Below are 72,089 nucleotides of genomic sequence, written 5' to 3'. Positions count from 1 at the left end.
GGTGGGGGGGGCGGGATTGTGGATGTCTAGGGTGATTAGCTTGTGGTCGGATCTGACCAATGAGGAATTGATCTCTGGTGTGGAACACTGGCCGCCCATGTTGGTAATGACCAGGTTTAGGATATTGTTGTCCCTGGTGGGGGTGTGGGTAAGTTGATCCAAGTTGTTGGAATTTATGAATTCGAGAAAACGTTGATCAAAAGAGTTGGTACATGAGTAGTTTTCCCAGTTAATGGTGGGGTAGTTGAAATTGCCCATTATTAGAGTGTTGGGTTTTACCATAATACTTTCCAGTGTATCGAGAAATGAGGAGTGGGAATCCTGGTGCATGGTGGGGGATCTGTAGTAAGTTACAATTTGGATTGCGGTCTTGCCCATAGTTAGTTGCACTTGGATAATCTCGGATGCATTATGCTGAGCAACTAGCCTGAAGGTGTGGATATTCTTAATGAATATAGAAACGCCTCCACCTTTAGTGTTTTGGCCCAGGTTAGGTGGCCAAAAGGTGTGGTATGAATTATAGCCTGGTAATGCAGGGGTGATGTCTGGAGCCTTGAACCAGGTTTCTGTCACTGCACAGATGTTGATGTTCTCCATTTTAAGGAGTGCCTTGAGTGAATGCATTTTGAGGTTTAGACTTCTAACATTGAGTAGCATTACCCTCAGATTTTGCTTCCTTGTACCTGTTATGGTGGTGAATTTGTCATTTGAACCTTGCCTAAAAAATGTACTATAGAGGTGGCAGGAGCCTTAGACAGTATCTGGAATCCCAAGGGCAACTGGTGCAGGCCATCTCTGGCAAAGCATCGTGGTCTGTCGATCATGTCATCTCAGGCAGACAGATACTGGATCCCCTTAGAATGACACCAGAAGCTTAGCCAATTGTGGAAGTCAATCATTTTGTCCTTGTACTGTGGTATCATTCTGGGTGATGGCAGGATGCTACTCAGGGTTAGGGTCATACCTGCCTGGGCTACAAGATCGGAGAGCTCCTCCATGTCTCTTTTCATGTAATCCAGGGAGGTACATCTCAGTTCATTCACACCAACATGGACAATAACAGAGTCATATTTGTACTTGTTGTGGAGCGACCTGAGTGCATGCATTATATGGTGGATCCTGGCACCTGACAGGCAGCTGACAGTAACTTTCTCCTTGTTTAGCCTGGTGAGTGGAACATCAGTGTGCCTGACTGTAGAGTCACCTATGGGCTGTGGTTGAGTGGCACACTGAGTTTGTGGGCTATGTATCATTTGGGTTGTGTTGGGGGGCGTGGAGGTTGCTTGTGTTTCTGGTTTGGAGGTCTCTTTTGCTTGAGAAGATTTTTATTCAGACCGTCCGTGAATGTAGGTGTGTTTTTTGTGTTGCTATGTGTGTGTTTTGGTGGTGTAGGTTTTGAGGGACTATGTGATGAGTGTGGTGTGGTGCAAGAGTTTACCTTCTCCTCTTGACTGTCTAGTCTAGTCTTGGGTGAAGAGAGTTTTGCTTCCAGTTTGGCTATATAAGTGAATCTCTCACAGGTTGTAGTGTTGGGTGGTAGGAGGAGAGGGTTGTCTGTGTACATGAGGCAATTGCTGCATTGCCCCAAGATGCCCAGATTCATCAGGTAGACAGGAGAAAACACCGGGAGCTGACCCTTAGACATGCCTGGATAGGTACTTATTTATTAAGTACTAAAAACTGTTTTCCTCTAGACAAGTGAAGAAAGTTGAGTGCTGTAGTAATTTGTAGCTTATTTAGTGCTTATAATGAGTTCTAAACAAGTGCTGAGCTCAAAGAAACAGATTTGAGTGCTAAAACTATAAGAAACTGGCTAGTTCTAAAGGAAATTTTGAAGAGCAGACTTTATGCACTGGGAATAGTTTAACCCTAGCTAAGTGGCAATGAATAAGTATTTTTTTTTTTAATATAGCAGTAGCAAATCAGCAAACTGATTTAAACAAATTAACTGATTAACCAATAAAAAGCTAAAAACTGAGCCCCGTTCCAGCAGTCTTTGATCAGACAAGTTCTAACTGCACACTCCTGCCACTATAGTGCAGGGGAACCTTCTCCAGAAAAAAGATGGTCTGGATTAGTGCTCAAGATATACAAACAAAGCTAGATTCAGCAGGTCTGAATTTAGTCAGCAAACAAGGCGTACCAATTTCAGAAAGAAACAGTTCAAATAAGCAGGCACAATAAGGCTTTAACCAGAACCTCCCAGCTCAGAAGGGCAGAATCTACCCTCTCCTTTCACAAGAGTGCAGACCACACCTTCTTAATGTAAATAACTGGCCCGAAGCCCAAGTGCTTAAACCAGAGCTAATAGACTTTTAGAATAACAGACACTAAGTCTTCAATCAGCAATTCCCAACTTAGAAGGATGTAAGCTACCTGTCAGGCCACAACAGTGCAGAGCACAAACCTTCTTAATGTAAAAGAACTGGTCTGAAGCCCAAGTGCTTCAATCAAAGGCTTAGAATAACAGTTACAATTTAATCAGGCTACTAACAAGCAGTAATAAATGCAATAAAGTAGACAGAAACACAAATACAGTAAAAGCAGATGAATAAAGTGCAATTTTTATATAACAATAGAAAATGAGCAAACTGATTTTAACAAATTACCCAATTATCCAGTAAAAAAGCTAAAAACTGAGCCCTGTTCCAGCAGTCTTCAATCAGACAAGTTCTAACTGCACACTCCTGCCACTAGGGTGCAGGGGAAACTTCTTCAAAAAGATGACTTGGATTAGTGCTCAAATTATACAAACAAAGCTAGATTCAGCATGCCTGGATCTAGTCTATGGTACAGCAAACAACAGTTCAAATAAGCAGGCACAATAATCCTTTAACCAGAGATTCCCAGTTCAGAAGGGCAGAATCTAACCTCTCCTCCCACAAGAGTGCATACCACAAACCTTCTTAATGTAAAATAACTGGCCTGAAGCCCAAGTGCTTAAACCAGAACTAATACACCTTTAGAACAACAGACACTGAGCCTTCAATCAGCAATTCCCAACTTAGAAGGATGTAAGCTACCTGTCCTGCCACAACAGTGCAGACCACAAATCTTCTTAATGTAAAACAGCTGGTCTGAAGCCCAAGTGCTTAAACCAAAAGGCTTAGAATAACAGTTACAATATAATCAGGCTACTACCAAGCAGTAGTAAATGCAGCAGAATAAATACAATTGAGTACTTTTAAGAAGAGGCAAAAGCAAAATAAAGTGCAATTTTTTTTTGTAACATTCAAGGAGAGAGGAAGGAGGAGCAGAAGAAAAAAATCAATGTTAAGAACCTAAGTGGGTTGTCCTTCTCAAATGTTCTCTATATATTAAGTAGAGTGAACATCAGACTGAAAGGGGTGTCCCAGATCAAATTTACAGTAGGTGTGGGCAACTGCAAAGCCACCAACTATAACAACACTACAAAAATAGGGTGGTGGGAGGGGAAAAAATAGTTTCAGGACAGATGAGAAACATAAAACAATGCCAGAAAATATATAAAATAATTCAGTCAGGCAAGATTAAAACAATGCAGAACTCTGAAAGGTTAAAATGCCAATAAATATACTTATCAATCAGTGATATATTTCAAGATTGTTTGAGTTTGATTGTTAATTGGCATAGGTCTGCGGTTCAGTCCTGATTGATGGCCATTGTCTATAGAGGGTTGTTTCTTATCTAGCTACTTGAAGCATCCATCCACTTCCCAAAAATATGTTGGTTAAGTGACTACACTAAATTGTCCATGTATGTGTTGTATTTACCTTCCCCTTGTGGTCTAGTTTAAGGTTCAAATAAACAAATAAATAAAAAGTGCCAAAAGCTGCTGTTGAACAAATTCACCTGTATATCATCATATCATACTTTATCTTTTATTACACATTTAACTGCGTACATGTGACCTTAACCAATAAACCTTAGACAAGTCTAAACCTTTTTGAATTATTTTATATACCCAATGTGTTAACATTCTCTATGAATAGAAGAAACATAGCATGATTCTGAAATCATTTTTGTAAAGACTCACTTATATTAAAATCTTCCATTTAACAATTTCAGAAGCTTTGTTCCTTCTTTTTTCGTTTCTTGACACAATTTTAATATTTTTGTCATTTTTCCAGTGTTCCATCCATTTTGAATATAAATGTTGTTTTATAAAGTGTGTGCAAAAAAAAAACAGTCCCTTTGGTCATTTTTCATGTCCTGTTATGCACATATTTCAGTTATAGGAGTAAAATAATCTGAATCATATGAATACATTCTTCCAGCCTACCAATAAAAAAAAATCTTCCTTTTATGGGATTCAGTCCGTTTTATCAAAATGAAGAAAAAATGAAATAGTTGAGTTTATCACAAAGTAATGAAAAGATGTCTGCTCTGAAACAAATAATCCATTGTTCCTATGCACTCTCTTCATAATTAAATTACTCATTTTATTTCATAATTCAGCAATGTTACTTGTTATCATAGTCTGTTTCAAGTTTCAACGATTCATCTGTCCTTTGCTTAGATACCCAATATTTCTTTTATTACTAATATTCTTGACATCTTGTATAACACATATAGTACCTGAAAAAGAAACCCATTTGGTCTTAAGTGCATTAAATTTCAGTTTCAAAGCAAAAGACAAAACTATGAAATCAAATAACATTAATATGGTCCTTGTTGCTTCATGCTACACAAAAGAGAAATTAAGTGTGTAAATTATGCCTAACAGAAATGAACAAATATCTCTTAATATCAAACCTACATGGGTCTGTATTATAAACATGAAAGCTGTAAACAGTGAATACATGTACACTGACACATAAAGGTCGATGTACAAAAGAGCAAAATACGTAATCGGCGAAAATGAAAACACTGAACGTATTTCATCAACCAACAGCACCATGCAGGTAAGCTCAAACTAACTAAATAAAATTAAATTAACACACTTTTGCAGGGGGCAAGCCCCCCCGCACCTCCCCTACTTAAATATATCAACTCAGAGACTGCACTACAGTGGGGAAAAGGATATATTTCTTCATCCCCATGATTGCCCTGCTGGCCAAGCAAATACGTTCAGTTGTTTCATTTTCGTGGATTACATATTTCGCTCTTTTTGTACATCAACCTTTATGTGTTGATGTACATATATTCGCTATTTTGAGCTTTCATGTGTATAATATAGACCCACCTACATCCTTTACCTATTTTGTGTATGAAAACTAAAAATATTAGCATACAGTCTAAGCAATACTGTGCTAACTGAGCTTCATTGCCTAATATCTCTACTCATACAGACTTCCCCCACTAACCATCTATTCAAGGGAGCAACCTTGCCTTACATAGCACCTTTAAACAACTAACAAACATAAAAGGATAGCCATATCAAGTTTAAAAGCCCTACAGTAATGTGTAATCTACTGTATCAAGCACTTGTTTGAAATCCAGTAAAACAAATGCTCCAGACTTTTTAAATACTTTTAATTGGTACATGGTATACCACTGTATGAATACAATGCATACAATATCCAAAAACTAATTATATCTTTAAAGAACGTTGTATAAAAGAGCTATGCAGTGGCATTTAACAGTCTTACCAGCATCAAAATGACAATGCCGCGGTGGTATGGTGGTAGCATTCTTACCTCACAGCAAGAGGTTCTCCCGTTCGATTCTCAGCTGGGCTTGGGGGTGCCTTCTGTGTGGAGTCTGCATGTCCTCCCTGTGGTTGGGTAGCATTCGAAAGACATGCGTGCGTAAATGGGCATGCCTTCGTTGAAGGTTGGGCATCGAGCTGGCACCTCAGTGTTTCATAAAAATCTACTGCCAATCATTAGTGGACCGGAGTTCTGCTGTGGCGACCCCTTACCGGGAAAAGCTGAAAGACAAACAACAACAACAACCAGCATCAAAATGACAAACATTTTGCTACATATCTACTTTTTCTAATGATTTTCAGTTCTTCAAAATGAAAAAAAAAATACTTCATACCAAATCATCCATCCATCCATAACATCCTTTTTTTCCATATTACAAATGGGATTGGGGTGTCACATCAAGCATGACCATTATCTAGTCAGTGTTCACACTGCCAGATGGCCATACCAAACCCTACCACACAAAAGTAAGCAATATTCAAAACAGCTACTACAGCTTACAAATACCCATCAGAAATGTGTTTCTAAACACCAAATGGAATTCCATCCATCCCAGGTGTACTACATAAAGGGATAGCCTAAACAGCATAGATGAATTGAAAGACCACTACTGGTTTTAACAAAGCATAGTTGCCTTTCTCCTTTAACCTTTTTGCTTTTTCCATGCCCTCAAAAAAGTCCTTACTCTCCCCAACTCTGTGCATGATGGGAACTTAATCTCTGACTTCCTCTAAGGTTCCTTGAAATTTCTGCAACATCCCATGTTTGCTTTTCTACACTTTCATCAGTAATGCATCCCTTTTTTATTACAGAAGAGCATATCTCCTCTTCTTTCCCTTTCAAAATCTATTTCCGTTTCTGTAGCAGCTCTTAACTTTTACTGAAACTCATTTAATTCCCATTTGCATCCAGCACTGCTTTTTAATCTGCTCATTCAATTTCCCTAGCTTGCACAGATAATAGGAACCCTAATGTTTCTAGCTAATGGGGTAACAACCTCTTTTTGGGGGGAGGGTGGTTCTACAATATCCATTCACCTCACTTTACCCCCTTATTTATATATATATATATATATATATATATATATATATATATATATATATATAAAACTCTACAACTGCACAACCGTGAAGAGCTCGATAACTCCACAAATTGTGCTATTGCCTAATAGCACCATGCATTTTTGACAACACAGACATCTCCATGCTTCACTGCAGAATCATTGTATTTCATCTGTCTTTCGATCCATGTACTTCATTTCACCTAGATTCATTAAAAGTGATTTTGTCAAAATAATATGCTCCTGCATTTATGTATTAATCGATTTAGTAACTGAAACTAATTTGCTTTCCTACTCCATTGATTATCATTTTGATGTAAATTTACCTAGCACCGGGCTCTTGAAAATTTATGATTAGTGCTGTATTGCAGATTATCAAAATAAAACAGAAACAGGTTATGTACAATTATATACATTTTCAATTCTACATTCAATTTTGCAGAGATAGAGTGTTGCTTTTATTTCTTCCTTTTGTTTACAAATGCATGAAAACTGTGTGAACTCTTATAATCTGGGTGATATTCCAATGTACCCTTTTTCATTTACTTTTCCCCAATATCTCAACATAAATCCTAATTATATCAATTTTCCAAATGAATAATATCATTTTATTAAAATACCACTGATATTTTGGCTTAACTGTGGTTATTTTAAGCTTCATTTTAACCATAATGCAAATTACGGATATGTATATGTTTCATTTCATGTACACTGCATCATTCATTTTAGGCTGCTAAAAACAGCAAACCATATTTGTACTCTATAAGAAATGACATGTTCTATTACCACATAATTCCTTCAGTATCAACAGCTGCCAGAGATTGCATATGAATGAATTATTTATTCCAACTGATTAGTCAAATCATTTTGCAAAGGTCATAAAACTTGCCGAATGAGTACATGCCTTTGGATGATAATCTCAAAATTTACATGCATCATTAACTGGAACATTAATTGTTGCTGTTGTTGTTTTCTAGGTTAACAGTAAATTATGCAAAACCTGCAGTTGCCCTAACAGAAGAAAAATCTCCCAACTTCTTTTTTTAGATTTTCTTGTTTGTTTCTGAGTGTAAATAATGTCATTTAACTAAGACTTGTTCACACACAGCTGTGGCAATTAGAAAGTGTGTGTAAGGCAGTGCCATGCTAATTGTTTTCAGAGTTAGCCAATTTCTCTATTTAATTGTCAATTGATTAACCTATTGAAATGTTAAGTGAGTCAGTTTCCTTCCAGAGCAAACAGTAGCAACATACCATAGCTTCATTAGTTGAAGGGTGCACTCATTTGCTGGATTCAATGTGCTGGTATTTTCTACACCTCCCTGAGCTTTTAATTAGATGAGCCAATTTCACATGCATTTGTCTGCAAGAAAGGTTATCAGTGCTGTAGCTGACCTGCACAGGCAAGGCTGAGCCAAGCAGCTACAAAAGAAAAAGGATTTCTGCTATGACTGCTGTACTTGATTGCATTATAATGGTAATGAAGTTGAGGCTTGTCTTTACTGTTTTTGTTGCCTTAACTATCAATCAGTTGCTTCCCCTGTCATATATATGCACTTATTAAGCACTCATTGGGCTGTCTTCTGCATTCATATAGTCAAACATTTCTTTAGGCTATGACTGTGCCATGTAGATTTACACAGCCTTCCAGTAGCTACAAAAATGATAGCATCCAGCCAAATGAGGGAGCTTATGGAAAGGATATCAAACCTGCCTATAGAACTCTTCACCTTTAATTTCAGTGATATTTTTCCTGTTTTTAGATGTTTATTTGTGAACTGATGACAAGACTGCGAGTGTGAAAACTCTGAAAGAAGAAATCCCAGTGAAGCTGTTTAAAATGTGGTAGACTTTAAATTATAAACAATCATGTAATAGAAAAATAACTACTTGTTTCAGAAGCATAAATACAGACCTGCATTAATGTTAGAAGAAAACTAAGTCATTAAAATATTACATTTTTTAAGGAACATTTTGATTACTTTTCATATATCATCTCAGACTGTATCCAAAAGCCGATGGTTAGTTGTGGTGCATACCGTTTCTTCCTTTCTTTTTTTCCTGTTCTATTTATTTATTTATTTGTTCATTTAATATTTGTTTTCTGGGAAAGTCTACCTGCGACAGAGCCCATTTTCAGCGGAGGCCTGGGGAGAAATGCTCTAGACACATGTCTTTGGAATGTGAGAGGATACCGGAGCACCTGGAGAAAACCCATTTGAGTTCTAATTCCATTTTTCCCAGCTCAAGCCACAACAACAAACTCAAGTTACTAGAATAAGAATGTTTGATTCTTCAGCTTTTAATATGCCATCTGGTTTATAATACAAAAGAGTACCTTGTTTAAGCAGCAGCAGTTTTGACCGGTGAGCATTATTAGTTTACTGAACTACATTAAAACATGGGGGAAGTCAAACATTCCCCATATAAAACATGGTGTAAAAACATATTTCTGAGGGGGAGGGGGATAGCATACTCTCCAGTGGAGAAACACTGTGTGACTTCATTTCACAGGAGAGGCAAAATAAAAGAATGCTCATGATATACTGTCTTATATAACTGAGGTATATAGTACAGAGCAAAGGGCAACTTTGGGTGTGTGTGTGTGTGTGTGTGTGTGTGTGTGTGTGTGTGTGTGTGTGTGTGTGTGTGTAGGGGGTGCAAAATAAATAATCTTTTGCCACACCCTGCACTAATGTACTTATTTTACTAAGTATGTCTGCTCAGCTCCAAAGCATGTGGGTGACACAGCCTGAAATAATGCAAAGTGTAGGTGTGCAGAGTTAGACAAATTGTATGATTATGGCAGGATGCACAGCATCTAATACTCGTCAAACTCAGTACATTCCTTAGTGTTAGAAATAGATTCAATAAGCTGCACATACCATGTCATATAAAACAATACTTTTCAGAATTTATAAAGCAGTCAGAAAAGACAAGTAAAACCTGTTAATTATTCACCCTTCAAGTACTGATGCAAATACCAACATTTATACAATGGGCACCTTCAGTAAACGCGTTATTCAAATGCTTGCTCATTTTTAGCAATGGTAATAGCAGATGCTTCACACCAGTATGCCTACTCCTTTGTTTGTTAAGCAGTAGATGCATATCTTATTTATAGGGAAAATCTGTCGTTTATCTATTTTATCTGTCAATAAAATGCTATGCTGAGTCATCAACAAAACCACAATGAGCATGTGTGCAGTCATATTAACTTTTTGATTAACTGTAGCTAGACTTTAATAAAATATTTGAAACTGGGTAGCATCCCTTCTCCCATGTATTTCATTCATTCATTTCATTCATTTTCTGATGTCTGCTTTATCCCATTCAGGGTTACAGTGGAGTTACAGCCTGTCCTAGTGCTCAGTGGGCATAAGGCACAGAACCAGTTAAGGTTACGATACCAGGCCATAACAGAACATGCATGTGTTCTCTCTCTCACTGTCTTTTTCTCTCTCAGACACACACACACACACACACACACACACACACACACACACACACACACACACACACACACACACACACACACACACACACAAAACTTTTCTTTTGAATTAAATGTAGTTGGTTGCTTTTTGACTATTGATATCTATTGATATTATATAATGTGTGCTTATTTGTGCCTTTTTTCATGCTTTGCAGTGTCATGTACAAGTCTGCAGTGTGTTTTAAAACATGGTTCTGAAAAAGTCTCCTAGTTTTTTCAGAGATGAAAGCAAATAACTTTGTAAAAAAAAAAAAAACTTCTGTTATCATGAGTATGGTGTGGGTCTGAGTTTTTTTTTACTGTACTCAATAACAATTTGTCTGTTGTTTTTAGGTTTTTGGTATTTCAGAAAACAGTAAGTTAGTATTCATTAATTCATGGGAATGCTTTCTCACAAGCATTGCTCTTTGTTTCCATCAGTCATACTAACACGTAATGATGCAGACATTTCTACAAAACTTCATGCACTGGACTTGCAGTCATGATGTCAAGCTAAATGGAGGCTTCCATGAAGGCTCCAAATCATGCAGCAAACAACTGCATAAAAAAAGTAAAATAAGCTTGTGTCAGTGGCATACAGAGAGTCAACCTTAAGTTTGACCCAGCAACCTAAGTTTGATTAGGGGCTTGGATGTTTAAAATCATAGGCAAGGAAGATAGGTGTACCTATCATGGGGGGGGGGGGGGCAGTATGGCTGCTATGGCTCTCACAGAGCTCTTGTGGAGACTGGAGAGCAGCAGGAATGCTGCCAGGTTTTGGTACAAGCAGGTAAAGTCACCCTCTGGGCCTGGCCAGGGGGTCAAGCTCTGAGCTACACCCTATTGCCTGTCCAGCTTGATTATAATGTCAGAATGCAGGGGAATAAACTTGCTAGAAAAATTCCCAGAATCTTGAGACTAACGACATCATTCCCAGATGCTTGACTCTCGCTTCCAGGTAACAAGTGTATGTAAGTACCCATGAAGTTCAACCATAAATCCTGGAGTAGCAAATAGGTCTGTTGAGCAGTGGGAGGGAGGTTTGATAGTTATAAGGGCCATCAGCCCAAAAAAAAAAAAAAAAAAAAATATCAAAAACAAATTATGCAAATGTTTATAAAGTATAGCACTACATTGATGCAGAGCCGAAGCATAGTCAAATGGGGCCCTAGGCAGGTTAATGAACTGGGCTTCCCTCAACACTTCCCTCCCCCACAGCCATTCCTGTGTCCCATTAGTTGGCTATTTCTCTCCAGTTACCACAAACCACTGTTCAAACCTCTCAATATGCATACTGCTTTCAACTTTACTTCTACAATGGTTATAGATATTTGGATTTAATTTAAAACTTTAATTTCAAATCTTATAGTGCAAACACTGATAGGCATTTCATAGGTTCATAGGTGTGTACTAGGCTAATGGACCTGGAGCCTTTACAAGCCTAGCCCATAGAAGTGCCCTAGCATCGTGCTGTCCGACGTTAGTTCCCAGTGCCTCTATCAAATAGAGCCACTGCAGTGATCCCCGGGGTGAACTTATTTCTCATCCACTCATCAAGATTTCTCTTGAAGAGGGCCAATGAGGTGCTCTGCTAGACATGCATGGGAAGTCTTTTCCAGAGCATGGGGAGTCTCTGGGTTATGAACCTATCCCTCCAGCATGTTCTGTTGATTGTGGTAATGAGGTTGAGGTTTCTGGACCGTGTGGTGCGGAGGGATTTGGATTTCTTTAGATGTGACATTTCTAACAGAGCTGGGTCAGACATGGCTTTGTAAGTCAAGAAGAGATTGCCTCTTAGTAGATGATATGAGACAGAGAATAGCTGGAGTTTTTTGATTCTGTCCATGTAGGACATGTGTTTAAGGCCTAGGATCCTCTTCGTGAGGTACTTTTGTGGCCTTTCCAGCTGTTGCATGTGTCTAGTGAGGTACAAGCCAAATGGGACATTATACTCAATGATTGGCCTAATGAGGGAAGAGTAGAGAGAGATAATGACTTCTTTCTTCCTGGATGCAAAACCCTTGGTAATGAGATGTGCCACATAAAAGGATTTTCTGACCACAGTGGAAATGTGGTAGTCAAAGGAGAGATTGCTGTCAACCTGTGTCCCCAGATCTCTTATAACCCCTTCAGTGTTCAGTGGGCTCCCATCGATGTGGTAATTAGTGGGAACTGAGTTTTTCCCAAAGGGGATGATGACGCATTTTTTGGCATTAAGCTTAAGGCCTTGATTTTGACACTAGTCATTGGTCTCAGAGACGCCTTTCTGTAGGAGGTCTACATCACATGGGGAGTTAATAATGGCTCCCAGCTTGCAGTCATCTGTGAACTTGGTCAGCCAGGGTACCTCCGTTTTGGCCTAGAATTCTGAGAAGTAGATGCCAAACAGGAGAGGACCCAGGACCGATCCCTGTGAGACTCCACTTATGACTGGTCAGCAGTCTGACTTGGAGTCTGCTACTTTCATACTGTGGGTTCTATCTGTGAGCCAATTTGCAACTCACCTAGTGATACAGAGGTTGATGCCTACTTTGGTGAATTTATCAATAATTCCTGAGTGGGGAATGGTATCAAAGGCCTTGGCCAGATCGAGGTAGGCTGTATGAACTGCCTTGCCCTCATCCACAGTTCTGGTGACTGACTCAAAGAAGTCAACCAGGTTGAGCAGGGATGAGCTACCTTTCATAAAACCAAATTGTGTGGGATCTAGAGTTTGGAGGTTCCCTATATCCTTGTTAATTAGGTCCATGATGATGCACTCTATAGCCTTAAATATCAGACTCATCAGGGTAATGGGGGCATATTTCCCAGGGTCTGTGGTCACTCCCCCTTTATGAAGACGGATGACTGCAGCAGTGCGCCATTCAGTAGGGACAAAGCCTGAGGTGAGGCTGTGATTGAACAGAGCACATAGATGTTGTGCCAGTTCACTTTGTAGTTCTTGTAGAACACATCCAAGGATATTGATGGGTCCCATGGAAGCTGTATTCTTGGCCATGGACAATGCAGCTTTAACCTGTGCTGCCATAATGCTGGGTGCCTGGCATTCCTCCGGTATTGTGATTGGTCCTTTAGGGGGGTGAGAGGGGTAAAGTTGGCATTGAATCTGTAGGCCAGTATATTGCCAATATCTGTTGGCTCAGTATATGAGGAATTTAGAGCACTCCTGGATATTGCCATGGAGATTCTTGATATAACTATAGAAGGCTTTGTAGTTGATTTTAGAGTGCAAACAAAGCAATACAGTCTAACAATGAAAACAGGCTTAGCATTAAAACTTCTCTGCCCTTGAAGCTCACATTCATTGAAATGGCATTGAAACCCACACTCAAAGAAAATGCATCTGGCCAGTGGTGGATAACGTTTACCTTTGGGCTGTTTTCAAATCATAAGCCCCTTGCACACATTTACGAGTTCTTTGATTCACCATCCTAATTGTATTAAATTATATTCTTTGTATTGTACAGCACCACTTGATAGAATATGTTTTAAATTTGTAGTTTTGAACATTTTTGCCAGTAAGCAATTAAACAAAATGCATGTACCAATAATGACAAAACTGTCCCATTCAGAACATTTCAACCATAAAAGGCGACTGAAACTTCTGTCATTAGAATCCACTAATATCAGTCAATATGCACAATCTCTGCATAAGTAAAAGTTATCTGAAAAATTCCACATAAAAGATATTCTGTAACTAATGAAGAGGTTACCGCTGGCAAACAACTTTATATTTGTGTTTCATATACAAATTCTTTGCCTGCTGCCCTTGAAGAACGAATTGTCTATGTTACATTAAAAAATTGGTAAACTGGCAATAATGCAATAGGGAATGGATGGCAAACTGATGGCAGGTTCATAGTTACCATGCATTTCATCCAAGGAAAGACATACTCAGAACTGTAGCACTCCACTCCCCTTAAAGTACAACACAGAATCATCAATCCATCTACTTCCTTTGGGAGTAGAACCCATAGCCTTCTGCATCAGAAGAAAGTATGGTACCCTTTGTGCTACTGACAATAATTTTCAATTCTGTAGCACAATAATGATAGCATTTGATAAACAAAACAAGTACATATTGTAAACAGACTTAGCATGAGCAGCAGTAAACTTCTCTTCCCTTGAAGCTCCTAATTACTTGAGAAATGCACTCAAAACTCAATTCCTTGAGAAATGCACCTGAAAATCAACCTGTACCTTAGTTAGATTAAACAAGAGCCTGAATCCTCTACTCAAACCACCAAGCTGCCAAATAATTGGCTTTTAGGTGTATTTCTCAAGAAATTTACACACACACACACACACACACACACACACACACACACACACACACACACACACACACACCCACACACACAACACACCAATACCTCCTAGCACAATACATCAGGACAAAGTCTGAACAATAGGTATGTTTTAAATGTTGCTGTCATAAACTTAAAAAGTTGCTGGAATAAAAGGTATTGTGTTACCATGCATTTCCTGAAGGGTATGAAGTCTGAAACTCAGATGCCTGTCATTAGTTAGTGAATTCAGTCCTCACTGATTTGCCATAAAAATCCAGAAAGTCAAAATTTTATGAGAAACAGACCAAAAATATGAGGTGAAAATCTGGGCCAAACCTATCAACCTCTTAGCACAAACATCTGTACAAAGCCTGACATAATGGGAGGGGGGGCAAAGGGCCAAAAATAGGGACAGAGTTTAAATATTGCTCTTATAAACTTTGAAAGTTGCCAAGAAAAACAGGGTTTGTTTTAGCATGCATTTTTCTGAAGGATATGAAATCTGAAACTCAAAGTATGTCATTATTTAATGACTTCAGTCCTAAAGATCATCCCAGAGATTTGTCAGAAAATCACAAATTTTATGAGGAACAGACCAAAATTATGAAATAAAAATCTGGACATTCTGTGAAAATATGGTTGATTGAGAGATATCTCTCGCTGTCTCACACACACACACACACACACACACACACACACACACACACACACACACACACACACACACACACACACACACACACACACACACACACACACACACACACACACACACACACACACGCACACTCACATGCACTCCTTACATGTCCGTCTTTGTTGTCTTAAGCACACACCTGCAGAAGCAGCTTGAGGAACATCCCTTGTCAGTCCATGGAAGCAGCATACACATCTATGAAATTAGCTTGAGGACTTTCCCAGCTGGAGGCACTTTTTTTTTGTATTTAAATTCTGCACTCACACAACTCAGAAAGCAACAGATTTGAGTGACAATGACACATGCTGCAGCTAGACACAAAGAGCTTTCTTAAAGAACACCCTTAAAAAATATGTTTTTTTTTTAATATTAAAAGTAAATATAACAGTCCTGAGACCAGCAGGCGGGACTTCAAGCTAGCAGGGGCCCCCTCACAGTCAGTGAGCCCTAGGTGACTGAATTGGTCACCTAGTGCTGGATCCCATTCTGCATTGATGGATTAGTTGCACCTACCAAAAACAGAAAAATATCTATATATAAACCAAGTTAGACAACTTTATCAACAAGTCACTCAAGAAGACAAACACTAACCTACTTCAAGACCAACTAAAGAGAAGCTTTTAATGATAGTCACATCTTTGTAAGACCCTGAACCAAATAAATCTCAAGACTGACCTTCTGCATCACAATTTCAGGGATCAGTGGTCAATTGTATGCATGACATATATTAAAAGTGTTTTTTGCACAGAGGCAATCTCTTCCCCCTTACCTTATTACTCTTTTTCTAAGGTAACTGGATCAAAGAAGGCATGATCATTGATCAGTCATGTAATAAGTGTCTCACTCTTGCTTTAGGACACTGTGATATTGGACCACCCACAAAGAAGTACCCTGCCAGCACTACATCATATTCATATGTGAAGTGAGCAACAGCACAAAGTAACTGTCAACTCATCTTTTCTGCTTAAGCAATTGTTAATCAAAATTATTAGATATCAGCAAGGGCATTGTACTTAGAGTCACACATTTATATATGGAGTACCAAGTACCTTGTCTTTGGATCACTCTTATGAATCAGCATCACATCTGAATTGCCCTCTTATACATGGAGTTCCAAAGACCTTGTCCCTGAATCACTTTTACCTATTGCCATTTTATTTGAGTACATAACTGCTACAATGAGTACCAAACCCTTTCTAAATAACATGTTTACAGGGTGTGCCCTAAAGATATTCAATGAATGCTAGATTTCTGAACCTCTCCCTTAGCTGTCTTCATAATCTTTTTCCTAATGTTTAATTGCAGTGTTATTTTATTTGAAGATGTTTTATTTAAAGCTTTTTTTTGCATGAGTCCTAGAAGATGTCCCTTTTAAATGAGACAGGAACATAATTTAAGTTAACAAAGAAAACTGATTAAAAGTTGTCCTGAGATAGACAAGAATGGAATTTAAGTTAACATATTTTTACACTGACACCCTGCAGACTCCAATACCCATATATTTTTAGTATGGGTTTATGCTTTTCTTTTAGCACCAGTACCAAATATTGTCCTATAAAATACTTGTAAAAAATAAAAGGAGCTCATGTAGTTTGTTTAAAAAGAAAACATGCTACAAAACTTACCAACTATTAGTAGCCATTTGCCAAAAGTAAAGCTACATTTTTCTAGCGGTACATATTTCTCTGTTTTTTAATTAAGAAAGCTCTTAATTTATAAGCAGAATGAAACCACTAAACAAGCTAACTTTAAGAGACTTGCTAAATAAGAGGTGCCTTTGGCAGCATAAGAACTTCATACTTTTTTCCTGAAAACTGGCACAATATTGACAAAACCTTACATATGTATTAGACATGTAATTATATATAGAGTACCATGGCTAAACTCAAAGCAGCATCCCACCTCATATGCATGCATACAACTACCCTGGGTAAAAGAGAATACATCATCAAAAGCCTCTCCAGTAATTTAGGAAGTTGTAAGTTTAGCAACACCAGAAACACAGGTGAAAAAATGCATTACATCAGACTCTCACTTACCACATTAGATCATATATGAAACAATCACTGTAACATGATACTGTGGGGAGTCCATATTACCAGAATAAATGGTGTTCAGCTGATATAATGCAGATCTGAAGGCCCATAAAGCAGACACTGTTGTCTGATTAAAAAAATATATATTGATGACTCTGTGGGGGACAGATATACGGTTCAATGATGTTTAGAAGAAATTTCTGTCCGTATCATGCCTACCTGGAAGTCAAATTACAGGTATGTCAACTCAACAAGGTTAAAAAGATTAATGGTAATTATGGCATTGCAAGTTATCTTACTGGAGTGAACGATACTGTGAAGCCCGTGCACTGTCCCAGTAATCAAGGACCCTCAATCCTCACCACTAGCACCAGTGAGGGGCATCCACATTGGGAAGGATAACAAATTCACACAACATAATGTACAACTTCCCTTAAGAGCACACAGAGATCACAGCCAGTCTGGGGCCGTTTTCTTCCTTTCTCTCCAGATCCCAAATAAGACTCCCCACTGGCACTGCTATAGGATACAGATCTCAGCTGAGTAGTCAAGCCAAAACCTTCAGTGCCCTCTCTGTCCAACCAGTGCTTCGTGTCCTTGCCCAAGTAGCTGACACACACACACACACTTTGAGATTTGGTTTATATACAAACACGCAGACACTCCTGGGGAAGGCTGGCACAGGCTCCCCAGCTATGCCCCCTCCTGCCAGGCTATAAGGTAGTAATCACTGCCACCAACTACTCTTATCAGCTACTAAAAAGGCCCTTACCAAAGGGTGTCCAATTAATACTGTGCAATATTATTATCCAAATAGTAAGTGGATGAGCAACAAGGCTTATCGGAGTGGCTTTGTACAGTATCACCAAATACATGCAAGTACTCTAGAGCTTAAATGATCTCTCCACAAAGCAGCCACAGTTGAAAGGTTTAAAAATATTTAATAATAAATAATGAAAACACAAGACATATCTTCTCAATTCAACACAGTACTAGTCAAGAGCTCAGCGATCACAGGAAAATGCTTAAAATAATACTGTAGAATAGTCTGACATAAATATAGAAAACAGCTAGACTAAATCTGATTAAATTCTTATCTAACTCTAAGAGCAATCACAGTTCTAAATAAACTTACATATAGAGCATAAGCAGAGTGCTGGTGAGTGATGTTCTTCAGACAAAATCCAAAATGCTCTGATTCTCTCTCTCTAATAAAGTATTAAAAATAATACATCACTGCTGACTCATTTTAGATTACACCATTCTTCTGTGGTTCCCAGGCTAACAGAAACTCAGAGTTTTAACATTTCTTTGATCTTGCACCTGGCCAAGAAACTACAGCAATGAAAGACATTATATATGTAAAATCTAGCAATTAACTCTGGTCTCAAAACAATAGAAGGAATTCCTCAGTCCAGACATTATGTCTCCGAGCTTTGAGATCAGCCATACAATGCTTGTCTTATCAGCTTTCTTCCAGCAGAGTGCACTGTGGTAACATTTTTGAAGTTCAACATTTAACACAGTTTTCTTGACATTTAAGAGGACAAGCTTGTGGATTATATTCATAGGAACAAGTCAGTTTTTAACAAATCCTTAGTAATGTGAAATCAAACTCGTATAAATATAGCAAATGCCCAAATGCATAAAACAAATAAGAATAAGAAAACTTAAAAATAAATATGTACAATAAATATATCAGTGTTCTACTTTTCAACTGATATTTAAATTTTACTGAATCATTTAAATGATTTGTATGGAGTTACATGTCTTGGTAGCATATCTAAATATGACTGTAAACTCTTTCTTATGAGACCCATTGCTCCTTCTACTATTGCAACTCTCTGGGTATCCTTTTACAGTGCCCTCTTGTCTGCCTGCAAATACTGTTATTTTATGAATTTCTTTCTCTCTGTACATAAATAGGGTTGCTACCTTTCACTGGGGCCAAAGCTGGATTTAGGCTACACCCCTCACGCCTCCCATAACCTCACTCACTTTTTGTCTATTTTGTGACATCAATGTCATGTGAGACAGCAGGGAGCACCCTCTTTTTATGTTCATGATGCTTTTTCCGTGGATTTACTTTGCTTTTTGTAAAAAAAGCATAGTAAATTTGCTGATTTAGCAAACTCCAATAGTCTGTTTCTTTTTTTGAAACAGAATACCCGTGTTTGTACAGTGCTGTCCGGAGTACCTGCCAATCAGTTTGATTTCTGGATAGTCTGGAAAAAATGGATAGGTGGCAATGCTATAGATAAGACGCTGTAATCACTGGGTGTAGCAATTTAAATGATCAGTGTTACTTTTGTATTCTTTTCATGGACTACTATATCTGGTATTCTCACATATATTTTTGAACTATTGGTAATGGGTGTTCCCATGTGATATAAACTTCATCATTCTCTATAATGCTTTGTGGTTCACGTTTCCAAGGCTTCTCAGCTATGTCAATATTGTAGTGTTTGCATAATCCCTAGTGCAACAGTCTTGCCACATTATTATGCCTTTCAGTATACAAGTCATCTGCAAAGGGTGTATTACAACCAGCAACAAGATGTGTGCAAAAGTTTCCAGTTCTGTTTAACAGAACCTGCATTTGCCTGTTTCTCCAACATGCTTAATGGACTTTGTAAACCAACATGTAGTCCACAGTCCTGGGCTGACAATATTAACCTTTCTTCTTTTGGTTTAAATTCACTTCTCCTTAAGCATTCCTGCATCAGATCTTGAGCGACATGAGGCTGTTCCAGGAGTTTTCTGTACTTGCAACTATATTTATGTCTTTTCCACATTTTCTTGCCTTTTCATCTGATCCTTCTCCTTATATTCATTCTTTTGTTTTTTTTTTGTTTGTTTGTTTTGTTAAATTCAGCTGCTGTCTGATTTTTGTCTACTGCTGGTTTGGTTTCCATTGCCACTTGACAATGATATGCTTCTGCTCGACTAAGAAGAGAAGTTATCTTAGATTTGTTCTCTTCATCCTTAAAAACTTTCACTATGTTTGGATCTGATGAGGTCAACAGATATGTACCCAGTCCTATGATTGCAAATCTATACATGTAAGCAATTTTGAGGGGGCCAATACCTCCTTCAGAATAAGGGCTATATCGGCCACAGAACCAGGACTGAAACACAAAAGGCGGGGGTGTACCAATATTCATCAAGGATATCCACACCTCCAGGTTAGTGGCGCAGCACAATGCATCAGAGATCATCCAAGTGCAACTAACAATGGGCAAAACTGCAATCCAAATTGTAGCTTGCTACAGATTACCCACCATGACCCAGGAACCCCATTCCGCATTTCTGGAGACACTGGGAAATATGAAGGTCCTACCAAACACCCTAATACTGGGTGATTTCAATTACCCAAACATAAACTGGGAGAACTACTCAAGTACTAACTCCCTTGCCCAACGCTTCCTAGAATCTATAAACTCGAATGCCCTGGATCAACTGGTCAACACCCCCACCAGAGGGAACAACATATTGGACCTGGTCATCACCAACATGGGCAACCAGTGTTCCACACCGGAGGTCAATCCCTTGCTGGTTAGATCAGACCATAGTCTAATCACTCTGGATATCCACATTCTGTCCCCACCCCCAATCAAGGAAACCACCGTGAAAAACTTTTCAAAAGCAAACTTCATGTTACTTAAGACCGAGGTGGAAAAGTTCACAGCCCCCATGCTAAAGGACAATGCTGTCCAAGCTGCTGAAACCTTTACAAAGGCACTCTATGTGCATCTGCAGGAATGCATGGACCATGCTATCCCAAGTAAAACCAAGACTCACTCCTCCAAGAAAAGGAAACCAGTCTGGTGGACCCCTGCCATAAACAAGCTATACAACAGAAGGAGTAAAGTAGTACAGAAAAGAATAAAATCCCAAGAAGGAAAGACATCCCTGATCAGTATCAGCAAGAAACTACAATCCCTCATTAAATCATCCAAGGCTAGTTTCAAAAGAAAAATTGCCAATGACTCCAAAGATAACCACAAAGCGTTCTTTAGCTATGTCAAGAACCTAAGTGGAAACTCTCAGATCTGCTCTGAGTTAGTGCAAAATGGCACAAAATACACTGAACCGACTGATATTGCCAACATTCTGGCAGACAGGTTTAGTGCAAACTTCACCCCCCCAAAGGGCCCATAACCATACCAGAAGAATGTAGGGCCCTGTCAATCACTGACACACAGGCTAAAACAGCCCTATCCAAAGCCAAAAACACAGCTACAATGGGACCGGATGGTGTCCCAGGCTGTGTCTTACAAGAGCTCCAAAATAAACTAACCCCTCACCTAAACACTCTGTTCAAACTCAGCCTTTCTACAGGCTATGTACCCACAGAGTGGCGCACAGCAACAGTTATCCTGCTCCACAAAGGTGGAGCCACAATAGACCCCGGGAGCTATCACCCTATAAGCCTGACTAGCCTGGACTGCAAGGCTATGGAGCGCATCATCATGGAACTCATTAACAGAGACATTGGGAACCTCCAAACCTTGGACCCTACCCAGTTTGGGTTTGTTAAGGGCAGATCATGCCTCCTAAACTTGGTGGACTTCTTTGAGACAGTTACCAAGACATTAGACAAGGGAAAGGAGGTCCACACAGCCTACTTAGACCTCACAAAGGCTTTTGACACCATTCTCCATTCTAGTATTATAGACAAGCTCACCAGCTTGAACATAAACCCCTATGTCATGAGATGGTTTGCCAACTGACTCATGGATAGAACCCACATGGTGAGAGTTGCAGGCTCTATGTCCGACTCTAAACCGGTTACAAGTGGCATCCCCCAGGGCTCAGTCCTAGGACCCCTCCTGTTCGGTATATACTTCTCAGAGGTACAGGCAAGCATAGGAGGACTATGGCTGACCAAGCTCACAGACGACTGCAAACTAGGGGCCATAATTAATTCTCCAGCTGATACAGACACCCTACAGAAGGGTCTCACTGAGACGGAAACCTGGTGTCAAAATCATGACCTCAAGCTAAATGCCAAAAAGTGCATAGACATCCCCCTTGGAAAAAAATAAAGTACCCATAAACTACCACATAGGTGGTAGTCCCCTAAATGCAGAAAATGTAATAAGGGATCTGTGGACCCAAGTAGATAGTAATCTCTCCTTTGATAATCATATTGCCAAGGTGGTTAGAAAATCCCTCTATGTGGCCCACCTAATCACAAAAGGGTTTGCATCTAGAGCAAAAGAGGTTATTGTGCCTCTCTACTCATCACTCATTAGACCCATCATAGAATACAACGCCCCATTTGGGATGTACCTTACAAGACACCTGCAACAGCTGGAAAGACCACAAAAGTACCTCACCAAGAGGATTACTGGCCTCAAACAGATGCCCTATGCAGCCCAACTCAAGAAACTCCAGCTGTACTCGGTTGCATACCACTTACTCAGAGGTGATCTCCGCCTGATATACAAGGCCATGTCCAACCCAGAATTGATGGACATGCTCCACCTAAAAAAAAAAACAAATCCTGGAGAGCCACACGCTTTACAGATATAAACCTCACCACAATGATAAATAGGACACGCCAGAGGGTTAGATTCCTGTCCCAGAGACTCCCCATGCTTTGGAACAGGATTCCAATATACATCAGGCAGAGCCCCTCACTAACACTCTTCAAGAGAAACCTTGACGGGTGGATGGGAAACAGAAAATTTACCCTAGGGATCACTGCAGTGCCTCTGCTGGACAGTGGCGCAGGGAACTAATGGTTCTGCTGGACAGAGGCACAGGGAACTAATCTAAGGGGGTGGCAAAAGCCAACACATTCTGGCTAGGCTTATAAGTGCCCTTGGGCAGATAGCCTAGTACTTACCTATGAACCTATATAATCTTGGTATACATTGATTTTTATATATTATTTGATAACTGTGAAGCATTTTCCTTGCTTTCCTGTCCAGTCGATCCAATACCTTTTCAGGCCAGTCAGTCACCCAAAACGGTAAGTCAGAACAATAAGAGCAAATTGATTTATAGCTTGAACTTTGATCCTAGATGTCAGGGCTGTTTTCAGTATTAATTGTAGTCTTCTAACTATTTCTTACTGAGTTTTGTTTACATTTCTTCATGTTTTATTGTCAGTCCTTCATGAATTCCCAGATATTATATACGTTCTATTGCTCAAGTTCCTTTATATCACATTCCTATCCCAGACTAATATTTTCTATGTGCTGCAGCTTTCCTGCTTTAAATGTTACTTCTGCATATTTACCAAGACCAAATGACATTCTTATATTATCTGAGAAAGTTGTTGACTACTTCCATTTGTGCTTTTAGTTCCTCCTTTGATTAACTATGCAGTTATAAATCATCCACAAAAAGAAGATGAGAAGTCTTTACACTTTGTTGTTTTCTGGAAGCCAAATTGTAACCATAACCTAATATGTCAAGTAGACAGTCTAATGGGTTAAGAGCAAGACAAAAGAGCAATGGTGACAAAGAGTCACCCTGGAATATCCTCCTTTGAAATTTTAACCCTGGGATAATAATTTGGGGTCTATATTAAATCAGCGAATGCTTAAAAAAGTGAACGCTGATTCATTGACCCTAGTTAACCAGCGCTGAAAATCCCAAACACGCAGAACAATGATTTTTTTTTCCCCAGGGAAAAAAAATCGCTGTTCCACAAAAAAAAAAAAAAAAAAAAAAAAAACCTTAAAACAGGCCCCCCCCCCCCCTAGTTAAGTATACCAACTCCGAGATCGCACCACAGTGGAGGAAATGGCAAACTCCTAAAACTGGCACAGCGATTTTTTTTTTCCCTGGGAAAAAAATCACTGTTCCAGGGTTTGAGATTGTCAGCGTTCGCCTAAATAGGATCGATAAATCAGTGTTTGCTTTTTTAAGCATTCGCTGATTCAGTATAGACCCAATAATTTGCCCTTCATTATGACTTAACTACAAACTGGCTTGCCTCTGTTCTTTGGTCACCATAATGTAATTGATCAACGTAGAGTGTATTTTAAGTGTAAGCACTCATTTATCCATGAATATGGGATGCTATCAAAAAGCATTTTTGCAATCTAGCCATGCCATACTTAGATTCTTGCCCTTTTTACAATTCTCCATTATGTTTATTTAACAAGAAATAATCCTTTGTTCCATATGACTTTTATTTGTTACCCTTTTATTCAATTTCCATGACTGAGTTTTCTTTTCAATGCCTATAAATGATGTCAGCATCAATTCTAATATACAGTTTATACATCTTCGTAAGACAAGTTATTGGTCTCTAATTTTTAGGATAACTTGCAGGTTCACTGTTAAGGAGGAGTACTGTTTTTCCTGTTGTTAACCAGATTGGTGTCTGTTTGTGGTATGCGCATAATTAGTTCTTACTCAGGGCTAAATCTTTGTGTAATCGTGTTAATACTTTTAGCCAGAAGTTTGGTGCTACATCTGGGCCTGAGGTTTTCTAGTTAGGAGATTTTCCCAAATTTATTGCAACTTTTGTGGCCGTTACTTTATCCCATTTCATGTCCTGTACATTTGAACTTCTGTTTCTTTTACTTCTATCCATTCAGCATCTTTGTCATGTTCCATATGGTTTTCATAGATATTTATCCAAAATATGTCTATTTCTTCTTCTTCTTTTTTTTTTTTTTTTTTTGTGTGGTGTTTCTATTCCTTTCGCTTTTTTTCCCAGTTCTCTATAAAACATCTTTGGATCATCAAAATGAATTGTTAATTTTGTACTTTTCCTTTATATTTATCTGCATATCTTCTAAGTTTTTATGCCTGTGCTGATATCTTTAGTTTATTATTTGCAATAGTGTACAAAAGATCCTGCTCTGTTCTGATACTGTGCATTGCTTTTTTCATGTCTACTTTTCCAAGTATTTTTGTTGATCTGTTCCCTCTTATATACTCTTCTAACAGTGGCACTTCTTGTCTTAATTGCCTCATAGTTTTCACTATTCAATACTACTATGATGGTATTTGATTTCTTACCTTCCTTTCCCTTATGTCACTGTATTTATGTGGTAAGACTTTAAATGATATTAATTCAGCTGCACAGTGATATATACTATTTACTTCTGTTATACCACATTAATTTATAAAAGTCCTGATTACTATGTTAATTTGTTTTATCAGACTTTAACATTTTGGGTCTTATTGACTTTCGGTAATCTATTTCTTTCATTGATCTTAATATGACTATCTCTATTAAATCAAGCAACTATTTCCTTAGATCACTTTTTTCTAAACTGAGGGCACATTCTTTATTCACCTTTTCCTGTGGGCATTCTACAGAAAGTTCCAAAATATCTTCCTGTGGCATAGCCTCTTCAGCTGCTGTTTCCTGTTCCTTCCCTTACTGTGCAGATGCAACTGAACTTTTTTACTGGTTTCCTACTCAATGCTCCAGAGTATCTTCATGTGGTAACTGATTAGATGCTTTCTTTCCCATCTGTTTCTCCTTAATTTGGGGACTGTTCCTTCATGCAGTGACATTACCAGTGTTGGATTTTCTAAACTAAATCCTTCAATTTGCAGGTAATCCATAACTTCAGTTTCTATTTCTGTAACTTTTCCATTACTAATCCTCTTCCCTACATTACACCTTTGTTTTCTTATTTTTGTCTTGTAAAATTGTCCATATTTGTTTGCCTGTGCCTGTATTTCTCTTCAAATATCTTTAGTGATGATTTTTTGTATTAATTGGTTTGAGTTCTCCTTTCACTAATTGCACCATATTAAATCTCTTTTTTTTCCATGTCCATAATTCTTTTTTAGATGCCTCACACTCCCTTGCTTCTCCTTATTTTGGGGACTTATTGGTCCATCATGCTGTCACATAACCTGTGTTAAACTTTCTACACTAAACCCTTCACTTTGCAGGTATTCCATAACTACAGCTTCTATTTGTTCTTTGTGCAGTTATACTAACTTCACAATAAGAAAAGAGACAATTTAGACCATTATAGATAAAATAGTCAGGCATCCCTTATATAACTAGAGATATGATAATGGCTGCCCCAAAAAAAAAAAGAAAAAAAAACTCATGTTCTAGAGGATTAGAATGCATGTGGTTTCCTACAAAGGAACATGTAAAACCCAATTAAACATTTAACAATCACTTATTACAAAATGTTAGCATGTGCAACCATTCCTGACTGATCATGTTAAACAAAATATTAGCACGTGGATATATCCCTGACCTATGGCAATAGGATGCAGTGGCGTAAATTCACAAGGTGGGGAAGACCACCTCTGTTCCAAACACTTTTATACCCATAAGCACATGTAAAATCATACTGACTCTCAGAATGGAAATTATCCAAAATGACGGGTCTATGACATTTCATCAAATCACAAAGTAGAGAACACCTCTTTGGCAAACACCTATTTAGCAAAGCTACAGATTGTTGAATGGAGTTTTCAGTGAAATATTTACCAGGGCAGGGCAACGGTTGGCCACCATCTGGAATTTACCCTTTTTCCCACTGTAGCGGGATCTCAGAGTTGTTATATTTAGTTAGGGGGGTGGGGGCATAGGCCCCCACACCAGGGGGTGTGGGGTCATAGCCCCCCCACTTGAATAGGTGTTAAGTTTTATTATTTTGCTCTTGGTCGTTAGGGTGGCATACCATTGGTTTGCCCTAGGACGGTAAATGCTTTACTCCTTCTCTATCGCCAAGCTATGGAATGCACTCCCACTAGCTATTAGGAACATCTCCTCCTTCAAAACAGCACTGAAACAGCATATTTCCACCCTCTGGCACTGTAGATGCTTTAACTTAAATCTTCCTAAGACTTGACTCCTCTTCCCTACATCAAATCATCTTTTTCCTCTATTTCATTCCTCCAAAACTTGACTCCTATTACTTCTTCACACTCTTTACTCCTAGTACTAATCTCTCACTACTTCTAACACGTATACCTTTAGACAGCTATTCTAATTCTACCTATATTGAGCACTTCGACATTCACAACAGAGTCTACTCTGGAGTGTACACTAACATCAGAGTGTACTAGAATATGTTCCTTCCCTGTTTCTATGCCTTGTGTTTTTACATTATTTCTATGTACCACTTACATTTTCATATTGTACTTTATTGTATTTATAATGCCTGTTATGACTATGCTTCTAGCTAATACAAACTGTTCCAATATTATGTAATTGTTATACTAACTGCCTTTGTGGAGCTTTTCTGTCTGGGCCTCCACTGACAATGGGTTATTCTTGGCCCAGTTGACTTTCCAGGGAAACAAATACCAATAAATAATCAATAAATAAACTTTCACTGAAAAGTCTGTTTACTGATTTGCAGCTTCAATAAATAATTGTTTGATGAATAGGGGTTCAACAATAAGCAATTTGATGAACTGATATAGACCCCAAAATGACACAGGGGACCTATTTCCATTATATATGAAACAGTATTGGAACATCTTGCCTTTTGAATCTCATGATATTCTTTTAGGAGTTAAGAGAAGCACTCATTAAAGGACTAATAGAGTATGCTGCTTACCTTGAGCTTGCTAAGACATTTCACAATATTCTACATAAGGTAATAATTAACAAATTAAATAAATTAAATGTTACTCCGCACTTAGTTCATTGGGTAAATTATAGGTTAAATGAAAGTATCATGCAAATCAGGATGAAGGGGTTACCTGTCCATTCTACTGAGGCTTATCAGTGGGGTAACATTGCACTCTGTATTAAGGCCAGTCTTTTGGGTTATTCTTCTCAGATATAAAATAGGAGATAGTTTCTACAAAGCTAATATGCTGAGGCCTACAAATTGGCTAGCATAATTGCTTACAATAAAAACGACAAACGTTCAACTAGATGGTCAACAAAATGACCGCACTGTTAATGCTATAATTATCAAGCCATGGATCATCATCATCAGCCCCCTTTTTCCCATTTTCTATATGGGGTCGGGGTATTATGTTAACTGTCGCCATCTCTCTCAATTCAATGCTACACTCCTGCCTTCTTCAAGGCTCATGCCTGATGGTAGCAGATCTTCTTTCATACAATCCATCCACTTCTTTGCTGGATGCCCTCGTTTCCTCTACCTTCATCCTGTCTGTCCCAAACCTTCCTCACCAGATTGTCTTCTGCTTTTCTACATGTGTTCAAACCACTCATATCTGTTCTCTTTTATCTTTTCTGCAATTGGAGCTACTTTGGCTTCTGCTATTATGTCCTTATTTCTTTGTCTGTCTCATAGTGTGCATCCTACAACACTTATCAGGCACTTCATTTCCATCACCTCTAGTTTCTTCATCTGCTCTGCCTTTACTGCCCAGGTTTGTATACCATACAACAGTAATGGTCGCACTACTGTATTGTACACCTTACTTTTCAGCTTCTTTGGCATTCTTGTGTCATAGACTACACCTGACCCTCTATGCCAGCTGGCTGCTGCCCCTCTGATTCTAGCCTTGACCTCTTAATTCAGAATTCCCTTCTCCTCAACCAGCCCTCCCAGATGCTTGAAGCTATTTACCTATTCCACTCTTCCCTTCAATCTCAATTCTCAGCTTCTTCTGATTTTCCCAGTTTGCTGCCATTACCACTGTCTTATCTGTACTTAGTTTCATGTGCCTTCAGTTTTGCATTCCATTCCCCTATCCTTTGCTGAAGTTCTTGCTCAGAGTCTGTCTGTAATGCCACATTGTCTGCATATAGCAACTTTGTTGATCCGTCCCTTCCAACCTGTTTGCTAATGTAGTCCATCACCAGTATGAACAGCAACGGGCTCAGAACTGAACCCTGGTGTACACCCAACCCCACTGGGACCCCCTCTGTGAGGCCAAACACTGTCCATACTTGAGTCACTGGGCTCTTGTACATAGTCTGCACTAATTATACCAATGTTTCTGGAATTTCAAACCACCACAGTACTGCCCAGATCAACTTTCTTGAGACATTATCATATGCATTCTCCAAGTTTAGGAATGCCCAGTTGGACTATCTCCTCATCTGTAGCTTCTTCTCAACTTCTGTCTCACTGCAAACATTGGGTCAGTTGTGCTGCATCCTGATCTGAATCTGAACTGCTCATCTCCCATATTTCATTCTACTGCTCTGTGTATCCATTTATCAATCACCTTCTCCAGAACTTTCATACAATATGATAGGAGTTTGATACCTCTGTACTACCCACAGTTGTGGATGTCCCCTTTGTTCTTGTATACTGGCACGAGTATGCTTATTCCCCAATCATCTGGGATACATCTTTCTCTCTGCACTGCTATGAGTACCTTCAGGAGCCATTTCTCCCGTATCTGACCCAGAATCTTTATAGTATCTGCTGTAACTTATCTGACTCTGCTGCTTTCCTTGATTTCATTTTCCCAACTGCTATTCTTACTTCTTCTAGGGTGGGCAATTCTCAGTTCATGTTTTGGCAGATTGTTTAGTTTTATGTCCAGCTTTTTCTCAACAGAGCTATCCCAGATAACGCAGGCTGAGCACTAGACACCAGCCAGCCATTAGATTATTGACCCCGAGTTGCTGGGCTTTATGGCAGTACTACAAGTCCAAGAATAATATGAACACTCTATATGGTACCCTATAGGGGGAAGAGTTGTACAGACCAACCACTTTGGGCATCTACTGTGGTGGGCAGTATCCTCAAGATAGGAGAACACGAATCACAGACTGCACAGAGTGCCAGGGCTAGACACTCGACAGTGTAAAATATGGCTCTAGATGATTCGGTCATGTTGACTAATGTACAAAAATGGGCATGGGTAGTTACTGGTGATAAGTGGGTTGAGGACCCAGCCTACTCTGAACACTGTAATACCTAACTATGTCCTTTAAATTCCCAAAGAAGTCTAGGTTTCAGAAACATATGGTCAAAGTAATGTCCGTATTTGTTAGAGAGAGAACCCAGCTATGTTAGATGAACTTTTCATTACAAATAGATTGGAAGAGAGCAGTAAACCTCAGTGTTGCACACAGCTGAATGATGTGCTTAAATTATTATTTTTCCTTCCCTGTAGTTAACCATCAGCTTCCATCAGCTCCTCTCCTCATTCACTGGGTTTACCAGACCTGCTGTTGTCTCCCCAGGGCTCAACCCATGTCCAAGGCTAGTGAAGAGACTGAGGACACTGATGCAATATCATACTGCTCTTGGGCAATGTGCCCTAACTCCCTCAACCACTAAAGCAGCCTTGCAATCTGCACAGTCTTTGCCTTTGAGAGCTGCCCATGCACTTCCACACATGAGCAATGTCCTAAGAGGCTCACCATTTATGCAATACAGAGCTCACTAGATTAATAACACTGCTTTATTGCAGTAAAAATAGGCCACCTCCCCCCTCCCCAGAATGAGTAGGCCATCCAACCACTCACTTGCATCCACCCCCAGCATCCCCTCCACGATCTATGCTACTAATTGAACAAGGGTCATCTGGAGCATGGAAAAGGCTTTATCCTTCTGCACCATAATACCGCTGGTGTGGTTAAAATACTGATTCACTATGACTGCTTGAAAGAGAACATAACATGAACAAACCACCATATGCAAACTATCAAAACTGCAAACTCAAATAAAAGAATTCCCCTGCATCTCCACACCCACTTGCTTATGTTTACCAGCTACATGAACACACATTCTCAGGGAAAGGAGAAATCACGTATTTAGGGGAAAATGGCTTATGAAATTGGGATCTTGCTAAGTGCAGAAACCTTTCCAGGAGCTTCATCTCAGGAACATTGCTTCTAGTACTATCCTCTCAGTTGATTAGATTTTGACCGAGTGCAGATGTTCTTTAACTTATTAATGTGATGGATCCATACACTGCCTGATGGATAACTGAGTTACAAGACTCCAGGTAAATTTTCATAATCAAGATACACACATAACCTCAACTAGTAGGATACTTCACTCTCTGAGTGGAAAAGGCCTTTATGCAGACCTCTGAAGACAACATTGGGATACCAAAATAAATTAATGGTGTTTAAAAATCTTTAAAATGTTGTTTTAGATCTCAAGTCCCTAATATAAAAGTTTAAAAGTTAATGTGGTGTGAGGAGCATATTTTGCAAGAAATACACTGCAAAGTCAAAAACATTGTGAAGGTATATGCAGATGGCACCAGCAAGTTCTCCATCACATGTAGATAGATATATATATATATATATATATATATATATATATATATATATATATATATATATAGATATTGTTCATAATGGTGTATTGGGCATTTGTTGTACTGTGGCCTTTTTACATACATACATACATGCATACAAATATTTCAAGCACGGGTATTAATGCCCTTCTAGCTAGCCAATATACCAGAGCACTTGTTCCCATAATAAGTGTCCAGGTTGTTCTTAAAAATATCTAAACTAGTACTTGCTTCAATGTAATTTGGTAGTCTGTTCTATGCATCAGCTGATCTCTCAGAGAACCAACTAGTACACTTCTCATTCCTATAGAATCTTCTATGTTGGTTGTCTTATGGTTTTCTACTACTTTTTGATAACACCAAACACTCCCAGAAGTAGATGTCTCTAAATGCCCTACATACCTGAATATGATCTCCTCTAAGATAGCTATAAGAGATACTTTACAAGTTCAGATATTTTAGTTTTTCATAATAACTTAAATTTTCACATCCATGGATATCCTTGGTATATTTCTGCTGTACTCTTTCTAGTTTACTCATGCTTGTTTTCTTATAAGGTTTCCATATTGTTATTCCGTACTCAAATTTGGGTCTAATGTAACTAACAAACAATGACTTCATCATTTCTGATTTCCTAGACTTTATAAGTCTTTTTATACAACCTATAGTTCTATAACTATCATTAACTAATTGGTTGATATGATTAGAAAAACTCATATCTGGATCTACCCAGGTCCTTAAATGAGTCTACAGTTTCAATCACTGTGTGCTGTATTAAATATTAATCTTTCAATGTATGTCTCCCAAATCTCATATGCTTAGCTTTTGATGTATTTATCAGAATATTATTATCCTGTGCTCAAATGGTCAATTTAGTCAACTTCTTTTTCAGACATCCCTTATCACATGTAACACATGTAATCGGTTTACCCAGTTTCAAGTCATCTGCATATAGACCATAGAACACCTCAGATGAAAAAGTTAGGGCTGAAAGATGCAATCTAAATATGTAACAGCCTAGTACAGAGCTCTGTGGGATACCTGGACTGTAACCAAGAATTTCACCTGTCCAGTTGCTGTATGATATTTTCCATGTCCTATTTGTAAGCCATGCAGGTATCCTTCTTATCAATAGTACATCAATACCTAATTTTTCTAATTTATTGATCAGTGGTTTGTGTATAATCCTGTCAAATGCTGAAGTTAAATCTATATAAGTTACATCACAGCATAATTTTTCATTAATAGGTGTTATTATATTGTTATAGAACATCATGTCACAGGTGATAATAGATCTATTTTCAACATATGCATGTTGATATATGGTTTCAAGTTCCAACCTAACCATTTCTGACAATAACTTACCCAATATTACCTTCTCCATTATTTTTCCACAACATGAAAGTAGACTTAAGAGTCTGTATGATTCTGGGTTTGTCCTACTCCCCTTTCCCTTAATGACTCCCCTTTCCCTTAAAGGCAGGTTTAATAAGCACATGTCTCCAATCTTGAGTAATCTTCCCATATTTATATGACCTAGTGAATAATAAATATAATGGTACTGTTACCTCTTGCTGAAGTGTTCTCAGGTCATTATTATTAATTTCGTCTCCTCCCTGTGCTTTGTTTTTATCCAGTTTGTGCAGTTCTTTTTCAATATAATCTACTTTGATTCCAGTAACTGAGGTTACTTGGATGTCACTAGGACAACTTAACACCCCCTTTGTGGAGCCAAACTGTTTTTGTAAATATATCTATAATCTGTTGTGTCTGGGAATAAATTTTAGAATCTGCACACAGTTTATCAGTTTGTATGTCTTTATTCCTTCCATATATTACATATCTATAAAATTGTTTCCTATTATTCTCAATATCTTCAACATTATTTTGATCTTGTCTCACACTATGCTTAATTTGTTTATCCAGCTTATTTATTTCAATTTTCAAAGTTGTAGTTCAACCTCTCTTCCATTTCTTATATATTTTTTGTCTCTCATCTTAATCAGGTATCTTGTTTTTTATGGAAATATATCCCTCTGATGTTGTATGCCTAGATCCTGATGTTAAACATTTTTTTTTTGTTTAGATTTTTTTGCACTCAAACAATTTCTCTTTCAAAAATGTTCACATTCCACCTGCAGTTTTTTTCCACTGAACACATCATTCCAGTTAGTTTTATACAGTGACTGTTTGGCTTCAGTGTAATCTGTAACTAAGCTTCTGTGCATTAGTTTAGATTTCAGTTTGGCAGAACTATCTAGCAACAAATTAACCTTTATAACCCCAAGATTACTACACGTCAGCAGTGGTAAAAACTGGCTTGAAGTAACAGTAATGTCTTTAGCAACACAAACAATGTCTAGTATGTTCCATTCCCTGGTAGTTTTTTTTTTTTTTTTTTTTTTGCAATCTGAAGCAATTGTTGTTCCTGAATATATGTTGTGAATAATTTTCCTACTAATGTTGTTGAATCAATATTATTCCAGTTTCTTTCTGGTAAATGTATGTCCCCAACTAATATTATTCTTCCTCTCCTGTGTTTCATGCAAGAAATGTATGAATTCTTCTAGGTCATCTGCACTTGACTTTAGTGGTCTATATGCTCCAATAATTGTTATATGTTCCAGGGTTGTCCTTATTACCACAGTTACATAGTCTGTAGTATTGGTGTTATCAATGAACATGCTATAATCGCAGGTCTCATAACTATCTTTTATCCCTATCATAACACCTTCAGCTGATTTTTTGTTAGAATGTTTGTTACAGTAAAAACATTTATACCCTGATGGAACTGGTTTCCAGTCAGTGTTCTTTAACCATGTTTCACAAACAATAACAACATCAGTCTTGTTGGAATGTAGCAAATGTCCCAATAAAAAAACTTTATTATTAATGTTCCTAGCATTAACAACCAACAGAGATGCATCAAATGTTGCTATCTGTGAAGTGTTAAATTTTCGATCTGGCAAAAATGCTGCCTAGTGTTTATCAAATATTGCCAAATATCTGCTACAAAAATTCTCTTCCCCGATCTTGATAAATGCACGTCATCCTGTCTGAGCACATGTGTGCCCAAAACTAGGCTTGGATGCTCTACACATTTCCATTTTTTAAAACAGGACATTTTTCCATGTAGGTATTTTACCCAAAAAATCTTTTCATTCACGGTGACCTAACTATCCTTTCTATATGTGATTTGTGAAAAATACGTCCTAACACCAGTACAAGCTATACTATCTAACAGGGCTATAATTTCCCCACTAACTGTCAGAGAGTCCTTGTGGATGAGATCATTTGCACAGAAATGAAAAAAAAAAACAGATCCATACTTCCTTACATTAAGGCATTCTAACGCTTGTCTCACATCTTCTGTTTTTTCTCCTGGCAAGCATAACACTGTTCGATTTCATTATCTTCTCTCCAAATGTAAGTATGAGTTCCTCTAATATTTGAATCCCCAATTGCAAGAATATCTTTTCTGAACAGATCTGAAAAATCTTCAACTTCTAATACAGTAATATCTGCTCTATCAATTGTTACAAAGGAATGATCTTCATCACCACTAATCTTATTAAACCCACTGTTTTCATTGCGTATTAAATTTGCAAGTTTACAATTCTCATCCAGCTGGCTTTGTACATCCACAGCTTGAGCCATGTAATCAACATCTGTCTTTCTCTTCTTTATTCTGACAGTAATGTTCTTTAATCCATACACATTCAATTTTGAACTCTTCCTTTTCACCTGCCCCTTGCCTCTTTTTTTCCTACCTTTTCTTTTGGAAAAATTATGCCTTTTTTGTAGACTGAAGGTTTTTCTGATAGAAAAATGTTATCATTTCCTGTAATCTATGTGTTACATAACAAAGCAGTGTCTTTTTTAGAACATATTCTCTTTACTTTACAGACATTAATCAGTTTCTTGTTCTTGTTTAGAATTTGTTGTGAACTTTTTCCTTTCTTTATTTTTTTGTTTCCTTCTAAACACTCTGAATCCTCAAATTGCTGAATACTTGCATCTAGAATTCAAAGCTGTCAGGGACATAGTCTTGTTTCATAAGGGATGAATGATCTTTACAGAAAATAAACGCATCATTTCCTAAATGTGTTCTATTTGCACTTTGCTTAACATTATTTATTACACCAGTTTTTGAAACCATGCTGCAGTTCACCTAGAAAGACATACTGTTCCAGTGTGTTTCCCTGTGTAGAAAAATGCTTTTTTGCCAATATTTTTGAGAAAAGTGACAGTACTACAATAAGTCTGATTGAATCTTCTTTATTTTACCAGACATTGGGAAAACTGCCTAAAAAGAGGGAATAGTTAGGAATGCAAACCAAAGAGATAAAGATAAGGGTATCAAAAGCCGTTATGAATGTTTGGTATAAGCCATTGGGTACTGCTCTTTCATGATTTTGAATGCAGTTTAGTCACTTAATTATATGTGCAGAAGTATCCGCTTGGTTGGGAAATCCATTTGTGTAGCTATGAAATTTTGGATTAGATAACTGGGATTAATTTTTAGTGACAGATGGATTAGAAAGTAGCTATGAAACATTTAGCAGCAGCTAAGAAGGATGAGATTAATGTATCACCAGTAAAGTTAATAATGTTAACTTTTTCCTTTCTCTCTTCTCCTAGGCAACTGACTTTAAACTAGAATGCCTTTGGATTGTTCAGTAGAGATGGCCACCTCTACTGTAGGATTTTTTTTTGGAGGGAGGTGCTTTACTAATAAGTCTTTTATTTTCATTCCTAAGTATGCAGCATTCAAGCAATATGATGTCCAAATGTATAAGGGAGCCAGGCCTTACGTCTTGCAGAAAAAGCTTTTTTAAACTAAAAATTGAACCAAAGTGCAGCTTGTGTGCACAACCATTTTTCAGTAACCAAGACATATTTTGACTGAGAAAATGTCTCTGGTGCATTTGTGGAAATACATTTTGGCAGTGAATGCTCATCTGATAAAAGGAGAGGATATGATATGCCAGTCTGAGGTCTATGGGCACCACACAAACTTCAGTAGTAACCATATCTGAATGCCAAGTTAATCTACCACAACTGTTTTTTCTTCCTTTTAATCCATCTTCAAGATTACTACATACAAAAAATATTACTTAAGAATGTCTTCTGCTTATTTTATATATATATATATATATATATATATATATATATACGGGTCTACTTTACATTCTCAACTGTTCAGAAAGTCGACTTTCATATGGCCGAGACTATATGATCGACTTTTGAAAAGCCGACCATGTAAACTAAACACATAAAACACGACAAACACTTACCGTAAACTGTTAGCAGGGGGTCTCCACCCCCCCCCGTCGGGTATCCACTCCCACACACACCCGTAACTTAAATATGCCAACTCCAAGATCGCACTACAGTGCGGAAGAAGGAAATTTTCTTATTTTGCACTGTACGGAGATAGCGGTTCCCCACGGTCGGCTTTTCGAAAGTCGATCATATGGTGTTGGCCATATGAAAGTCGACTTTCTGAAAAGTCGACCATGTGAAGGGGGCTCATACATATATATATATATATATATATATATATATATATATATATATATATATATATATATATATATATATATATTTATTTATTTTTTTTCTTTATATGCATGTCAGTTTGGATTTCTCTGTAATTTTGCATTATTTATTTCTGACATTTTTTACATAATTTTTGACGCCATGTAGTCAGGGAGAAGTTGTTTTATATGTCTGACTTTTACAGCCTTTAGGGGAAAAAAGTAAGTCACTGATTCTAATGTGTATGATCAATAAAATGTTTTAAACCTAAGTACTGACTGCAGTCAGTCTTTTTTATGTCCGTGCTATTACGTGCAGATGACTAACCTCACACTTTGGCTAGAAAATATGACTTTAACAGTTCTGAATGTTAAGAAAAATGCTAAGCTTCTGCTTTAAGCTCAGCATTCAGATATGCCATGAAATGCTATTCAAGAGGGGACACTAACAGGGAATCAAATATGTCATTAGAAAAGGCAATCTGATCTTGTCAAAGTACAGAGATAGTCATAAAGTTAAAAAAACACAGATCAAAGTTGTTGCAGTTTCCATTGTGACTACAATGTGAAATCGTAAACTGACAACTGTACAGTTCCAGTTATCAAAGATAGTTACAGTTTAATTCAATCTCATTTTTAAGCCATTCTTAAGCAGTCTGAAATTTCTTACAAATCAGTAAAACATTTAATTATAAAGAGGGTTTAATACATTCTCAACGTATAGTCTCTGAAAATAATTGCCTACAAACTATAGATATGGATTTGTTCAATGATAATTTATAAGTGCTTTTATAATTGCATTTACAAATAACAAAAATAAAAACATACTGAAAGTTTATAACTAACTTTACTACAATCATGAAGAGTAACCAAGTGGCTAGTCTAAAATGGATGACATTACCTATTGGAATTTTATCTGCATGTTGCACTGTGTTTTGATGATTTTCTTTCTGCAAATAATTTTTACATGCAGTTAGAGTTTAAAAGATTGCAATTATGCAGCAACATGTGGCTGTAAGCCTGAAGAGTAAAGAATGTAACAGTTTCTAACTGGCTTTTTTCCTCTACTAATACTCAATTGTCTGATAGTAAATGACTTCAGTCCAGACATCTTTTTACTCCATCCCCAGAGGACCTGAAATAAAATGCACACATGTGGCAACTGACTGTCACTTCCATAACAATAGAAGTTGCTATCATGCAAGAGTATTTACATAGGAATAAGTCCTTAGTAAAGAGAGGGGGAGGGGCAGTTAATGGGGAAGGAAGGCCCACACATATAGCTACAGTTTGTACAACCTTTTTTCACTTCACAGCCATTGTAAAGCATAGTTGCAGCTTTTAGAAAGTTCACAAGTAGATTAACTAAGGAATTTTTATTTTTAAGTTATGAAAATGTGAAGGTGCAGTGGTTTATGCTTTGTTTAATAAGTCTCCATCAACGGTTTTCTGTATTATAATAACTAATATGTATTTTTTAAATTTCATCTTGATCAAATGTTTTAAACTGCATCTTGAACCAATGGGATAGTATTGCTTTTACTGTTACAGAGTGAACTTAGCTGAAGTGTTTTAAGGCTACAACATAGTGCAATAAACCGACTTTGGTAAATCACTATTTCTATACTGTATATTCAATAAATCTTTGATTTTTATATTTGATCAGATTTTTTGTACAAATTCTGAGGTAATGATATATGATGTGTAAGTTCATATATTCATAGGTGTGTACTAGGCTAATGACCACAAGGGCCTTTTTAAGCCTATCCATACATTCCAAAATCTCTATAACAAGTTCTGATACCCTTGATGAGTGTAACCAGATGATTAGGTGATTACACACTAATAAGCAGGGGCCTCCTGGGAGATGAAACATTTACAGGCTGCCTGTGTCCATTAGAGACATAGGTGCAACACCTGGGATGAATTTCCTGTTCCCTATGCAATTGTCCAAGTTACACCTGAATTGGGTTATAAAGGAACTCTGCTTCACATGGATGGGAATACTGATCCAGAGAAGGGATAGTCTTTGGGATACATAGTTGCTACTCTAGCAGGTCCTATTTATATCGCAGGTAAGGTTTAAGTCTTTAAAGCAGGTAATTATTGTACTATTTGTTTTATGGATATGCAGGAGGTCCATCAGGGCGAGGTCTGACAATGTCTTGATGACAGACATAGATCTCCCATCAACAGCCTATAGCAGACAGAATACAGTAATAATGCTTTGAGGCAGTCTGCATAGGACAAGTTATTTAGGCCCTATATTCTTTTATTGAGAAACCTCTATGGAGGTCCAGTTGTTGGATGATAGTTAGGTACATATCAAATGGGGCAGTGTACTCAGTGATGGCAGACAAACATGGTAATCTGTAACAATTTGTTGCCAAATGCTATTGTTTTGTTTAGTAAGGTAGTTTATAATGACAGTTCTGTAGTACAAAGAAAAAGAAAATCTTTATGAGACTACTGAGATACTAAAATTATTTTTGCACTATAGTTAGGATTGCTGCAAGCTATTTGCAGCTTTACTGCTCACACATTTAACACTACAGATTTTATGTAATCTATGCATCCAACATCCTTTCAATGACCAAATACTTTCTCTTGCAATAAGTATCACTTGTGGTCTTCTCTAGAAATGGATCATATGCCTCAGAAGAGTAAACCAGTCAGTAAAAAGGTATAATAAATAAAAATGCCATGTTTTCCATATTTTAACCTGATATCAGTCAGCCCCTTTTCTGCATATTTCTTTCCAGAACATCATTAACTCATGTCTGTCTGTTAATTCTTGTCAAATATTTTTGGACTCTTTATCATATGTTATTGCTCAGCTTTCTCCTCCAGTGGACATGTATTAAAGTCTCTTAGTCTTTCAGTCAATGTTGTTGGCTTGATTTCAGTTCAGCTTTTGCTGCTTTCTAATAAATCATTGCCTGAATATAGATAAGTTGGTGATGTGGGCTCACAAACAGGACATTTTGTTTAAATGAGACTGCACAAAGACGTATTCTGAGACTTTAGCCTTAACTACAGCAACAACAACAACAGCAGTCCTGTGGCACACCATGTAACCTTGGTACATTTAGTTTTATTTGCTTTTGGCAATCAGAGGGTGGACTAAAAAAATAACATTACCACTGATGACCAGAGAAATAAAGCAACACAGTACTACTCACTGAAAATACTCAAAATATTGGGTGTGTTAGGCAGAAACAAATAAACCTGATGATCCTTCTACTGGCACAACAACCAGGTGGCCAGATGTATGACATTCCCCCTCCCACCAGCCCCAGTCATTCAGGTCCCATTTCTGTGTTCTGCCCCCAACCATTCTTTAACACATTTTATGACAAAAAACTCTTCTTTTAAACTGTAGCAAATTGTTTGCTACAAATGTAGTAAACAGTTGACAAAGTTTATACCTATCTGCAGAGAGGACTTCAGTTCTCATGCTTTAGCTTAAAAAATATATATTTTTAGACTGTAGCAAATCACTTGCTACAAATGTAGCAAATGGTTGCTACAGTTTATGCCACCTGCACAGACTACTACAGTGTTCAGGTTTTAGTTAGGAAAAAACATTTTTTTTGTTTTACTTTTTAAAATGTAGCAAGCAGTTACTACAGTTTAGATCACACATGGAGTGCTCAGGTTTGACAGCAAATGCAATACCAGTCTTTAAATGCTGGTATTACATTAAAGAGTGATCAGTATTGGCTGATTGTACCACCTAACATGTTATGCTTGGAGCTATTGATCTTCTCTCCCCACCCTAGCTAGGCTACTGGTGTTAGGGGGAAAACTGACTCCTGAATAATCCCAATAGACATTGCAAACATCCTGTCTAGTAGGTTTGCAGCAAAATTCTCCCCTAAAATTACCATCCTGTTTCAAACATTTCCTAGATTTCTGTCCCCCTCCCCTTTTAGCACAAAGAAACATGTTCTTAAACAAGCACACATTTATTCCCTCCTCAAACTGTTTAGCCTAAGCCTTGCTACAGGCTATGTCCCTGAATCATGTCACACTGCTATAACCATGCTCCTCTGTAATGGAGGACCCACAGTGGACCTAGGGAACTATAGACCAATTAGCCTTATGAGTTTTGTCTGTAATGCCTTAATGCACATCATCACTGATCTCATAAATCATGACATCAAGAACCTGATTAAACTAGACCTGCTGCAATTCAGTTTTGTAAAGGGCAGTGTGTCTGTTATTGTGGGCAGTTAAGAAGTATTAAACTCCTGGCACACTGCTTGGATAGCATGTCTGATGAATATGCAGAGTAGTGCAAAGCAAGATGGGAGATGAGCACTCCAGAGTCAGTTCAGGATGCAATTCCACTGGCTTCATGGTTGCTCTCATTTAATTTCTCCAAGTCTTTTGGGTTCCTAATACCATGACAGGAATGGACCTCATTCCCAAGTCAAAGTATGGTTAACATTTGTGAAATTAGTATTGTTTTAATCTTTGATGTTAGCCAAAAGCATTTTTCACAGCATTTAAAGTGTACCCAGAATGGACTTCTTCTGCAGTTTATTGGTAGCATATCTAAATATGGCTGTAAATTCTTTTTTATGAGACCCATTGCTCGTACTACTACTGGAACTGACTAGGTATCCCTCTTCTGCACTGCCTTTGTTTCTGCCTGCAAATCCTGTTATTTTATAACTTTGTTTCTCTCTGTACAGAAGACACTATAATCACTGGATGTAGCAATTTCAATAATCAGTGCTACTTCTGTCTTCTTTTCATGGACTACTATATCTGATTTTCTCACTTCTGTTTTTTGAACTGTTGGTAATGGGTGGTCCCATATAATATAAACTTCATCATTCTTTATAATGCTTTGTGGCTCATGTTTCCAATGCTTCTCAGCTACTTCAGTGTTGTAATGTTTGCATAATCCTCAGTGCAACAGTCTTGCCACATTATTATACCTTTTGGTATATAGGCCCTCTGCAATTAGTGTAACCACACTCAGCAATAAGATGTGCAAATGTTTCCAGTTCTGCTTTACAGGACCTGCATTTATCTGTTTCTCCCACATGCTCAATGGACTTTGTAAACGAACATGTACATAGTCCTCTGTCCTGGTCTGCCAATATTAACCCTTCATCTTTTGGTTTAAATTCACCTGTCCTTAATCATTCCTGTATCAGGCGCTGATCAACATGCATTGTTTCCGGGAGTGTTCTGTACTTGCAACTATATTTATGTATTTTCCACGTTTATTGTCTTCTCATCTGATCCTTCTTCTTATATTCTTTCTTTGTTTTTTGGTAGATTCAGTTGCTGCCTGATTTTTGTTTACTTCTGGTTTGATTTCCATTCCTGCTTGTCAATGATATGGTTCTGTTAAGCTAAACAGGAAAGTCACCTTAGACTTGTTTTCTTCATGTTTTAAAACTTTGTCTATGTTTGGATCTGGAGAGGTAGGCAGATGTGTATGCAGTCCTAAGATTGCAGATCTATACTTGTGATCAGTTTCAAGGAAGCCCATATCTTCTTCAGAATGAGGAATATATAATCTTGGTATACACTGATTTTTATATATTATTTGATAAGCATGAATTATTTTTCTTATTTTCCTGTCCAACTGATTCGATATCTTATGGAGCCAGTCAATCACCCCAAAACTATAAGTTAGAACAGGAAGATTAAATTGGTTTATAGCTTAGACTTTGTTTCTAAATATCAAGGCTGTTTTCAGTATTAGGTTTAGTCTTCTAAAATATTCGTTATTGAGTTTTGGTCACATTTGTTTATATTTTATTGACAATCTTTCATCAATTCCCAAATATGTATGCACTCCCACTTCCTCAAGTTCCTTTATATCACATTTCAGTCCCAGACTAATATTTTCTTTGTGCTGCAGTTTTCCTGCTTTAAATGTTGCTTTTGCACATTTATAAAGACCAAATGACATTCTTATATCATCTGAGAAAGTTTTGGCCACTTGCAGTTCTGCTTTCAGCTCCTCATCTAATGAACTATACAGTTTTAAATCATCCACAAAAAGAAGATTTGAAGTCTTTACAATCTAGGCCAGTATTCATGAAAGTCGGTGTAGGCTCCATGTAGAGCCTACACGAAGGCTTTTCATGCTGCCTACAGCACTGTATAGAGTGCATGATCCCTGCATTATTGATGGGCTTTGTGCACTCTACACAGTGTGAGCAGCTAGTTCATGTGCTGACATGAATGAGCTTTCAACTGTTTACATGGAACATGTTTCCTTGTAAGCAGTGAAGTGTGCGTAGATGGAAGCTAGCATTGGTAAACCATTAATTGAATGATTTACCAGTGCTAGTTATGGTTGCTGAGCTACTTTTAATGTAGAATAAGTATTATGTACTGTAAATGTATGTAAATGTAATAAATGTAATTTTTGTCCCATTTAAATCTTAGCACACATTTGTGCAGCGTGCCATGACAGGCAGCAGCAGTAAACCATGCAAAGTGAGGATAATCCAAAAATCGATTTAAAATGGTTGTATTCTATTTTTTCTCTTTATATATGAAGTTGAAGCATAACTGAGTGGGTTTGCGCACTGTGTGCTTTGCTCAGCAGTGCTTAAACATGTGTGAAGAGCTACATAGAAATGCATAGCTTCAAATTTGAATTCTGATTTAGCTTAGTGGTTAGAGTTTTGGCTTTGTGTGCAGTAGTTCATGGTTTGAATACAAGACAGGCCATTCAGCTTTTACTGAGGAAAGCATTGTTAAATAATTTATTATTTATTTAATGATGTAGTGATTGATACTTGTTAACCAGGGTAGTGTGGCTGGTACAAAAGTCCAGTGTCAGTGGATATATGATGTGAAATCCCCCATGTAAACACAAGTGTCCCAGACAGTGCAGTCACACCCCCAAAGTGATGTAATAAAAGCACATAGGGGATGTCATGTAAAGTAAAATATATACACTTAATATGTCAGTAAGGAGTAATTAATGTCCAATTCATTAATTTCCTTTAAATAAAAACTGAGCACGGCTTAGCTCCACTTAGCTGATTTGAGCATTGCTAAGATGTATAATTATAAGCAGCATTCAGCCCTGCTAAGCGGATTTGCATACTGCTAATATATTTTATCTCAAGGAACTATCCAATAGCAACAAAGTTAATGATTTGCATACAGCATAAATCATGACATCATAACAAGAAGCAGGATTTATGATGTATGCAAATCATTAACTTTGTTGCTATTGGATAGTTCTGTCACTAGGATACCAGACATTTGATACCTTGAGATACAATAGTGATTGGCTCATAGCAAGACACAGGAGATATGCTGTATGCAAACTAATGAGTTTTCATTGGTTATGATTATGTGCCTGGAACACTGATTGGTTTATTCTGTCTTTAAATTCAGGGTGAGCACAGCTAAGACATATGATCTGATGAAGGCTAGTAAGCCAAAAGTGCTTATCAGGGAATTTTACTGTGCTCCTGCTTTTGTTGTTTTTACTGAAGATTAAAGTTTGTTTTTAACATTGTTACAGCTGTGGTGGAACCGGGGATTTTTTCCTACTGCATTTCTACATATATGCTCGGAGCCTTCAGCAATACAGCTACGTTTTCTTCATCACAATATTTTGAGGAACAGACCAAAAATATGAGCACAAACTCTGAACATTCTGTGAAAATATGTACAGTTTTTGGTATGCTGATTCATTTGTAAAGTTATCAGGCAGTACAGGGCTATTCCTTTAGGGTGAAAAACATCACTGCCAAATTATGAACACAAAACTATTTTAATGCAGTCAGGGCAACATACCAATAGGCCAACTGACCTCCTATGTAAAGCAACTGAGTTATATGAACACATCCTGATAGCCAGTCACACAGTACTCTGACATATAGTGGCCAAAATCACTGTGTACTTGGGTCTCTGACACAGACACAGAACCAGTGCTCAGACCAATAAATGCTGCAAAGTGTCACATGTGATTGTACAGATTTCCACAGAATGTCCAGGGTTATGGCTCATATTTATATAACATCTGTGGTATTCTGCTAAATCACTGGAATGATATCAGGATGGAAGTCACTAAATAATAATACACATTTAAGTGGCAGACTTCATAGGTTCATAGGTAGATACTAGGCTATCTGCCCAAGGGCATTTATAAGCATAGCCAGAGTGTATTTGGCTTTCACCTCCCTATTAGATTAGCCTACTGTGCCTCTGTATAGTAGGTCACAGAAGGTAGCCCTTTAAGATTAGTTTACTGTGCCTCTGTCAAGCAGGGACACAGAAGAGATCCCAGGGGTGAATTTGCGATTTCCCATCCATGCATCCAGATTTCGCTTGAAGAGGGTCAGCGAGGGGCTATGTCTGACATGAATTGGGATTCTGTTCCAGAGTGAGGGGAGCCTCTGAGAAATGAATCTGTCCCTCCATCATGTCCTATTTATTTTTGTGCTGAGGTTTAAGTCCCTGGAGCATGTAGCTCTAAGGGATTTGGATTTTTTGAGGTGGAGCATGTCCATTAATTCTGGGTTAGACATGGCTTTGTACGTCAGGCATAGATCACCTCTGAGTAGGCGGTAAGCAACTGAGTAGAGCTGGAGTTTCTTTAGTCGAGCTGCATAGGACATCTGTTTGTGGCCCATGATCCTCTTGGTGAGGTACTTTTGGGGTCTCTCCAGTTGCTGCAGATGTCGGGTAAGGTACATCCCAAATGGGGCATTGTATTAAATTATGGGCCTGATGAGTGATGAGTAGAGGGGCACAATGACCTCTCTTGATCTAGATGCGAACCCTTTCGTGATAAGGTGGGCTATATAGAAGGTCTTTCTAACCACTTTGGCAACGTGATTATCAAAGGAGAGATTACTATCTACGTGGGTCCCAAAATCCCTAATTACTTCTTCTGTACTTAATGGATTACCGCCTATGTGGTAATTTGTGGGCACTTTGTTTTTCCCAAAGGAGATGACTATGCACTTTTTAGCATTTAGCTTGAGGCCGTGGCTCTGGCACCAAGCATCCGTCTCTGTAAGACCCTTTTGGAGGATGCTTGTGTCAGCTGGAGAGTCGATTATGGCTCCCAGTTTGCAGTCATCTGCGAACTTTGTCAGCCATAGTCCCCCCGTGTTAGCCTGTACCTCAGAGAAGTATATACCGAATAAGAGAGGTCCCAGAACTGAGCCTTGTGGGATGCCACTTGTAACTGGTTTGGATTCGGACATGGCACCTGCAATTCTGACCATGTGGGTTCTATCCCTGAGCCAGTTTGCAACCCATCTTGTGACATAGGTGTTGATATTTAAGCTGGTAAGCTTATTTATGATGCCCGAGTGGGGTATTGTGTCAAAGGCTTTTGCGAGGTCCAGGTAGGCTGTGTGGACTACCTTGCCCTCATCTATGGCTTTGGTAACCATTTCAAAGAAATCAACTATGTTTAAGAGGCAAGATCTGCCCTTAACAAAGCCAAATTGGGTAGGGTCCAGTGTCTGGAGGTTCCCAATGTCTTTGTTTATGAGTTCTATGATAATATGCTCCATAGCTTTACAGATCAGACTAGTCAGGCTTATGGGGCGATAGTTCCCAGGGTCTGTTGTGGCGGCACCTTTGTGGAGTGGGACCACTGTAGCTGTACGCCATTCTTTGGGTACATATCCTGTAGTAAGGCTAAGTTTGAACAATGACTTAATGTGAGGGTTCAGTTCTTCTTGGAGCTCATGTAAGACGCAGCCTGGGACACCGTCCGGTCCCATAGATGCTGTGTTTTTTGCTTTGGAGAGGGCAGCTTTCACCTGTGCATCTGTGATGTCAGGGAGGTTACATTCAGTTGGGAAATGCATTTGCTCCTTTGGGGGGGAAGGGGGGGAGAAATTAGCACTGAACCTGTCTGCCAGGATGTTGGCTATGTCTGTAGGTTCGGTATATTTTGTACCAATATGCATCAATTCAGAGAATATCTGGGAATTTCCACCCATATTCCTGACATAACTAAATAAGGTCTTGTGATTATCTTTAGTGTCTAGGGCAATTTTTCTTTTGAAGCTGGCCTTTGATGATTTTATAAGGGATCGTAGTTTCTTGCTAATACTGATCAGAGATGCCTTCCCTTTTTGGGATATTGCTCTATCATGTAGTAGCTTCCTCCTTCTGTTGTATAGCTTATTTATGGCTGGGGTCTACCAGACAGGTCTCCTGTTTTTGGAGGAGTGAGTCTTGGTTTTATCTGGGATAGCACGATCCATGCATTCCTGCAGGTGCTCATAGAATGCAATTGTAAAGGATTCTGCAGATTGGGCAGTGTTATCCACTGGCCCAGGGGCTTTGAAGGATTCCACCTCAGTCTTGAGAAGTGTGAAGTTAGCTTTTGAGAAATTTTTTACAGTGGTTTCCTTGGCTAGGGGTGGGGATGGGATATAGATGTCCAGGGAAATTAGTTTATGGTCTGATCTTACCAATGAGGGGTTTACCTCTGGTGTGGAACATAGAGCCCCCATGTTGGTGATGACCAGGTCCAATATGTTGTCCCCTCTTGTGGGAGTGGTGACCAGTTGTTCCATAGCATTAGAGTTTACAAATTCAAGGAACCGTTGTGCGAGGGTGTTTGAGCTTGAGTAGTTTTCCCAGTAAATGTTTGGGTAGTTGAAGTCACACAATATCATGGTGTTTGGAGAGACCTTCATATTCTCCAGTGTTCTCAGGAATGTCAAGTGGGGTTCCTGTAAAAGGGAGGATGATCTGTAGCAGGCTGCAAACTGAAAGGCAGTTTTGCCCTCTGTTAGTTGCACATGGATGGTCTCTGATGCTTCGTGCAGTGCCACTAACCTGGAGGTGTAGGTATCTTTGATGAATATATATATACTCCCCCTCCTTTTTTGCTTCGGTCCGAGTTTTGGGGCTGAAAAGCATGGTATGAGTTATAACCTGGTAGTGCTGGGGTGCTCTCAGGAGCCTTGAACCAGGTTTCTGTTACTGCACAGACATCGATTTTCTCCATACTGAGGAGAGTCTCGAGTGCGTGCATCTTGAGGTTTAGACTTCTGGCATTGAGTAGCATTACCTTTAGTTTTTTTATTCTTGGGTTGTCTATGGAGGTGGGTTTGTCCTTTGAGCCTTGCCTAAAAAAAGGCACTATGGGGGTGACAAGAGCCTTGGCCAGTATACGAAAGCCTAAGGGTGACAGGTGCAAGCCGTCCCTAGCAAAGCAATGTTGAGCATGTCATCCCAGGCTGACAGACACTGGATCCCCTTTGAATGACACCAATACTTTAGCCAATTGTTGAAACTGATTATTTTGTCTTTATACTGTGGCATCATTCTTGGTGAGGGCAAGATGCTACTCAAAGTCAGGGTCATACCAGCCTGGGCTACATGATCAGGGAGCTCCTCTGTGTCTCTTTTCATGTAGTCCAGGGAAGTACGTCTCAGGTCATTCACACCAGCATGGACAATGACGGAGTCATATTTGTACTTGCTTTGGAGTGACCTGAATGCTTGAGTTATGTGGCGGATCTTGGCAGCTGACAGGCAGCTTACAGTGACCTTCTCCTTGTTCAGTCTGGTGAGTGGGACGTCAGTGTGCCGGACAATAGAGTCCCCTATAACAAGTTTATTTGGTGTGTTGTTTAGCCTTAAGGGCTGTGACTGTGTGGCACACTGACTTTGTGAAATATGTGATTTGTGGGTATTTTTGAGGGGTGGCTGTTGCTTGGATGTCTGCTTTGGAGGTCTTTGCTGCTTAGGCAGATTTTTATTTAGAGCCTCCGATTATGTTTTTGTGTGTTTATGTGTTAGGTTTGCAGATGCAATAGGTCTATGTGAGACTGGATTTGTGGTGTGGGTGGTTACCTTTTCCTCCTGACTGACTGTGCCAGTCTTGGGTTGAGAGAGCTCTGCCTCCAGTTTGGCTGTGTAACTGCATCCCTCACATGTATTAGAGCTTGTTGGAAGGAGGAGAGGGTTGTCTGTGTACATAAGGCAATTGTAACATTGCCTCAGGATTCCCAGATTCACCAGCTGGACTGGAGGGTAACCCTGAAACTGAGCCTTGGACATACGAGATTAGTATAGGGAACTGATTTTTTTTTTTTTGTACTAATCAGATTAGTAAAGGGAACTGATTTTTCACTGATCAGAAAGGAGCAATCAGGAGCCTAGTACTTATAAGAAGTCTAGAAGAGTGTAGTGCTTTAGTTAGTTAGTGTTTCCTTATAAGACTTGAGCAAGTGCAGGGCTTTAGAAAGAGAATAGAGTGCTTACTTTGAAAGTTTGAACAGTTCTAAGGGAAAAAATGAAGCGCACACTTTGTGGAGCTGGGAATAGTTTAAACCTGTTTAGGCGGCACTGCCTGACACTGCTCAGTGCACAAGACCGCACAAAAAAAGAGAGTTGTAGGGGTTTAAGAGAGAGAGATCAAGGAGTTTGGAATTGACCCAAAATGGCCAATAAAACTACAGTTTCTAGGCAGTAACCACTCCTACAGGGACAGGCAGGCTGCTCAGTGTTAACCACTCCCACTGATGAACACAGAGACTTCCCTTTAGCCCAAGCAAGCACTGGCCTCCAAGAAACTTACAAACAGTTCAGAACAGCAACTCTGTAACTGAACTTTTTAAATTACAGAAAGTTGGAAGAAAGCAAGATTATTTTTTTTTTTGTTTTGTTTTTTTAAAGGTAGCAGAGATAAACAGTAAACTAGTCAGAACAGTGCAATAAATGACCCCACACTTGAGTGCTAGGCCAGAGGCATATTGTTATATGCTTAAAATGTATGAAATGTATGTGTATTTCATTCATTTCATTCATTCATTCATTCATTTCATACATTTTAAGCATATAACGTACATTTCATAAGATTTACAAGTGATTATAACGCTAAATATAGGTTTTGCTAGATACAGGTTTTACTAATCAATATTACATATAGCACACACAAACATTTTACAACTATTGCACCTTAACTTATTTTGGGTGTTTAGATGTGTCTGGTAACATTTTTTAGGCATTGGTTTGTTGTAGGGTTCTTTGCCAAAGCAAATTCAGTATCTCAACATAATTTTAGCTTTTTAATTTTGGAAACAAAATTTATTATGTTTACTATGTATACAAAATTCTAGGTTTCACACGTTTCATTTTTTATGAATTCCATGAATGGTTTATAGGTTGGGCAAATGATCAATAGATGCGATCATACACTATGTAGTTCGACAGGAGTTATCAGGTTACTTACAAGATGTAATGTTTATCTGGTTGTTTTTTTAGGATACATTGTTTCCTTAAAGAGTTAACGGAAATGCTTGTATTACATCATTAAATTAGAGTATTTATGTAACAGAAAATGATGGTTACTTGTTTGAAAAAGTTTGGCAACTGCCAAACGAAAGCGCCCACTTTACTTGACTATTTGTACATTATTTTGTATTGCTTTTAACTTATTCGAAGTAAAAGGATTTATTTTTCAGCCAGTCTGTGCACCTTCGTTATTTGTTTCTTCTGGGTTTTATCAGTGCTCTTATTGTCTTAGGCTCTAGATGCATTCTAAATACTGTTTCTAATGAAGATATCAATTTTAGCTAGCCAGAAAATGCCGAAAAGTAGGCGGCAATGCAATAATTTCAAACAATAAATCTGAAGAAAATACTTAAAATCTCAAAAGTGGCTCCTTTCTTCTCTCAGCTTTTTCTCCCATTGGTAGGTGCTTCAGCAACAACTATCAAGCCTGAAAAGACGCCAAAACCATGAGGCAGCAGGGATTTAAGAGAGAGAGAGATCAAGGAGTTTGGAATTGACCCAAAATGGCCAATAAAACTACAGTTTCTAGGCAGTAACCACTCCTACAGGGACAGGCAGGCTGCTCAGTGTTAACCACTCCCACTGATGAGCACAGAGACTTCCCTTTAGCCCAAACAAGCACTGGCCTCCAAGAAACTTACAAACAGTTCAAAACAGCAACTCTGTAACTGAACTTTTTAAATTACAGAAAGTTGGAAAAAAGCAAGATTTTTTTGTTTTTTTTAAAGGTAGCAGAGATAAACAAACAGTAAACTAGTCAGAACAGTGCAATAAATGACTCCACACTTAAGTGCTAGGCCAGAGGCAGGTAAAATGCAATTTTAAGAAAAAAACGATTTTAAATTAAGTGCAACACAGGAAATGCAGTAAACAGGCTCTAGATGTATTCTAAATACTGTTTCTAATGAAGATATCAACTTTAGCTAGCCAGAAAACACCGAAAAGTAGGCGGCAATGCAATAATTTCAAACAATAAATCTGAAGAAAATACTTAAAATCTCAAAAGTGGCTCCTTTCTTCTCTCAGCATTTTCTTCCCTTGGTAGGTGCTTCTGCAACAACTATTAAGCCTGAAAAGATGCCAAAACCACGAGGCAGCAGGGTTTTAAGAGAGAGAGAGAGAGATTATCAAGCCTGAAAAGACGCCAAAACCATGAGGCAGCAGGGTTTTAAGAGAGAGAGATCAACAAACCCCCAAGAAACTGAATATCAAAACAAACCCACTTACTCTAGCAATTCTCTAAGGTTATGACACCAGTATTTAAAATCTCTCCCTATTTGTGACCCTTTGTCCATACATTTGTTGTGCCGTGTCAACATTTCCTGTGCTAAGAGGTTGAGAGGTATGCAGACATAGTGTGCAAAACTGTGGACACAACACATCAAGCCAAACAGTGGACAGTATTTCCACCTACCCTCTGTGATGCTGTAGCTCCAACACCTCCATAATGTTCTCCTCACAGGCCAGGAAAAGGTGCAAGGCCCACATGAAGGCCTTAATTACAGCACTGTGTTTCCATTACATTGGCTAATAGGAAGGCAACCTAGCTGTTCTGGATGCAATTAGCATATGGGAGCAACAGATTGGTGCACAGGCCATCACCTCTTTATAAGCATTACCTACAGAAGGCAAGCTGATGCCTATGCCAAACAGGTCTGATACTTTCATCAAGAAGACAGACTGTGACTATTCACAACACTTTTTGTGGAGTTATTCTGAAAAAGGGGTACAGGACTATACCAGCTATGTCAAACAATTAAGTATGTAATGGAATGCAGATGGGGGATACAGTCATGGGAAATAGGAATTTAAACAGTAGCTCTCAACAACACTTCTGGGACTGTCATGTTGCACATTAGTCTGCTGTCCAGCACCTACAGCCACCCTGAAGGCTATGTATGCAGAATACCTCTAAACTGTACAGGGTTTTGCAGAATGTCCTGATATTTGCCTCACAATTTTGACCATGTTTTCTATAAAAGTTTGTTTTTCTGGCAAATTAGTGGCAAATCATGAAAGGACTGCAGTCAGAAAATGACGACGTCTGGTACTGCAGATGTCAGATGCCTGTGAATAGGTAACCCTATACCACATATGCACTGGTCTCTGTTATTGTGCACCTCAGATGTCCCTGGAATGTCCACATGCACCTGTAGTACCACTCACCTATTTGCCAATTGTAGGCTGGATGAGCTGGTACTGTAATGTTGCCCATAGAGGCACCCAGCAGTTGAGGGCAGTACTGTGTGTGGACACATAACAACACAGTCTGTCACAGCAGTCAGGCCATTTCTGGTAGTCCTGCTACCATCTCATGTTAATAGGCTATGAGGCATGAGCAGCCATATGCTTAGGCCACAAGTTAGCCCATGTGTATGCAAGGCAGCAGCTGAGGCCCCCATCCAACAGGGACACAAGTGGTATCCCAAGGTTGTATGTGCTGTTAACCATCCATTTCACCAGGTCACACATGCAAAGGTACTGGTAGCTACCCTGCCTGATGTGGACATGGTGCCCATTCCACTGCGGGGTGATTGTGTGTGACACACATGTGAGCTGCCAACAAGGCCAGTCCAGGTCACTTACTAGGTTGAGGGTATGTGTGTGTGTGTGTGTGTGTGTGTGTGTGTGTGTGTGTGTGTGTGTGTGTGTGTGTGTGTGTGTGTGCACATGTGTGTGCGTCCGTGTGTGTGTGTTAACACAGTGGACCATGACCTGCACTCATGCAGCCAGCCGTCCCAGCAATGTGGCAACCATGATTTCCCCGCAAGTCACATTGAGGGAACTCCAGAGGATTATGTATGACACTGTGTACAAGGTTGTTTCATGCCAGGAAAAAGCACTACAGATGCGATTTTTGCTCTGAGAGTGTTGATGGAGAAGTACAGAGAAGGTCAAAAGAAGTTGCATTGTGTATTTGTGGACTTAGAGAAAGTATATGACAGGGTGCCTAGAGAGGAGTTATGGTATTGTATGAGGAAGTCGGGAGTGGCAGAGAAGTATGTAAGAGTGGTACAGGATATGTACAAGGGTAGTGTGACAGAGGTGAGATCTGCAGTGGGAGTGACAGATGCTTTTAAGGAAGAGGTGGGATTACATCAAGGATCAGCTCTGATCCCTTTCTTATTTGCAATGGTGATGGACAGGTTGACAGACGAGATCAGACAGGAGTCCCCGTGGACTATGATGTTTGCAGATGACATTGTGATATGCAGTGAGAGTAGGGAACAGGTTGAGGAGAACCTGGAGAGGTGGAGATATGCTCTAGAGAGGCAAGGAATGAAGGTCAGCAGGACTAAGACAGAATATATGTGCATGAATGAGAGGGAGGATAGAGGGATGATGAGGATGCAGGGAGTAGAGTTGGCGAAGGTGGATGAGTTTAAATACTTGGGATCAACAGTTCAGAGTATTGGCAAGTGTGGAAGAGAGGTGAATAAGAGAGTTCAGGCAGGGTGGAGTGGGTGGAAAAGAGTGTCAGGAGTGATTTGTCACAGACGAGTACCAGTAAGAATGAAAGGGAAGGTCTACAAGAGGGTAGTGGGACCAGCTTGTTATATGGGTTCAAGACAGTGGCATTGACAAAAAGGCAGGAGTCAGAGCTGGATGTGGCAGAGTTAAAAATGTTAAGATTTGCACTGGGTGTGACGAGGGTAGACAGGATTAGGAATAAGTATATTAGAGGGTCAGCCCAGGTTGGACAGTTTAGAGACAAAGCCAGAGAGGAGAGATTGCGTTGGTTTGGACATGTGCTGAGGAGGGATGCTGGGTATATTGGGAAAAGGATGCTAAGGATGAAGCTGCCAGGTAAGAGGAAAAGAGGAAGACCTGAGATAAGGTTTATGGATGTGGAGGACATGCAGGTGGTTGGTGTGACACAGCAAGATGCAGAGGACAGCAAGAAATGGAAACACATGATCTGCTGTGGCGACTCCTAATGGGAATAGCCAAAAGAAAAAAAAATGGGCATAGGGTTGAACTTATAGCCTATAGATGTATGGTAGATGTTTGATGGCCTGGTATTCCATGCTGCATATGCTGTGTGATGTGAATGATGAATGGTGGATTATGCACATTAATGGCCCTCAGTGGGAGGAACATGACACATCAGGATAAGGGGGGGCAATGCATGCTGTAATGCTGGTATGTTCACAATACTCACACACTTACTGTACTGATAGATGCCAGGTGTATAATGTGAGTGTTAGTAGTGGATAGTGCTAGCAAATGTGGATGTGTATGGTCTGTCCATGATGGTAGCCAATGTATGCAGTCCTGTGATGTGTTCCCCTGTTCATGTCTTCCAGGTGGGATGTATCACAGATGTCACCCACCATACATAGAGTCTAAGACTGCAGTGATCTTGGATTCCCTGAAACTACATCACAGGATACTGTTTGGGGAGAAGCCAGCAACACATGCAGCAATGAACTGCCTCATAGGCAGAACTGGTGGAGACTGTCAACAACATTGGACACCATGGCAGGGGCTATGAACAGGTCTGACACCATGCCACAGACTTAATACACAACACACAGCAAAGGGCTGCAGCTGTGCCCAGGGACCGTGCTGACACTGGTAGAGGGCCTGCTACAGAAGCACCACTGGCACCAACGGAGAAGTTTCTCACCAACCTTGGTGGAACCACTGTCTCCCAGCCGCACATTCCCATATTTGTCGTGGAGGTTGGTGGCACAGTATCAACAGCCAAGGAGCATACATGTAAGGCCCCAGTGGTCAACATGTCAATACTGTAGCATTCAAAGTATCAGCATTTGCATACCTGGATGCATATGTCAGGTCAAACTGCATTTATGGGTGGGGTTTTATAATGCACACAAGTGCACACCTATTGTGAATGTCAGTGATTTGGGTAGTATCACAGCTTGTACTGTACATGTTCATAAATGTACATATTATCCTGTACCAATTCCACATGTGTGTGTGTTGAGGGACATGGCTGACCTTTGTGGCAGTTAACATATACTTTACAGATTCAACAGATGTCTGCATGGGTGCATAGTAGACTGGCCATGCTGCTAATGTATTGTTTTACTGACTGACGACTATTCAGAGGTAATGTCCACCTTTTGGCTGGATGTGGTCCCTTCATCTATGTGGTGAACCACATATAAGCAATTCCTGATGACTGCCAATACTTGCTACCTGAATACAACTATGTTGCCATCCTGGGTACCCAGGCCTGTCATCAAGGTCTGTGTGTTTATGGGGTTGTCGCTGACATGGGACATGTTGGGGACATATACTTGCTGTATGGCATGCTGGCACTGCTGTCTACATACAGCTTGAGGCTGGGACCTTGAGAGCATTCCATACCCACTGTATGGCTCATCACAGTGTGTTAGCAGTTTGTGGTTCAATGACAGAGTGCAAAATGCTTACAATTCACACAGCCTTAGGTTGTACCTACATTTGTGGGTGGAGTCAATTAGCATTCATGCCTATATACTTGTGGGTTATTTGGGGCACCAAATAGTCACAGGGCCTTCATATGTATACATATTGCACACACATAAGTGACAATGAATGACTTTGTGACATTATCAAATATGGAGTGTGGGACATGACCTGTAGTAACGTGACAGTTGGCAAGATATACCATGGCCATGGCAAGTGCAACACACAGGACTTCCTCTGGTTTGCTACTATGACACCTTCTTTGTGTGTCATTACCTTGGCTTACACTATTTGTCATAACATTGAGGTACTTCTGCTGTGGAATAACTGCCCTATGCACTCAGTACAGGACCGTATGACATTTGTGGTGTCCTACATTCTTGGGACCTCTTTACTGTTTCAGTTGTCACAGGTCTCACCTTGCCAAACATGGACTGCAACCTGCAGGGTGGTACAGATGGTGGCCATACCTGTGACCTCTGCATATGTCTGCAGATTGTCTTGATGTTTGACACATAATTTCTTTCTGTCTGTCATAAAATGTGGTTTCCTGGGGAACTGTGGGAAAATCATGACAGACTAACATTGTAGATTGATGACAGCTATTGTCATGTAATGACACATATGCTTTGGAAAGTGCGTTCACATGCACAACCTGTTCTGGTATCTACTTTCGATGTATGTCACAACAATATGTAAAGGTTGTGCTCAATGTTTGGCATTTGCCCTATTTTTCCATATGGATCTAACCAGATGTCTTTCTGTGCAGGGTTGAGAGGTATGCTAGTGGCCATAACACAGGCAGACTGCTGCAAGGGGATGTACGTACATACATATATACACACGCACACGCACACACACACACACACACACACACACACACACACACACACACACACACACACACACACACACACACACACACACACACACACACACACACACTCATGACCTGCCCTTGCTGATAGCAGAACCTGAACCTGCCTAGTTGTACAAATGATGCTGCTGTATACATAACACAAATACCATAGAGCTACTATAGTGTTGCAGTGTCTGCCACTACTATTCAAGTGAGCATCAATTGCAGGGGCTGTTAGGATTGCCAATGGTGGGTTCATAGGCCCTTAACATGGTATAGCCATCTGAAACACAGACACACAGCTGCGTGAGGACATGCATTGAAAGACACATGCACACAGAGTTGACACTTTTCCCATTATATGACCTACCTCTCTAGTTATGTAAAATACAGACTGATATGGCTCTTGCATGCAGCACTGTGTCTTTGTGTTAGAAAATGTGTGATTGTGCTTCTAATGCGGATGCCATCAAATGGCTCTTTAAAAAAATGCCATGGGGAGGGAGTCAACAGGCCTTAAAGTGGTATAACCAACACATAGCGGAAATGCTTCATATACAAATACATGCAGTATTATAGTTGGCTGTATTGAGATTCGAACACCTACCTACATACATGTACATACTATAGTGTTGCCTATTTATCACACATGCCACAATGCTTATAGGGCTAAGTGTCGAAAGGTACATCTACGGTGAATGACTTCAGCAGCCCTTGTAAAGTAGGGTGATGGGAAGTGTACTGGGTGGAACAAGCCTCAAAATGGTATAACCAAGACACAGATGATATGGTTTTCACTCACACACATGCAGTATCACAGCTGTCAGTATTGAGATTAGAAACCTACCTATCTAGTCATTTGTACTACAGTGTTATACAGTTATTGCATGCGCCATGGAGCTTACAAGGTTGAAGAATGTCCAAAGGTACATCTGAGGTGAATGACATCAGCAGGTCTTCTAAAGTAGGACAATAGGAAGTGTACTGGGTGGGAAAGACCTCAAAATATTTTCATCTACAAACACACATACTTGCCAGGCCTGAGATTAGAACCCCTACCTATCTAGTTATTTGTACTACAGTGTTACGCAGTTATCGCACATGCCATAGAGCTTATAGAGCTGATGAGTGTCCAAAGATACTTCTAAGGTGACTGACATCAGTTGATCTTGTAAAGTAGGACAATGGGAAGTGTACTTGGTGGGAAAGGCCTCATAATACTTTAACCTACAAACACACACACACACACACACACACACACACACACACACACACACACACACACACACACACACACACACACACAGACACACAGGCAGGTGATGTGATATTACAACCCCTACCTCACCAGTATTACACAGTGGAGCTCACCTTCATGCTGGCACATGCAACTGGTCACAACTGGTATGCAATTGTCCGCAGCAGGGCATCACTATATGCCTTTCAGGGTATTCCTGTCTATGACTCACTCTCTGTCTGTGTCTCCCTGTCTCACTCTCTCTATCATTGTATGTCTCTCTTTTCCCCATATCTCTGGGTATGCATGCTTGAAATATTGTTATATGTTCCCCATATATATGTCTGCGTATTACATGCAACAGATGCAGATATATCACATATGGGCCACCTACAGATAGCTGAGGGTCATCCTGCATGATGGGTGTGGGTAGAGACAGTTAAGGTGTGCATAGCTGTCTGTATGCAAAGGCATATATGCACAATACAGTTATATAGTCCGATGTGGCTTTAGACATGGGCTGTAATTCTCTAAGTGCAGGAACATGCCCAGTATGTTCTTCTATAGTAAGAGTGGGACTCCATTCCAGAGATAGAATTTTGTGTGCCACAGCCATACCTTTAAACCTGCTAATGCAAGAAATCTGGAGATAGTCTGCCAAAATGGGGGGACAATAGCCCAAACATAGGGAGATGCTATAAGTATTGCTCTTACAAATGTAGAAAGTTGCTAGAGTAACAGGGTTTGTTTTAGCAGACATTTTACTGATATATATGATGTATGACACTGAAATATAATGTGTCATTACTTACTGACAGAAATCCTCAGATCATCACAGTGATTTACCTGAGAAATACAAGATGTATGATGCACAGACCAAATGTATGAGCCAAACTATTGACATTCTCACCCAATCCAGCCAGTTGAGAGACGTGGCTACAGCTGATTGGCTGATGAAGCTATATAAACAGTCCAGCACCTCAGTGATATACTGGCTGGAGATCTCCTGCTTGTGTGTTGTTCTTCTTAACTGAAAAGTCATATCCTGGTGTGGGTACAGAGTGCAGTCTATTGAGCAGAGATGTCTATAATATGTGTGGTGTATTCCACATAGCACTGTGGTTTCCTGGTATGTCAGTAACAGAACAGTATAGGGTAATGTGGTGAACTACTGACAGACATTTGTTTATAGGATGATAGGTTGATATGAGGATAGTAGGCTATTAGATCTGAAGCCCTTATAACTCTCGCAGATGAGAGTGTAGCCCATGTTACAATATGTCAGCGCCCAGAGCCCCTGGCCAGCAGGGACACAAATGGAATCACAGGACTATATTTTCTGTTTCCCATGCAGTTATACAGGGAGCACTTCACAAGAGGTATTGAGGTATTCGGCTCGATGTGAACAGGGACTGTATTCCACAGATGGGGGAGTCTGTGGGCCATGTATCTCTCACACCAAGCCATATTGATATCACAGACCAGATTGATGCTGCACCTACAGGTTGATCAAGTGGGCCTTGACATCCACATGTGCAACAGTCCTATCAAGGCAGAGTCTGGATTGCTTTGTATGCCAGACAGAGGTCACCTCTGAGTAGTCTGTATGGAACTGAGTAGAGGGACAGTGATTTTAGCCTATCTGTGTAGGGTAGATGTTTGAGGGCCTGGATTTTCCTGGTGAGGAACCTCTGTGGTCTCTCCAGGTGCTGCATATGCTTTGTGAGGTACATGCTGAAGGGGAGGTTGTGCAAAATAATTGGCTTTATAAGGTTAGAATACATGGATATTATGACCTCTTTGTCCCTGGATGAGATACCCTTACTTTTGAGTTGGCCCATCTATGAAGCTTTCTGTACAATGGAAGCAAAATGGTGGTCAGAATTCAAGTTGCTATCAAGCTGGGTGGCCAAATGCCTCACTACTGATTGTGTATGCAGGACACTGTTGTTAATGTGATAATATGTGGAGACATCAGTCTCCCTGAAGGGGATGATGATGCATTAGCAGGCATTCAGCTTGAGGCGATGTTTCTGGCAGCAGTCATTTGTTGTGGTGAGACCCTGTTGTAGGTCATCCGCATCACTTTAGGAATTGATGACTGTTCCCAGCTTGCATTCATCTGCCAACCTGGTCAGCCATAGGCCAGTGTTTTTGGCCTGCACCTCAAGGAAGTATATCCCATATACCAGAGGCCCCAAGACTGATCCCTGGGGTATGTCACTCATTACGGTTGTACTGCTTGAGTTGGCTACCCCTATTATGATTAGGTGGGTTCTATCAATGAGACAGTTTGCTACCCATCTGGTAACATATGGATTGATGCCTAGTTGACAGAGTTTATGTACTACGGCCAAGTGGGGAATAGTGTGTAAGGCTTTGGCCAAGTCAAGGTGGCTGGTGTGCACCATCTCCCTTTGACAAAGGCAGACTGTGTGGAGTCGACTATTTGGAGTTTGCCAATGTCCCTGTTAATGAGGTCCATGATAATCCATTGCAGGGTCTTGCAGTTCAGGCTAGTTAGGCTGATGGGTCTTTAATTTCCTGGATCGGTGAACACTCCACCTTTGTGTAAAGGAATGACAGTGGCTGTACACCACTCAGCTGTGACAAAGGCAGTACTCAGGCTTTGGTTGAGTAGGATGCATAATGGTGCTGCCAGTTCATGTCTGAGTTCATGTAGGTTGCAGCCTGGGATGTATTCATGCCCCATGGAGGCTGTCTTCTTGGCTTTGAGAGGGCAGTGATGCCCTGTTTACTAGAGATAAGGGTTGGGTTGTCAGGTACTGGGATGTCCTGCTTTACTGATGGGTGGGACAGAGGGGAGACATTTCCGCTGAATCTGTCAGCCAGTAGATTGGCTATATCTACAGCATTTATGTATGTGGTGTCCTTGACCACTAGTTCTGCACATATCTGGGAGCTTCCTTTGGGAATGCAGATATATGTGAGGAAGGCCTTATGATTGCCTGTCTTAGATGTGGGCAATTTGGAATTGGAGTTGCCTTTAGAGGATTTCACTGGTGCTCTTATTTGTTTGTTCAGGCTAAGGGGAGATTAATTGCAATTGTGGACCTGTTCCTTCTCAGTCCTGGACAGCAATATTATCCTTTTGTTATGTATTTCCTTTATTGCAGATGTTTCAAGACAGGTTTATTCTCCTTTGTGGACAATGATGTTGTCCTGTCAGGCTTTCCTGATTCTATATATAGTACCTTTGTGCACATTTGGACGTTGGTGCCTGTTCCTCCAGTGGGGTAAGGGGCTGTTCATCTGTTTATACCATCCCTCTGGTGGTTGTGATCATCCTGGGAAACATTTTACCATGGCTAGAGGGAGGTCAAGAGAGATGGTCATATCGAACATGACTGCTTTTTTGTGGGATCTTGCCAGGGAGGATGCTACCATAGGGGTGCTGCAGTGGTTAATCATGTTGGCTACCGCCAAGTCCAACATATGTATCACATCTTGTGGGGGGTACCAAGTAGCTGTCCTAAGGATTTACTCAACGTTTTCTGGAATTTATAAATTCCAATGCCTTGGATCAACTTATCCACACCCCCACCAGGGGCAGCAATATCCTAGACCTGGTCATTACCAACATAGGCGACCGGTGTTCCACACCAGAGGTCAATTTCTCATTGGTCAGATCCAACCACGAGCTAATCACTCTAGAGATCCACATCCCACTCCCACCCCCCATTAGAGAAACCACTGTAAAAAAATTCTCCAAAGCCAACTTCATACTTCTCAAGACAGAAGTGGCAAACTTCACGACACCCATCACCCATGCAGACAGACAATAGAGGTATGGCTGTTGAATCTTACACAAATGCACTTTATAAGCACTTACACAAGTGCATGGATCGTGATATCCATCACAGAACCAAGATGCTATCCTCCAAAAAAAGGAAGCCAATCTGGTGGTCCCCTGCCATAAATAAACTCTACAACAGAAGAAAGAAACTGTTGCAAAAAAGAGTAAAACCCCATGATTGGAGGACCTCCCTGGTCAGCCTCAGTAAGAAGCTGAGATCCCTTATAAAATCCTCCAAAGCTAGTTATGAAAACAAAATCACCACTGATTCTAAAGACAACCACAAAGCATTCCGTAGCAATGTCAAGAATCTCAATGGCGACACTCAGATCTGGTCTGAGTTACAGCACAGTGGCACTAAATATACAGAACCAAATGATATTGCCAACATCCTGGCAGATAGGTTCAGTGCTAACTTTACCCCCCTCTCACCCCCTATAGGGCCCAACTCTATACCGGAAGAATGCAAAGTTCCTGTAATCACGGCTGCACAAGTAAAAACCACACTCTCCAAAGCCAAGGACACAGCATCCATGGGACCTGACAACATTCCAGGCTGCATTCTGCATGAACTACAGAATGAACTGGCACCCCACCTAAGTATCATGTTCAATCATAGCCTCACCTCAGGCTTCATGCCCACTGAATGGTGCACAGTGACAGTTATCCCATTCCACAAAGGGGGGAGTCAACACAGACCCCAGGAACTATTGCCCCATTAGCCTGATGAGCCTGGTCTGCAGGGCCATGGAATGTATCATCATGGAACTTATAAACAAAGGCATTGGGAATCTCCAAACTCTGGACCCCACCCAGTTCAGGTTTGTAAAAGGCATATCATGTCTCCTAAACCTGAGAGACTTCTTTGAAGCAGTCACCAAAGCCATAGAAGAGGGTAAGGTGGTTCACACAGCCTATCTATATCTCGCCAAGGCTTTCGACACCATTCCCCACACTGGAATTATAGATAAACTCACTAAACTAGGTATAGATCCCTATGTCACAAGATGGGTTGCCAACTGGCTCACTGACAGAATCCACACTGTGAATGTAGCAGACTCCAAATCCGACTTCAGACCAGTGACAAGTGGAGTACCACAGGGTTCAGTCCTGGGTCCTCTCCTGTTTGCTATCTACTTCTCTGAAGTACAGGCTAACACAGAAGATCTTTGGCTAATGAAGTTCACAGATTACTGCAAACTAGGAGCCATAATCAAAACTCCTAATGATGTAGACATCCTGCAAAAGGGCCTCACTGAGACAGATGCCTGGTGTCAAAGCCATGGCCTTAAGCTCAATGCCAAAAAGTGCATTGTCATCCCCTTTGGTAAAAACTTTGTACCCGTGAACTACCACATAGGTGGTAGTCTACTTAACACTGAAAGTATGATAAGAGACCTTGGGGACACAGGTGGACACTTGTCTCTCCTCTGAAAATCACATCACCAGAGTAGTCAGGAAATCCTTCTATGTGACACACCTCATCACAGAAGGTTTCTCATCCAGGAAAAAAGAGGTCATTGTTCCCCTCTACTCATCACTCATTAGACCCATTATAGAGTACAACACCCCTTTTGGTATGTTCATAGGTTCATAGGTTCATAGGTAGGCACTAGGCTATCTGCCTGAAGGCATTTATAAGCCTAGCCAGAATGTGTTGACTTTTGTGGTCCCCTTAGATTAGTTCCCTGTGCCTCTGCCCAGCAGAGCCATTGAAGTGATCCCTGGGGTAAACTTTCTGTTTCCCATCCACTCATCAAGGTTTCTTTTGAAGGGGGTTAGCGAGGAGCTCTGCCTAATGTAGATTGGAATCTTGTTCCAGAGCATGGGAAGTCTCTGGTACAGGAATCTATCCCTCCAGTACGTCCTATTTATTGTTGTGGTGAGGTTTAGATTCCTGGAGCATGTGGCTCAAAGGGATATGGTTTTCTTTAGGTGGAGCATGTCCATCAGTTCTGGGTTGGACATGACCTTGTATGTCAGGCAGAGATCACCTCTGAGTAGCCGGTATGCAACCAAGTACAGCTGGAGTTTCTTCAGTCAAGCTGCATAGGGTATCTGATTGAGGCCAGTTATCCTCTTGGTGAGGTACTTCTGTGGTCTTTCCAGTTGTTGCAGGTGTCTTGTAAGATACATGCCAAATGAGACATTGAACTCTATGATGGGTCTAATGAGTGATGCGTAGAGGTTCCCAATGACCTCTTTCGATCTGGATGCAAACCCTTTTGTGAATAGGTGGGACACATAGAAGGATTTTCTAACTGCTTTGGCAATGTGATTATCAAAGTAAAGGCTACTATCTACTTGGGTCCCCAGATCCCTTATTATGTCTTCCGTATTTAGGGGGCTACCACTTATGTGATAGTTTGTGGGTACTTTGTTTTTTCCAAAAGGGATGACTATGCACTTTTTGGCATTTAGCTTGAGGTCATGGTTTTGACACCAGGTATCTGTCTCAGTGAGACCCTTTTGGAGGATGTCTGTGTGAGCCAGAGAGTCAATTATAGTCCCTAGTTTGCAGTCGTCTGCAAACTTGGTCAGCCATAGTCCTCCTGCACTTGCCTGTACCTCTGAGATGCATATGCCAAACAGGAGGGGTCCTAGGACTGAGCCCTGGGGAATGCCACTTGTAACTGGTTTAGAGTCAGACCTAGCTCCCCTAACTGTTACCATGCAGGTACTGACCATGAGCCAGTTGGCAACCCATCTCATGACATAGGGGTTTATGTTCAGGCTGGTGAGCTTGTCTATAATACCTGAGTGGGGAATGGTGTCGAAGGCCTTTGCGAGGTCTAGGTAGGCTGTGTGGGCCACCTTTCTCTCATCTATAGCCTTGGTAACTGTCTCAAAGAAGTCCACCAGGTTTAGGAGACATGATCTGCCCTTAACAAAGCCGAACTGGGTAGGGTCTAGTGTTTGGAGGTTCCCAACGTCTCTGTTAATGTGATCCATGATGATGCACTCCATAGCTTTGCAGACCAAGCTAGTCAGGCTTATAGGGTGATAGTTCCCAGGGTCTGTTGTGGGTCCACCTTTGTGGAGCGGAATAACCATTGCTGTGTGCCACTCTGTGGGCACATAGCCTGTGGAGAGACTGAGTTTAAACAGTGTGTTTAGGTGAGGAGTTAGTTAATCTTTGAGCTCATGTAGGATGCAGCCTGGGACACCATCCAGTCCCACTGATGCTCTGTTTTTGGCTTTGGAGAGGGCTGTTTTAACCTGTGTGTCTTTGATTTCAGGGGCACTACATTCTTCTGGTATAGTTATGGACCCTTTTGGGAGTGGGGGGTGTGAAGTTTGCACTGAACCTATCTGCCAGGATGTTGGATATATCAGTCGGTTCAGTGTATTTTGTGCCATTCTGCACTAACTCCAAGCAGATCTGAGAATTGCCACTTAGATTCTTGACATAGCTAAAGAATGTCTTGTGGTTATCTTTGGAGTCCATGGCAATTTTTTTCTTTCGAAGTTAGCCTTGGATGATTTTATGAGGGAACATAGTTTCTTGCTGATACTGATTAGGGATATCTTCCCTTCTTGGGATTTTACTCTTTTCTGTACTAGTTTCCTCCTTCTATTGTACAGCTTGTTTATGCCAGGGTCCACCAGACTGGTTTCCTTTTCTTGGAGGAGTAAGTCTTGGTTTTGTTTGTGATAGCACAATCCATGCATTCTTGTAGGTGCCTGTAGAGTGCATTAGTAAAGGATTTTGCAGCTTGGACAGCATTATCCTTTAGCATGGGGGATTTGAAACTTCCCACCTCGGTCTTAAGTAATGTGAAGTTTGCTTTTGAAAAGTTTTTCACAGTGGTTTCTTTGACCAGGGGTGGTGGCAGAATGTGAATATCCAGAGTGATTAGTTTATGGTCAGATCTAACCAACGTGGGGTTGACGTCCGGTGTGGAACACTGGTCGCCCATGTTGGTGATGACCAGGTCCAATATGTTGTCATTTTTGGTGGGGGTGTTGACCAGTTGATCCAGGATGTTTGAGTTTATAAATTCTAGGAAATGTTGGGCAAGGGAGTTTGTACTTGAGTAGTTCTCCCAGTTAATGTTTGGGTAATTGAAATCACCCAATATCAGAGTGTTTGGTAGGAGTTTTATGTTTCCCAGTGTTTCCAAGAATGCGGAGTGGGGGTCCTGGGACATGGTGGGTGATCTGTAGCAAGCTATAATTTGAATAGCAGTTTTGCCCATTGTTAGTTGCACGTGGATGATTTCTGAAGCATCGTGCTGTGCCACTAACTTGGAGGTGTGGGTATCCTTGATGAATATGGATACTCCCCTGCCTTTTGTATTTCGGTCTGGGTTTTGTGGCCAAAATGTATGGTATGAGTTGTAGCCTGGTAGTGCTGGGGTGCTCTCTGGAGCCTTAAACCAGGTTTCTGTTACTGCACATATATCAGTTTTCTCCATACCTAGGAGTGCTTCGAGTGCATGCATTTTGAGGTTTAGACTTCTGGCACTGAGTAGCATTACCCTCAGTTTTTTGTTACTTGTGCTATTTACGGTGGTGGGTTTGTCTTTTGAGCCTTGCGTAAAAAAGGCACTATGGGGGTGGAAAGAGCCTTGGCCAGTATTCAAAATCCTAAGGGTGACAGGTGAAAGCCATCTCTAGCAAAGCAGCGTGGCTTGTCGAACATGTCATCTCAGGCTAACAGACAATGGATCCCCTTTGAAGGACACCAGAAGCTTAGCCAATTGTTGAAATTGATCATTTTTTCTCTATACCATGGTATCATTCTTGGTGAGGGCAGGATGCTACTCAGGGTCAGGGTCATCCTGTCTTGGGCTATGTGATCAGAAAGCTCCTCCATGTCTATTTTCATGTAGTCCAGGGAGGTATGGCTCAGGTCATTCACACCAACATGGACAATGACAGAGTCATATTTCTACTTGTTCTGGAGTGACCTGATTGCTTGTGTTATGTAGCGGATCCTGGCACCCAACAGGCAGCTAACAGTAACCTTCTCCTTGCTCAGCCTAGTGAGTGGGACGTCAGTGTGTCTGATTATAGAGTCACCTATTACTAGTTTGTTGGTATATTATTTTGCCTTAAGGGCTGTGATTGCGTGGCACACTGGTTTTGTGAAGTATGTGTTTCATGGTTTGTGTTGAGAGTGGAGGTTGCTTGGATGTCTGCTTTGGAGGTCTCTTTTGCTTTTGCAGATTTTTATTTAGAGCCTCCGAGTATGTTTTTGTGTATTTATGCATGTTTTTTGCCGGTGATGGTTTCATAGGTCTATGTGAGACTGGTGGTGTGATGCAAGTAATTCCCTTCTCCTCTTGACTGCCTGGTCCAGTCTTGGGTTGAGAGAGGTTAGCCTCCAGTTTGGCTGTATAATTACATCTCTCGCATGTATTAGTGTTTGGTGGAATTTGGTGGAAGGAGGAGAGGGTTGTCTGTGTACCTCACAAGATATCTACAATAACTGGAAAGGCCACAGAAATACCTCACAAAGAGGATTACAAGCCTCAAACAGATGCCCTAAGCAGACCATATAAAAAAACTCCAGCTTTACTCTGTTGCATATCGCCTACTCAGAGACAATCTCTGCCTAACATACAAAGCTATGTCAAAACCAGAGCTGTTGGACATGCTCCACTTAAAGAAATCCCAGTCCCTCTGAGCTACACGCTTGAGGGACCTAAACCTTGTCACCACAATAAACAGAACATGCTGGAGGGATAGATTCCTGTCCCAGAGACTTCCCATACTCTGGAACAAACTACCTATCTATATCAAACAAAGCTCCTCATTAGCACTCTTCAAGAAAAATCTTGATGATTGGATGGGAAATAGGAAATGCACCCCAGGGATCACTTCTGTGGCTCTGCTCAACAGGGGCACAGGAAAATAATTTTCTTGGGTGGTGAAAGCCCGGGTACCTTTTTGGTTAGGCTTATATAGGCCCTAGGGCCAATAGCTTAGTACCTACTTATGAACCTATGAACCTATGATAAGATGGGGGATTCTCTGTGCATTTCTGTTATGGCATGGTTGGTTTTCCAATGAATGGTTGGGTAATTAAAGTCAGCCAGGATCAGGATAAAGGATTGAATCCTGATAGATTTGTAGAGGGCTAGATATGTGGAGTAGGTATTCTGAGTCAGATATGTTGGTCTGTAGCTACCTATAATTTGCATAGGGGTCTTGTCAATGGTTAACTGCACTTAGAGTGCCACATGTGTGTGTCAGACTGTTTGACCAGCCTGGAGGTGTGTCTGTGTAGCATATATTTATACTCCATCTCCTTTGACTTTGTTGCCCACATTTTGGGGTCTGGCTGTGTGATAGGATGAGTGACTAGCTAAGGATGGGTTGCTCTCCACAGCTGTGGTCCAGGTTTCTGTGAGTGTACAAATGTCACCATCTTCCAGGGTTATAACTGCTTGCAATGAGTGCATTTTTTTGTTTAGATTCCTAGCGTTTAGCGGCATGGCCTTTAATGTTCGTTTTGTTGAGGGTTTTATGTTGGTAGTATGGACCCCATGACTTTCCCTAAAAAGGCACTATGGGGGAGGCAAGGGCCTTTGCCTGAGGCCTGCAGACCAAGTGAAACAGATGCAGGCCATCTCTAGCAAAGCAGTGTGGTTTGTCGATAATATGTTCCCAGGCTGCCACGCAGTGAATCTCCCTGGGATGACACCAGTAAGTAAGCCAATTGCTACTGACAATCATTTTCTTTTTGTAGTACACCATCATTCTGGGTGATGGTAGAATGCTGCTTAAGCCTAGGGACATACCTGCATGGGACACATATTCAGCAAGCTGAATCATGTCCGTCTCCCTATAGTCCAGGGAGGTACATCTGATGTCCACACCGCCATGGACTGAGACAGTCCTAACAGTACCTGTTGTGGAGTGACCTGAGTGCATGTGTGATATGGCAGATTCTGGCACCTGACAAACAAGTAAGCATGATTTTCTCCTTATTAAGCCTGGTGAGATGCACATCTGTGTGTCTCACAATGGAGTCTCCTATGAGTAATACATTGGGTTTATGGTAAGGCCTTAGTGGTTTGAGACACTGGGTGTGTGGACTATGCATGGTCTGTGGTGTGGAGGTTTGTGGAGTTCTCGTGTGTTTTTGCCTCTGAGGTGTCTTTTGTTTTGGGTTTCTGTTTTGCTGAGGACCTCCACTTACATGGGTGCATGTTGTGTAGTTGTGGGTGATGTTTACTGACTCCATACACTGCAGGGAACCTATGTTACTGCACAATTTGTTCTGGTGTGCACATTCTCAATTTGTCTGGTCAGTGGTTCCCTTTCCCCTTATGTGTGTTTCTTTGTCCTTCTGTAGTCCAGTCACAGGCTTTGTCCACAGTGGCTGCTATTATGTATTTGTATTTCTGATGTGAGCAGGGTAGACGTCGTAACATTGCACACAATGTTATGAACTTCACACCTCTGAGTGTACCTATTTAGCAGGTTGTCCATCATTGCACCACTACATCTGCTGTGGTCCTCAGACAATTTGTGTTGCTATGTTATTATGAGGCTACATGTTGGCCTATCTGTCAAACCATCACAGACTGACATCTGGACAGGCCCATATATGACAGTCAGACACAGGCCCACACATGGGGACAGGGTGTTAATAATGTTCTGCCAAACATAGACAATTGGGAGACCTGTTTGATATTTGCTTGTTTTTTCTTATGGGTATGATGTCTGCTTCTCCACTGGCTGCCACTGATGTTTTGACATGAACCTTTCTTGTTTTGCAAATAGTTTGGCAGGCAAATGCAATGTTAGGACAAGCAGAACAGATATACGAAGCATACTTGCGGTCCTTCTGTGACAGCCTGTCATTCCAGGTGTATGGGCGGTGGCCAGTGACTTGTTGTCAGTGCTGACACAGTAAGGTGGCAGCCATTTATAACCTTGCAGTACACTGATTTTCAGGTACCTGCTGTCCTACTAGGTACTGTGTAGGTTACTCCGAGCTGTGTACTGTCCATATGTGTGGCCCCCTGTCCCTGACTTGTCCAGCTTTCCTGCAGTAATGGATACTGACTTCTGGACAGTGTGTACAACTCCTACCATAGATGTAGCTGACATGCAAAATAGTTGGCACAGAAAGTCTTGGAATATGGACCCTGTCAACCACAGTACTGTACTAGGCCACTAAGCCACAACAGTCAAGAGTAAGTGCTGCACACATCCTGACAGTATTACCCATGTATATACATAGCTCATTGATCCCTGCATACTGTGGACATGCAACAAGTTGTCAAGTTGATTGGGACAGCCCTGGGAATATGTGCTCTGCTGCTATTACCCTACAAACATAAATGTTACTGCATTTCTATGGGAACATGGGTGGGTTGGGGGGGCATACCCGTCAACTGTACACATTTGCACAAACTGTGCAGATGTTGTTGGATTTACATTTTGGCTCTGTTTAGCATAGTGCTGTGCCTGTCTTGGAGAATAATAACATATCACTAAAGACTGAAGGTTAGAATGTAATGGCAGACATTTGAGTTTCAGACTTCTTACCAGTCAGAGACATTATGCAAATGCAAGACCTGCTGTGATATCACTCTGTAAGTCTGTAAGAGGAATATTTCAGAATTGTCCCTATTTGTGGGCCTTTGCCAGACATTTCGTTATGGTTTTCTACAGCTGACTTGCTGGGAGAGGCTGAGGGGTGTGTATGGGACCTCAACATTGACATCCATGAATGTGATCTATGACCCCCCCCAGTTTGTCCCCCACATGTATTGCAGTGAGATTTGTCACCTAGGGGACTACTGCATACTCTGGGGAAGCCAGTATTGGGCAGACATTTCCTGCTGTCCCACATAGCTGTCAGTTGTCTGCTGCTATCCCTGTAGGCCATCCCATTCCCTTGCATACATGCAGCAATACTATACATATGCTACCACAATGTACTACTCCATTCACTTATTGTTAAGAAGAGTGACTTATCTTGTGCCTGCGGCAGTTGTGAGGATGGTGCTTGAGGGCTGACTCTGTTGGATGCATGCAGTACACAGTCTATACATGGGAAGGTACAGGTAGTGTGATGTGTGTGGCATCCATTTTACTGTGTGTGTGAGTTAAAGAGGTGTCAGTCCCTGGGATGTCAGTGTATGTCCTATGCATTGCCTGTTTGCCAAGGCCAGGGCATACTGGGCATGCCTATGTCTGCCTACAGGGACAGGCTCAGGGGGTTCCTCCTCTGAGTCCCCCTATGCCTGGGGGGACCTTGGCAATGGTGGGGAGCTGTGTGCCCCTTCCCTGTGATGTTCCTGCCACAGCTGTTTCCGCATTATCATATTGTGTAGTATGGCACATGCTATGAACATGTGTGCACATGTTGCTGGAGAGTACTGCAGGGCTCCACCAGATATGTCAATGCAGCGGAACCGTGACTTGAGTAGCCCAAACACATACTCTAAAGTGTTCCTAGGTTATGAGTGTGCCTCATTATGGTATTCTTCAGTGGGTGTGTGTGCATTTCTGATAGGTGTCATCATCCACGGTTCCAGTGCGTAGCCAGCATCCCTCACAAGATGGCCATACGGGATGTCCCCCCTGGAAAATGCCTGGTACAACTGTGAATAGTGCCAGATATGGGAGTCATGATAACTGCCAGGGCTGCCAGTACACACATTCATGATAATGGCCCGGGCATTACACATAACCTGGCAGTTGATGGAGTGATAGCCCTTGCAGTTGATGTACAGTCTACATTCTTCACTGAGTGGTGCTTTGATGTGGACATGAGTGCAGTCTATGGCATGACATTCAGGAGCTGGTGGAGTTTCCTGACTGCAGATGCCTGAGAGACCCCCCATGATGTTCCCAGTAGGTCTTTGGAATGTACATGTAGCTAGTATTCTTAAGGCTACACATACCTTTGTTTCCACTGGGATAGGTTCCCCACTGTTGGCTCTGGATCTGAGGTGAGGCTGGCAGAACTCAGTGAGATGCTGTAGTATGTCCCTGTCCACCCTGTAGTACTCTACTATCTCCAGCTCATGTAGCCCCTGAATGGTTACCCTGGGTCTGAACACTCTTCTCCTCTTTGATCTGGGCCAGTTGTCAGCATCATCCTCATCACCACCCTCAGTCTGTAGCATGTAGAGATGTAACAAAGTGGCAGCAGCCCCTATCATTTTGTCAGTTAAAATTCCCAAGTGTGTACTCCAGTAGTACAGAGTATGTGACAAAAAGCAGACTGAAGGGTGTCTGCATAGTTTATACTGGTATGCTGCAAATGCAGCCTGTGTGATTGGCTAATTATGACTACATTCCTCCTGCCAGCTGCATTACTGAGGGGGTTGAATGGGCCAGTGTGAGTGCCAGAGGGATTATTAGTCATTTCTAGTTGATTGCCTTTTCTAAAGATGTTCCAATTTTTTGTTTTTATTTCCTGTGTTTTTAAGCCCCGCACTGTGCCGCACAAAGATGCCACTGAAATGTAAACACTTGTCAGCAGATTTGCACCTCCCCTGTACACGAGAACGCTTAGCTTTCCTTAAGCCAGCTAAGCACAACAAAGCAGCCTCAGACACACCCCCTTGCTTAGCTGGTTTCAGAAATGCTGAGCAGTGCTTAGCAGTGCACAAATCCGCTTAGCTGGGCTGAATGCTACTT

This window comes from Protopterus annectens, chromosome 6.part0 (genome assembly GCF_019279795.1).
Source record: "Protopterus annectens isolate FY-2018-M chromosome 6.part0, PAN1.0, whole genome shotgun sequence".
NCBI classification, from domain to species: Eukaryota; Metazoa; Chordata; order Ceratodontiformes; family Protopteridae; genus Protopterus; species Protopterus annectens.
The sequence above is the reverse complement of the archived record's forward strand: the minus strand, read 5'-3'. Positions refer to the sequence as shown.